We start from the raw sequence: 72089 nt of genomic DNA, 5'->3' as shown, positions 1-72089 counted from the left end.
CCCCAGGACGCTGGAGTTCTGACTTTGTTCCTGCCGCTTATCCGAGATGGGGGGAAACCAGCAATCTAAGATTAAGATTGATTCCCAGTCGGCCCTGGGCCGCGTCCTGGCTAATCTCCAGGCTTTGGGCTTCTCAGGGGAACTGTCCCCAGAAAAACTTATTTCTCTTTGCACTAAGATTTGGCCGACATATGATTTAACTGATAACCTTCGATGGCCGGTAATGGGGACATTAAATCCTAGGATGTTAATGGCTCTCAGTGAATATTGCACACGTTCGGCGAAATGGTCTGACCTGTTGTATTTACAGCCATTCTGGCGCCTGCATTTTCTGTTTGCCTCCCCACCTAGCCCTGCTGCCCGAGGCATGCTGGCTGGGGATTCCCGCGAGCCACAGCTGCCATCTTGGACCTCCCCTGGCGACTCACAGGCGCCACCTGGTGGTCCTTCTGGGTCACAGGCCTATGAAACGTGGATGCCGGTGTCACAGGCCCCATCTCCCTCTCTCCTGGCCCCACTTTGTGAGATGGCTGGTACAGAAGGTGTGGTCGGAGTCCATGTTCCCTTTCCCCCTCGCCCTCCATCCTCCATCGTCCCTGCTGGCCCAGGGTTACTCTATTGGTACAGGGTAAGCCAGTCTCCTTTTTGGCCTGCTCAATCTTTCAGGCCTTAATATTCCCCAATCTCGATCCAGGGTGATGAGGGCAAGCCCTCTGGCCTCTGCCCACAGGTTATGCCACAAAAAGATTCTCTTGCACAATGTTGGGACTCACTAAACTTTGTTTTTTCTCGATGTAACTCTCTCTGATATTTATATTTTAGCAGGTCCACTTGTTTACATGTTATGGTGCTCTCCCTCTTCGGATGTTAAACTGCCATAAGTATTAAACCTTGGAAGTCGGGTACTGATGCTCCTGACGCAGTAGCAGATGTTCGTTTGACCAGACAGACCTATACCCACTCAGGGAGTTGCTGCTATTAATAACTCTGGTCGAATAAAAACTGCTGAAGGGGCAAAAGACGTTCTCCTCAGGGAAATGCTGCTATTTAAATAATAGATCTAGTGACAATCTACCTCATATTTAAAGGGCTCCTAGGATCTGCTCTCACAATTTTTTTCTTTTTCTAATAGCACCTTGCCTGTTAACCAGGGTAACCTCCAGCTCTCACCGCGGCCACGCCTGCCTGCCCCCGCCCTTCCAGGGGATTGGACCCTGACTCCCGGCCTGGGGCCCCTGACTCCGCCCACTCTGTCAGCAGGAAGTAGTTCGATAGAGTCGTCGCCCTTATGACCAAAAAGGCCGGGATGTTAGGTCCTCAACCCCCATATGGGACAGGGGCGGGGCTGACCCGCCTCCTTACCCTGCAAGTTCCCACGGAAAGCCACTCCCCTTTGATAAAAAGGGGAACGCGGCGATCTCGAGACACACAGAGAAGACACACACAGAAGAAGCCTGTGAGACGGAGAGATTTTCTATATCCGTGGAAGGCTCTCTTCCACGCCCTCTCCCACCCCCAACCCGCACCCGCGACACGGGGGTGGGGGAGGGAGCTGCCTGGGACCGATGGGCCGGTCTAATAAAGACTTATGCCGCCTGCATGGCCGATCTCGCGTGTCTGTGGATCTATCTCTCGCAAACCATACAGGCAGTACTGAGAAGTGAGAGCCAGTACTGAGTAGTGAGGGGCAGTACTGAGAAGTGAGAGTCAGTACTGAGAAGTGAGAGTCAGTACTGAGTAGTGGGGCAGTACTGAGCAGAGAACGTCTGTCCTAGCGTATGCTTACTTACTGTCAGGTCAAGCTACGTGGCTGGCACCGCAGCTCGCCAGAGGTCCTGTGTGGCACGGTGACATCGGGATTCTACTGTGTTTTGGTGTTTAGGCAGAAGTGGAGCAGACTGAATAGTCAAGTACATCAGCAGCAAGAACACGGGAAGGGCAGGCTGCTGGAGGCAGGGATGGTAAAGACAGAGAAGGCCTGGTCTGGCCCACTGTGGCCTGCAGGGAGAGAGGGCAGGATGAAGGGTGGGGAGCAGGCACAGGGTGCACACCATGGTCCCAGCACTTGGGAGGCTGGGACAGGAGGATCCCAGGTTCTAGACCAGCCTCAGCAAGCGGCGAGACTCTGCTTCCAAATGAATAAAGCTGAGCTGGAAGCATAGCTCGAAGGTAGGATGCCTCTGGGTCCAACCCCCAGAACCACGCACACAAAGGAATGGGAGCGATTTGATAGGAGATCGCATCTGAGATGAGCACAAGGATTTGCGTTGAGGACAGAGGGATGTTTGCAGCCCAGGAGCCTGAGAGCACCCCGGGCACGGGCCAGCCTGGGCATGCCTTTGCCATGGGCTCCCTTGTCCCACACACTGGACTCTCTGCCTCCCAGCCATGGTGGAGTGGGCAATGCCCGCTGTGCCCGGCTCCTCCACTGCAGACTAAGGCATGCCAGAGAGGCAGGGCAGAAGGCAACTTGAGGGTTGAAGTTAGTAGAATCAGAAATAAAATGAGCTCTCATCCCAAAGGCAAGAGGTAAGGCTGAGGTGGGAGAAGCAGGTTAGCTCGGGCTGTGTACCTGCACAGCCGTGTCCTCATCCCCCTGGTGGGATGAGGATGCTGAGGTGGGGACCAGGAGCTCCCAGGAAGTGCAGGTGTGCTCCTGAGTGGAGCAAGGGTCCTGGGAAACAGTCAGCAAAGACGACAGAGGACAGAGGGACAGCCTGGGGAGGCGCAGGCGAGGCACAGATCACAGGGTGTGTTTTCCCAGACACAAGAGGATTGTGTTGTACCCAAGAAAGGGAAAATGCCAGTCGGTCAGAAATGATGGAGAAATGGTGCCTGAGTTTTGGTAGTCCTGCAAACCTTGCTCCTGCGGCTTTATTTTTAGAAAGAGACATCCAGTCTTGCAGGGCTGCTGGTGTCCCCACTGGGAAGGACCTAGAAGAGCCCCTGTCTCTTCATCCTCCATCACGGATGTGACCAAGGCAGCCATGCCTGCCAGAGTTCATCTTTCCTGAGAGACGCAGGCAGGGAGCAAGATGCAACTCAACGCCACGTGCCTGCTGCCCCGCAGCCCGGAGGGGCAGAGCACGGCCTCTGCGGGAGTAGATTGCCGTGTGGACTTAGAAGAAGGGCCGCAGGGCAGTCTCGAGGGCACACGACCAAGTTGGAAAGCCTCCGTGTGAATATTTAGCCACCATGGGGCCCTCTCAGGAAACAACGAAAACTGGGGAGGGGGACAGGACCCCTACTCCAGCCCCTCCAGGAAGGTGGCTGTCTGAAGCTTTTCCTTACTGAAGGTGTTCTGAGGCCGCCCAGCCTGCACCCCTCCAGGACAGCGCATCCTATCCCTGTGCTGGGGCAGGGGGGTGGGCAGGGCCAGACCAGGAAGATACTCTGCAGACAGGACTTCATGCGACATAGAAGCTGATCTCATTCCACAGAGGCCAGCCAATGTTCCTGTAAGGGGCAGAGAGAACCAGGCCGGATCCGAGGCCACAGGGCCTGGGCTGTAGCCCTGCGGCCCTCCAACGCTGCCCCAGGTGCACAACGGCAGAGCCGCCTCCAGGAACCTAATGGCACCTGTGTGCTGGCAAGTCTTTTAATTTAAAAACAGGTGTGGAGCCAGGTTAGCTGTGGCCTGATTTGATGACCTTACCCTGCCTTAGGAAGATTGCCAGGGATAATGGATTTTGACCATAGAAGTCAAGGTATGGTGTGTGTGTGTGTGTGTGTGTGTGTGTGTGTGTGTGTGTGTACATGCCTGCGCCAGTGTCTGTCTCTGTGTGCTAAGATTGGTAATGCCCAACAATTTCTCTTGGAACATGAAGAGCAGGATCTCCCTGGATATGTCTGGAAACATAGTCTGTTTCTTGAGGAAATAAAGACTCCTCCAAAACATCTTCTCTCCAATCATCCCTGGAAAATATCAGAGTGTTTTGGCTCTGTTTGTTGTTTCCTCTGTCTCTGCCAGCTAAGTTCACAGGGCATGGGTTCAACACACATTTTTTGTGCTGCTTGTGGACGCCTCTGGGACTGCCATGCGCAGTGGGAACGGCGCGGCCTCCAGGCCCCACACTCCAGAGCCACATTCCAAGCCGGAAGGGGCCAGGCTCACTTGAGCTGGCTGTTTCTGGCTTGGGCCTGGCCACCACTGTGCACACATAGCCCTGACTGAGTTCCAACCACTCTGCTGAAAACAGCTATGGTATAATAAATAGATGGCCTGTGCTCCCCTTGCTGGTACTTCTCATTTGTTATGCAAATCAGCTGGCTCCTAGCATGGGAGGATGAATGCACATGGTGGGGTTTGGACGCTCTGGCAGTGGCAGGGTTTGGAGATGGGCCAGAGCTGGAGGAGGTGGGTCACTGGAGTGCGGCCTTGAGGACTGTAGCTACTCCTGGCCACACCCAGTCTTTCTCCGTTTCTGGCCACCATGAGTGGAGCAGTGTGTCTCCACCACACCCTGACACATGATGCTTCTGTCTTGGAGCAGCTGACCATGGACTGCACCTCTGAGCCATGAGCCCGTGCACATCCTCCCTCCCTTAAAGGGTTCTGGTCAGGTATTCTCCTCTCCATGATACGAAAGCTAACAAGCATACTTCAGGATGGGGGTCAGCCTCCAGAAAGCCAACCAGGATCGAAGGGCTGGAATCTTCAGCTTCTGGCCCCCAGGAAGGGAAGGGGGCTGGAGACGGTCCTGTGGAGGGGCAATGACTTAATCCATTGTACCAATATCTTGAAACCCTCGCACTACTCGGGGCAGCGAGCCTGGGAGCTTCCTGGTTTGTGACTATACAGGTGTGAATGTTGGAGTGGTGCACTCCCCCTCCATGGAACTGATAGGTCGGGTCCCTCCCTTCCCCCACGGGACCCCACAGGAGGGACAGGAGGCAGAACCCGGAAGCCAGAGCAGAGGGGTCGCAAGGTTCCAGACATCGCGAGACAGACCCCAGGTGCAGCAAGACTCCAGATATCACAAGAGAATCGGCATTCCCATGCTGCTAGCTCCACCCCAAGACCCCCACTATAAATACCTGTAGTTCCTCTCTGCCGCATGACTCTGCTGACCGACTCTGCTGCTTGGTCATTGGTCCCTTCCCCCATGGTTGACAGATCTCACCCAAAGGTGCCAGTTTAATTAAAGAGGCCTTTAATAAATTGGCTGGTGTTTGCCTCCTTCGCGACCCTCAACTCAATTTCAATGTTACAGGAACCTCATCACCTATCCCTTCTGTAGAGACATGGCCATCATAAAACAGTGTTTTCTGACTCATCCTAGTAAAACGTCAAAGCAGAAGGGTTGGGAACCCTCAGATTTGTAACCAAGAGCACAGAAGTGTGGAGAGCCGAGGACCCCACTTGCGGTTTCTGTCTAAAGTGGAAGCCTTGGGGAGCTTCTCTCTACCCCGTGGGTTCTGCCTGACCAGAAGGAACTGGAATCAGAGTGAGCTGAGTGGTGGGACACACACACACACACACACACACACACACCGGCAGGCAGAACTGCTGCCAAAGCCGACTGCCAGGAAGAAGGCCAGGAGGGCACGCAGGCTCACCCAGCTCTGCCCTCTCCTGTCGAGCTCCAACCAAACTCTCCTCAGAGATGGGGTTCGCCCAGGTGCAAGCCTCCTCTTCAAGCACACTTTTGGAACCTGGCACAAAATCAGAATCTTCTGAAGTTCCCACCTTCCAGCATTAAAGGTCCAAGTGTTAAGATAAGTGAGAAACAATATCAAAGCTTCACTTATCAATCAAAGAAGAACAGAGCAAAGAACACATGACTGTATGTCAACGTGATAAAAGGTGTTAATAATGTATCTGTGAGCCATCAGAAAGGAGGAGGCCGAGCCTCGAGCCCAAGAGGTTTCCCAGGAGTTAGTTAATTAAACCTAAATTAGTTCTACCAACCCAAAAGAGGCCATGCCTCACAGTGCTCAGGGTTAGCCTTAGGGCCTGGAAGCTCACAATTTTAATTGCAGGCTTTCCCTCTGTGGGGAGAGAGATTGCAGGTCTTCTGAGGGAGCAAAGGCACCTGCAGAAAGCCCAGATGGAGGTGGGCAAGGGACCACGTGACACGGCGCAGAGCCTCCTCCACCACCACCACAGCCCTGCAATGAGAATCCAGGCCAGAAGAACACTGACTCTCAAGACAGTGGCAAGGTTTCCAAGGGAAGAAAACAGGGCCACTGCCCCACCAGGTGTCTGCCAACACTTGGATGGGAGAGCAGGAAATAAACAGAAGATGTGGGGGCGGCTCACAGGAGGGGCTCTGGGCCCTTTCTACATCCACTGCAGCACAATTTCTATTTTCCCATTGTAAATTATTTTCCATACCATTGATTTTACAGATTGTTAAACACTCAATTAGTCCAAATAACACATTTTTCACTGTATTCCAAGTCTTATATTAACTACCAGCCTTCATTAATATTAATTAAAGCAAATACAGGGCTAGGGGCCTTAGATCAACCCAAACTATATTCCTCATAAATAAAATGCTTTCTCCCAAAGCCCACAGTGATTGGAGAGACAAAACTCAGGCCACACAATATAATTTTCACTGAAACATGAACATCTGTTTCCAGGATTTCTGTAAACCTATCAATTATGTTTTTTTAAATCCACAAACTCTAAAAGAAGGTAAAACACCAATAGATCAGCTTTTAAAGTTCATGGCATTAATCATTTAGTCAAAATAATAATGTGACCACAGGACCCCAGATCACTAATCATCAGCATCCACTCTATTCTCTTAAGAGTAAAATAAACCCACCCAGGTCATGCATGTTCCAAAAAATGCTTTAATTATAAACTAATCTCCACTTTCAAAGACAATAACAAAACAAAGCACAGGGGGTTTTCATGTGTTTAAAGTTTTTCCTGCTAGCATAATAGAATTTGAAGCACAGGGAAAACACTTTCAATTTTTAGATTAAAATATTAATCCCAGCCGGGCGTGGTGGCACACGCTTGTAATCCCAGTATTTGAGAGGCTAAGACAGGAGGATTGCAGTTTGAGGATGGCCTCAGCTATTACTTAGTGAGGCCCTTTGCAACTGAGTGAGACCCTGTTTCAAAAATAAGGAATAAAAAACAGGGATGGGGGTGTAGCTTGGAGGTAGAATACCCCTGGGTTACATCCCCAGTACTGCAAATATTAGAGAAAAGTAAGTCAGTGCTGTGACTCACATACAAGGCAGGAGGCAGCCGCCCCACCCCCGGTGAGGAGAAAGGTACTCAGAAAACCCTAAAGAGAGGGCTCAGGCGATAGCCAGGCCAGGGAATCTTTCAGAGGGGGGAGGCCTGATGTCCACCTGAGCAGCCAGTGAGGAACAGCGAGCAGAAGGCAGAGGAGAGGCTGGCCTGGGCGCCCTGGCCGGACAGCTTTGCTTCCCCTCATGAAGCAGCCTCTGAGCCTGAGCAAAGGGCTCAGCTCAGGACTCCGGCCTTTGGGCTAACTCAGTCCTTCCCTTTCCCATTAGACCATCAGCTGACGACGGTCCTCAGCTAGACACCTGTCACTGGGCTACTGTCTTCAGGGCACCATTATTTCTGAGACCGGTTTTATTCTCCTGCTGCAAGCCCAGCTGAACTTTCTCTGTCTCTGATGAGCCCCAGGTGGCGACCACAGCCAAGGCCAAACTGTAGCAAAGAAATGAGATTCAGTGAGCTCTGCAGTTAGCATCTGTCTGTGTATGCACACGGAGCATCCACGCCCTTCAAATGTGTGCTCCGAGGATGGCCACGGATTTCAGGGATACATGGGGTAGTGTCAGGACTCAATAAAGCCCAAAAGACCAACACAGTGGGGCTGGAAGGAAGGTACATTTCAGTGCTTTCAAAAAAGGCCAAAAGCTCCTGGATTTATTCTCTGGACTTCAAAGCAACAGGTGTGTTTACCAAAACACCCATGGCACTCACCCAGCACATACACAGTTATCAGAGCCTCCCACAGGTCAAGAGAGCCAGAGAACAGATAAGAGCCAAGCTGAATCAAAATAACTCACAAGTAGGGACCAGAAAATCTACAGACCCAACCTCCACCCACCACAGAGGCCCTTCGGAACACACACACACTGACCCTTGGTCAGGCCTGTCTTGACCCCAGTGTAACCCCACCTCACAACAAACAGGCCTCCTTGGGTTCTGTCCTGCCAGCCGTCCAGGGCAGAGGGCTTGGGAACGGATTCGAGAAGGCCATCTTCATGGCCTTCTGCGAGGTGGGGGGAGGTCAGCAGCAAGGCGAGACACAGGTGGGTGCCAGGAGACCAGGGCCTGCCAGCCCACACAATGACACTTCAAATCAAGGATTGACGTTGGGCAAAAGACATTGGGTCCCCAAAACCCAATTCTGGCCAATCATAAAAGGAGACTTGATAAGGATTAAAAGTCCACCTCCCAAGAGCTCGATGGTTACTCTGTTTCAAGAACCCCTCTCCCCCATTCGGGGGGTGGGGGGGGGGTTGTCTTCTTTCATTGATTTAAACTTTCACATTTCACAAGGACCCTTTGTTCGTCCCTGGGCTTCATTTGTCAAAAGCCACTAGACAAGAACTTTATAAGAGATGACACCCACTTAAATTTCACTCAGCCCCAGGCTCACTCCTGGACTAGAGCCATCTCTGTGCTGGCCAAGCCACCCAGCTCCCACTCCAAGAGCCACCAGCCACCAGACTTCAAGGATTTCCAGCTGCTGTGTGACCTCCAATTAGGTAAAGACCACACCCTTCCCCAAGTGTCTGCACACACAGTGAACACCTGAGGACCATCACATGGAACCAAATATGTGGTTTGGCAGCCACTAAGCAGAAGAGCTAGCATGGCATTCTAGAGAGACTCCCAATCAGCCTCTGAGTAGACGGACCCTTCTCAGCCCTCAGTGAGGGCTCCCAGCAGAGCAACCTGCAGCAGAGGAAAGGGACAAAGTTCACCTTCCCTGGTACCAACCAGCTGTCCTCACCAGCTACCAACTAAGTGCATCATTTTATATTTTTATAGATGTTTTCTTCATTTGGAAAAGTGGATTATGCTAGAAAACTATGCTTCCAAACTGCCATAGTAATAAAAGAGTGGTATATACAGCTATTAGCAACATCATCAATAATATTCCCACACATCAGCTTTGGGTTTTTTAATGCTTTCTCCATAGTGTGATTTCATTCCAAAAAGTACTTTCTCACTTGGTGGTAAAAAAAAAAAAAAGTACCTTATTTTTGAAGGTTCCGATTAAATGTATTGATTTTTTTTCAGGAAATATATCCAGATAGCATATTCTAAGACCCTCTTTTCATCATCAGAAAGAGTTGCAACTTTAAAATGCATTCTTTTAAGCCGGGCGTGGTGGTGCACACTTGTAATCCCAGCATTTGGGAGGCTGAGACTGGAGGATCGCGGTTCGCAGACAGCCTCAGCTACATAGTGAGGCCCTTAGCAACTCAGTGAGACCCTGTTTCAAAATAAAGAATAAAAAAAAATGGGCAAGGAGTATAGCTTGGAGATCAAATGCCTCTGGGTTCCAGCCCCAGACCCACAAAAATAAATAAATAAATAAATAAATAAATAAATAAATAAATAAAATGCCTTCTTTTAGCCGGGTGTGGTGGTGCACGCTTGTAATCCCCAAGTTTGGGATGCGGAGACAGGAGGATCGCGCTGGTTCGAAGCCAGCCTCTCTGGCTTAAGAGATCCTGTTTCCAAATAAAAAATATAAAAAAATAAGTCTGGGACTGTAGCCCAGAGGTAGAAGGGTTTCCAGGAACCCCAGTACCACCAAAAAAAAAAAAATACATCCTTTTGTAGAACAAAAACTATCTTGATCACAAAATATCTTCATAGTGACATTCTACTCTACTGCAAAGTAATACAAGGTTTCTACACCATTTCAAAGTTCTTACTTTCATTAGTCACTTAGTTGATTTTCTATGGTTGTGCACTGTGTCTCAACTCTTTTTCCAACAAATTTATTTATTCAGCAACATTGCTTATAAAAACACAACACAAAGATTATTAACAAAAGCTGCAACATAGGGTAAGAAAAAATATATACTATGGAAATACTACCCAAAAAAAAAGCTAGCCTGGCTATATTAATACAAATAAAATATACTTTGCAGTGAAAAATTATACCACCAGCAGGTACTTCATTTCATAATGTTAAAATATTTAATTAATCAGAACAATATCATGATTTTATTTCCATTCATTTCAGATAACAGGCATATACATATATATGTCAAATTAACAGAATTGTGATGAGGAAATATGTAAATCCAAAACCATAATAGATTATTAGAGAGAAGTAAATTTCTTGACCATCTCTCTTTTTCCTCCATCTTTGCCTTACTCATCACTCCATCCTGGGGAGTTTCACCTCTTCAAAGAGCTATCTTCATATTCCAGGAAGATGGCGACCGAGGGAACCAGCCCACACCAGTTCTGCTGACACCGATCTCCACTGCCTTAAAAACAGCGTTCTACAAAAGCCACAAAACATCAGAACTTTAAAAGGAACAGAGGCAGAAGGAAAAGAAGGCTAGAAGACCAATCTGAGAGTAGAGAAGAAGCCCGCACGTCTCACAGGTATGGACACTACATTAGTGCCATCTTATCTCACTGCACCCAACTCCAGAGACAAGCAGGAAAACCACCAAGGACCTGAAGTGAGCAGTTGCAGATCATCAGAATTCTAAGCCATCAGTTTCTCCTGCACAAACACTGGCTACAACTTCCAGCAGTGGTGGCTGAGCTCACCACGACCTCCAGAGAGCCAGAGCAGAGTTCAGCAACACCAGAAAATGAAATGCACCCACCTCCTGGCCGCAGATGCCAGCAGCACAATCTTCCCTCACTGCACCCAATTCCAGAGATAAACAGGAAAACAACCAAGGACTTGTAGTAAGCAGCTGCAGATAATTGAAATTGTAAGTTATCAGTTCCTCCTGCACAAACACCAGCTACAACTTGCAGCAGTAGTGGCCAGCCACACTTACCACACCCTTCATAGATCCAGACTGGTGCTCCACAACACCATAAGTGAAGCCACTGTCCCCACAAAAAAATGCCCAGTGTAGTGACTTGTCAGTGGAGTCTGTTACTGGACATAGAGGCTCAGACAGACCTAAGCTCTGCATTAGTAGAAAGTGTAGGGGGGGGGGCTATGTTTAATCCTAGATCCAAATAGTAGGGTCTCTGGGATCACCACAGACCACCCAGTCATAGTGAACAGATAGAAGTTAGACCAGACCAGCCCTAGCTATGCAGAAAAGAGACTCTTAGATTGAGTTTTGTCTCAGAGGCATCCACCACCTATAGAGGCAGGGAGAAACTAAGACCCCGCATCTGTGGAAAGCATGGGGGGTGATCTATGCTTAACACTAGATCCAGCCCCATTGATACCAGTCATCTGCATAGACTAAGAAGGACTCAGAGAACCAGGCTTTTAGCAGGAAAGGTGCTGGTGCCACTTGGTGTCTTCACAGAGAGAGATTGCAGAAGCCCAATCTGCTGAATATCCATATATTTGTAGGGTTGCATTATTTTGTTTTTGCTTGTTTTGTGTGTGTGTGCTTGTTTGATTGCTCTATGCCCAACCCCTCTCCCAAGCTTCTTCCCTTGTACATACCTACCGCTTCTCTCCATCCCTCTTCTTTCTTTGTGCTTTCTTTTTTCTCTTCTTTTCTCTTCTTTGTCTTGTATTAAATCCACTTCATATCACTACACTAAAAACTCTACATTGGTTACTAGAATACTACTAAATATTCACTATCTCTACTCTCTACTATATACTACCTTGCCAAACTCATACTCTCATTCTATTTGATCCTATCTGTGGCTTTACCTTATTCCTACTTTTACAACTTCACTTCCCTCTCCTCACTCAACCTTCACTGTTGAATAAAATACAACTTGTCCTTGGATACACCTAGAGACTGAGCAAAATCTACCAAAAGCAGCAGATCTTCTAAGGTGTTCTTTGATTTCTTTTTTCAATGCTTTATAATTTTTTATAGAGGTCTTTACCACCTTGGCTAAGTTTATTACCGAGTAATTTTTTTTGTGGTGTGTGTGTGTGTGTGTGTGTGTGTGTGTGTGTGTGTGTGTGTGTGGTGTGGCGTGGCATCCTGAGTGGAAGTGTTCTCTGAATTTCTTTCTCAGTGGATTTATGGTTAGTATATAGAAAAACTTCCAATTTTTTAAGGTTGATTTGTATCCAGACAGAAGGCTGAATTTGTTGATCAGTTCTATAAGCCTTTTGGATGAATTTGTTGGATCTTCTAAGTATAGTATCATGTTATCTGCAAATATCAAAAGTTTTAGTTATTCTTTTCCTATTTGTACTCCTTTGATTTCCTTTCCTTGCTGGTTTGGAAGACATAAATTATTTCAGCTTATGTTTGTCATGGAAGATTTTTATTTCCCTGTCTAATTTGAGAGATAGTTTTGCTGGGTAGGAAATTTTGGGCTGCAAGTTGTTTTCTTTCAGAGTTTGGAATATGTTACTCCAGGGCTTTCATGACTTGGTTTGGGAAGTCTGGAGTAATTCTAATTGGTTTGCCTTTGAATGTCACTTGCTTTTTGTTTTTGTTTTCTTTAAGATTCTCTCCTTTGTTTCTACTTTGGTGAGTTTGGTAGCAAAGTGAACCTTTTCTCTGATCTTTTCTATAGGGGGTTCTGTAAGTTTCCTGTACCTGTGTTTCAACCTCTTGTTCTATGTTTGGAAAATTTTCTGATATTACTTCTTTGAAAAGATTGCTGATCCCTTGGTTTCACCTTCTATTCCCTCTTTTATGCCAATTATTGTTAGGTTAGCTCTTTTAAAATGGGCCCATAGTTTTTCAATGTCCAATCCATGCTGTCAAATTGTTTTTTCTAAGTTATAAACTATGTGTTTGTTTTTGGAGTGATCTTGTTCTAGGAGTGAGATTTTATTTTCCATGTGGTCTAATTGATTGTTTATAGTTTGAATTGATGCCTTTACTTCAATAATTATACCCTTTATTTATTATTTATTATTTATTTATCTTTCATGTTCATGGATAGACAGAATAAATAGCATCAAAATTGCCGTATTTCCAAACTGATCTCCAGATTCAACCCAATACCCATTAAATTACCAAAGTCATTCCTCACAGACATAGAAACATCAGTCCTTACATTCATTTTGAACAACAAAAAACCCAAAATAGCCAAAGTAGTTCTCAGCAACAAAAACCATGCAGGAGGAATCACAATACCTGACTTTAAACTATACTACAAAGCCATAGTAATAAAAACAGCATGATACTGGCACAAAAACAGATACATAGACCAATGGAGCAGAATAAAAGACTAAACTCCACACACAGCCCATTGATTTTTGACAAAGGGACCAAAACCATACACTGGAAAAAAGATAGTGTTTTCAACAAATGGTGTTGGGAAAACCAGTTATCCATATGCAGAAAATGGAAGTAAACCCCACTTTCTCACCCTGCACAACAGTCAATTCAAGATGGATCAAAGACATGGAAATTAGACCAAGAGACCTTGAGACTCCTTGAAGAGGGCATAGGTTCAACACTGCAATATATAGGCACACGTAAAAACTCTCAACAAGACCCCAAAGGCACAAGAAACTAAAAAGTGGATCAATACATGGAATTGCATTAAACTGAAGAGCTTCTATACAGCAAAAGAAACCATAAAGAACCTCAACCAAGAGCCAAAGGAATGGGAGAAGATTTTTTTTCCAACTATTCCTTCAATAGAGGACTAATATCTAGACTATACAGAGAACTCAAGAAAGTCAGTACTAAGAAAACAAATAACACAATCAAAAAATGGGTAAGGGAACTAAATAGACACTCATGAAAGAAGAAATTCAAATGGCCAATAAATCCATGAAAAAATGTTCAACATCATTGGCAATCAGAGAGATGCAAATCAAAACTACCCTGAGATTTCACCTAACTCCAACTAGAATGTCGATCATTCAAAATACAAACAACAGCAAATGCTGGTGAGGATGTGGAGAAGTAAGAACTCTACTATGTTGTTGGTGAGACTGAAAATTAGTGCGACCACTTTGGAAAACAGTATGGAGGATCCTCAGAAGAATGGGAATGAACCTACCATATGATCCAGCAATTGCACTTCTGGGTATCTACCCAAAAGATAGGAAACCAAACTACCAAACTAATGCATGTGTATCTATGTTCATAGCTGCACAATTCACCATAGCCAAAGTATGGAACCAGCCAAGATGTCCATCAACAGATGAATGGATTACAAAACTGTGGGATATGTACACAATGGAATTTTACTCAGCCATTAAAAAAACTCAATTACATCATTTTCAGGGAAATATATGAAACTGGAGAATATTACGCTAAGTGAGTCACAAAAAATAAAATATTGGATACTCTCCCTAATATTCAAAAGCTAGGGAGAAAATGGGTCATAGGAGGAACTCTAGGTGAAGAAGAAGATACTATAGATGAGCAAATAAGCTGACCTAAGGGGATGGGAGGGGAGAAGAGGGAACTTGAAACCAAACATGAGAAGGACGGAGAGGGAGGGAATGGGGTGGGAATTGGGTGAGTGCTAATTGGGTGATGTGTGCATGTGTGCCTCCACCATCTTGTACTACATTAAGATGTATGAATACAATGCACCAATAAAAAGTTAGAATAAAGTCCTATAGCAGAGAGCAAAAAAGAGCTATCTTCACACGATTCTATTTAAAATAGTATCTATTACCCTTTGTAGAATATAAATCCTATAAATTATAGAATAAGATATATAGTGTATACATATCCTATATTAGAAGTTAAAATGTCTATATTTGATTATATATTTATATACCATATTCTACATAATAGGATAGTAGTATGTGTGATATATATTATATTGTATACATTATATATCCTATATTTATATGTTATATAAGTAATATACATATGTATGTAAATATATGTATATAGGGCATATGTCCTAATTAATATATGTATTATTATAGGACATATATACATTAATATAGGACACATAATACATGTTCTATATGTGTTCTATACTATTTTAGGATACTATACAATATTATAGGATACATAAGACATATAGTAAGCTGGGCGCGGTGTCGCACGCTTGTAATCCCCACGCTTGGGAGGCTGAGACAGGAGGATAGCACAGGTTCGAAGCCAGCCTCAGCTACTGAGTGAGGCTCTCAGCAACTTAGTGAGACCCTGTTTCCAAATAAAATATAAAATAGGTCTGGGAGTATAGCCCGGAGGTAGAAAAGCCCATGGGTTCCACCCCCAGTACCACCAAAAAAAAGACATATAGTAGAACATATATACTAAAACATATAGGATATATATTATGTATACCTACATATTATCTAGCTATAATATATATATATTATAGTGTATATGACATACATATATAGGATATTATATGTAATATATATCCTGTATGTCATATAAATCCTATCTGTGTATATTCTTTATTTATCTTATAATATATTATTTAATAATATATATGATATATGTGTCCCATAAACAAAGACTTATTTCCGTGACTAAAATGTACCCCATTAAGCAGGAGTATCATTTATCTCATTCACCATTGAATTTCTGGTTCCATGAACAGTTTCTGCCACACAAAATGTTTGCTGAATGCATGAATAGCTCATCTTCGTTGGACTCTCATGTACCAGAAACGTTGACTGCACTGTCAGGTGCCCCACAGCCCTGTGTTCTACAGGAAGGGACAATGAACGTAATCTCCCTGTTGGTAAATGGCACAGTCAAGACCTGAGCTGATCTATAGCATACTACTGAACATGGGAACCAACCAGACGATCTTATATAGGGAAAAGACAACTTATTCTTTTAAGAAAAATATATCAAAGCTGGACATGGTGGCCCACTCCTTCAAACCCAGTGCTTAGGTGGCCAAGCTAGGAGGATTTCAGAATTGAGGCCAGCCTCAGCAATTTAGCAAGGCCCTCAGCAACTTAATGAGACCCTGTTTCAAAATAAAAAATAAAATAGGGCAGGGCATGTAGCTCATAGGTAGAATGTCCCTGGGTTCAATCCCCAATACCACACACACACACACACACACACACAGAGGCAGGATTTGCATTCCATGCAGAGATATAGTGGTCAGGCAGAAATGGACAAGGCCTGCCTTTCCTGGGCTGAGATGCTGAGCAGCTACTTACATAACTAATTCTTTGGTCACACTTATGTTAGTTCCAGATGGGACAACTTTCGGTAGTTATGCCACTATATAACAAGAGCAGGTGATGTCTCCTAGAGATTCAGGAAGGCTCACTTCAGGACACAACATCTGAAGTACAATTTCAAAGGCGAGTAGGAGTCAACTGAGTGAAGACAGGAGGAAAGAGAAGGGCGGGGAGCGTCCCAAGCAAGGGACTACATTTTCAAAGCGAAGAAGAAAACTTTGTGTGTGTGTGGTACTGATGATGGAGCCCATAGGCATTTACCTCTGAGCTACGCCCCCATCTCTATTTTTTTTAATTTGGAAATGGGCTAAGTTGCTGAAGGACCCACTGTTGCTGAGGCTGGCTGCAAACCTGCAATCTTCCTGCCTCAGCCTCCCAAATATGAGGATTATAAGCATGAGCCACCACACTTGGCTTAAAAAAAACTGTTTTTAAGTTTGTTTGTTTGTTTGTTTGTTTGTTTGTTTGTTTGCTTGTTTGTTGACCCTGGGAACTGAACACTGGGACAGTCCACCTTTAAACTATACCTGCAGCCCAAGCTATGCCCCCAGCCCAGTCATTTTAACTTTTTATTATCTTTTTTCTTTTTAAAAGAGGAACGATTAATTGGGACTCCCAAATTCAGAGGTTTAAGTCCATAGGACCATCTCCAAGCATAAATGTCAACAGCCATGGTGGCAGAGCGTTTAGAGTGGCGTTGCTCTGGTACCATGGAGTCCAGAAGCTATTCCCACATATGGAGGCAGAATTCACTCTCACATCATGGCGGATGGAAGTCACTGTCACATCATCGAGTACAGAAGCTGTTCTGACATCATGGTGACGGGAAGATTTTCTTACATCAGGAAGGCTGGACACTGCTCTCACATCTTGGCGGATGGGAGTCACCCTCACACCATGAAGGCCAGGAGTCACTCCCACATCATGACCAATGGAAGGCGCGGTCAGATCATGGACGATGGAGTTGTTCCCATATCGTGGATGGCGGAAGCTGCTCCCGCATCACGGAGGATGGAGGTCACTCCCACATCGTGGACTACAGAAGCCTCCCACATCATAGAGGACAGAAGTTACTTCCACTTAATGAAAACTGGAAGCCAGTCCTACATCATGGACAACAGAAGCTGCTCCAACATCATGACGGCTGAAAGCTGCTTCCCATCATGGAGGACAAAAGTCAGTCCCACATCACGGAAGATGAAGTCTGGTTCTCAGCTCTTTTCTCCTCTACTCTGACTTGATGCAAAAGGTGAAGGAGATGCACACTGCTAATCTCAAAAACCACCCCAGAACCTTAGGTCCCATTTTTATCCCATGCTAATACTCCATCTGGGGCTATCCTCAGGGTGATTTTTCTAAAACACTGTTTTTATTTAAAAGCTACTTATTGAACATACGCTTTCTCCTAAGCATCCTTCTTTTGTTAATTTCAAGGTCTTCTTGTATTTCTAAATTAAAACAGATTGTAGCAAATACCATAAGCAAAGATATTTTAAAATCAGCCATATTTTTCTGTTCCTGCATAGCACAACTCCCACAAAATGTACAATTTGTTCCAACTCTTGTTTATTCAAATCTCCATCCATGTTTCCTATGCACCTTCCAACGGTACTTGCTATTAAGGAATGCATTTTGGTTTGTCAACAAATTGTTTTATGAAAATTATTTCAGCCATTTTCCTCAGCAGGAAGAACAACCTTTCCAAGTGGTAGCAAGAATTATTGTCTATCATTATGAAACCACAAAATAGGCTTCCAATCGATAAATTTAGGAAAATGAGCATTACATGATTTTAAAAACCTCTAATTTTATGTAATTTTCTCATAAAGCTTAATATTTAAAAGACTTATGTACCTATCTTGTGCGTAATTCCATCATTTTTTGGTATATGAAGACATAAGAATGAGTTAGGGTGAGGATCATATCATCCGAGGTAGTGGATATGAACTTACACTTCTAGAAACTGATAAAAAAAAAACTCCTTTCCATGATGAAACTAGAAAACTGGACCAAATATATAAAGAATTGTTCTCACTTATTGATGATAGGGTCCTTTTGATTCTGTTGCAGAACACTAAATTACATAAACAGTAAAACTTCACAACATTGGGAAAAGAAAAGCAAATAAGCTTTAAATGAACGATTTTCAAAGTTCATAGAGAGCCGGGAGTCATTCAAGTTCCACAGAGCTCCAGTGGGCAGATCTCTTGAAATACCTGGTGAATTCAACCGTCCCCAGAAACGTGGAGCCTCAGGTATAGCGCGGAACTGGTCCTAGAATAAAAGCTACCCCAAGCCCACCCCAACCAAGTCTACAGACAAGGCGTAAAGAATAGCACTGACCAACAGGGAAATTAATTGCCTGCAAAATACTCCAGTGTTTTTTTTAAAGGAAAACAGCAAACTCCTCTCTTCAACAATGTTATGAGCAAATTTCAAAGTATCCAATCAAATAGATGTGTGCAGAAAAATGTGACCCTTTATCAAGGAGAAAGGTAACCGATATTAACAGACCAAGAGGTGACAGAATCAGCTGTAAAAAAACATAAAACCTATTATAAATGAAATCAAATATTGATATGAAAACAGAAGACCAAAGAGCCAGGCGTGGTGATGCACGCCTGTAATCCCTGCGCTTGGGAGGCGGAGACAGGAGGATCACATAGGTTCGAAGCCAGCTACTTAGTGAGGCTCTCAGCAACTCAGTGAGACCCTATTTCCAAATAAAATATAACAAAACAGGGCTGGGAATATAGCCCAGAGGTAGAAAAAACCCTGGGTTCCACCCCCAGTACCACAAAAAAAAGAAGAAAATAGAAGATAAAATAATGAGCAACTACTTGGGAGGCTGAGGCAGGAGGGTTGCAAGTTTGAGGGGAGACAGCCTGTGCAACTAAGAAATACCTTGTCTCAAAATAAAATTTTAAAATTGGCTGGGGAATGTAGCTTGGTGGCAGAGTCCTTGTCTAGCATATGCAAGGCCCTGGGTCCAATCTTCAGTACCAAAACAAAATAAAATTTATAGGCTAAAAATAACAGTATCGGAAATAAAAAATATTATATGGAATTAACAGTAAATTAGGCAGTACAGAATAAAATATCAACGAACCTGAAGACATACCAGTTGAAACTATACAAGCTGAAAAAACCTGATTTGGATCCACCTAGCACTAATGAGAAAGCACCCTTCTCTTACCCTGTTGGAGCAAAGTTAACAAACAAAAATGAATGCTGAGACAGAGCTTTAATTGGATACAAAGAGAAAAAAATCCATGTTTCAATAGCAAATCATTCAAGATAATAAGAAATAGAAAAATCTCAAGCTTCGTTTTATGAAGCTAGCATAACCTTTGATTTTAAAAATCCATACAAGCCGGGCGTGGTGGCGCACGCTTGTAATCCCCGTGCTTGGGATGCAGAGCCAGGAGGATCGCACAGGTTCGAAGTCAGCCACGCGCGCTGGCTTAGGAGACCCTGTTTCCAAAAAATAAAATAAAATAGGTCTGGGAGTGTAGCCCAGAGGTAGAAGGGCTTCCAAGAACCCCAGTACCACAAAAAAAATCCATACAAAGATTATACCAAAAAGAAAATCTACAACCAATATCTTTCATGAATACAGATGTAAAGATCCCTAATGAAAAATTATGAAATAAAATTCAGCTATGTAAAAAACTGATTATTCACCATAACCAATTAGGGTTTATTCTGAGGATTCAGAACTAGTTCAATATTTGGAAATCAATCATTATAATCCACCATCCTAATAGTCTTAAAAAGAAAACTCTTGTAACCATATCAAAGAACACAGAAAATAACTTAACAAAATTAAACACCCATTGGTGAGTTTTCAAACCTTCTCAGATTAGTAGGAATAGAGGGGATTTCATCAACTTAATAAAAAAAAAAGCACATACAAAAAAGCTACAGTTAACATTATACCTAATGATGAAAGTCTGAATGCTTTCCCACTAAGCTCAGAAATGGACAAGAATATCTGCTCTCATCACTTTTATTGAACATAGGGTTGGACATTTTAGCTAGTGCAAAAAAGGAAGAAAAGTAACTAAAATCTATACAAGTTAAAAAGAAAAATTTCATGATTGTCTCAGTATAAAATCCCAAGGATTCTAATGAAAAATATAAAAAATCCTTGAACTAATAAATAATTTTGGTGAATCTGCAGTACATAGGACAAATATTCAGAATTCAATATTTCTCTACACTAGCAATGAGCATGCAGACACCAAAGTTAAAAAATGCAATACTATTTATAATTGCTCAAGAAATAAAATAATTCATTGTAAGTTCAACAAAACATGTATGGAACTCACATGCTGAAACCTACATTATTCTGGTCAAAGAAATCAAATGTCTAACTGAATGTAGAAATATACCATGTTCATGGATCAAAAGATTCAACATAACAACTGTCAATTCTTCTCAAACTAATATTCAGTTTTAGTGTAATTACCACCAAGATACCAACAAAAGATTTTATAAATATAGAAAAGATTGTTCTAAAATTTAAACAAAAAGGAACTAGAATAGCTAGAAAGCAATTTTGAAAATGAAGGAAGTGGAATGAAATGGTCTGCCTGATTTTAAGACTTACTTGGCTATATTAATCAAGAATATCTAGTATTTGCAAAATATTAGATTATTTGATCACAAATAGCCCAAATGATTGTTCACAAATGTGCAAAAGCAATTCAATGAAGGAAAGATAACATTTCAACAAATGATACTGAGGAAATTGGGCACCCCTAGGCAGAGAGAGAAGTGGGAATGAGAGAGCGAGCTCACACGCTCATGGGCTTAAGGGCAAAATGCAAAACTTAGAAAATAAAGTGAAGGAGAGCCAGGCGTGGTGGTGCACACTTGTAATCCCAGCGCTTGCGAGGCTGAGACAGGAGGATCGCGCAGGTTCAAAGCCAGCCTCAGCTACTTAGTGAGGCTCTCAGCAACTTACTGAGACCCTGTTTCCAAATAAAATATAAAATAGGTCTGGGAGTATAGCCCGGAGGTAGAAAGCCTCTGGGTTCCACCGCCAGTACCACCAAAAAAAAAAAAAAGTGAAGGAGAAAACCTTCGAGATAGGCAGAATTCTTAGACTTGACACCAAAAACATCCTGAAGAGAGAAAATAGGTATGCTGGTCTTGTTTGAAATTAAAACTACTGTTCTACAGAAAACCTGCTCACAGGATGAAAAGATAAGCAACAGACTGAGAAAGTGTATTTGTGGATGACATATCTGACAAAGGGACTAATACCTAGAATATATAAAGAACTATCAAATACAACCAATAAACTAATTATGAAATCAGCCAGAAACATGAGGAGACATTTTACCAAAGAGAATATGACAGATGGTAACTAAGCACATTAAAAGATGTTCAAAATTATTAGCCACTAAGGGAATGCAAATTAAAACTAAGATTAGATATCACTGAACAACTATTGAAATGGCTAAAATTACACTTAACTACAAACTAAATGCTGAATATAAATATAATATAAATATAAATATAAATGTAATGCGAAATAATATAGCTACTCTGGCAAATATTTTGGCAATTTTCATTTTAAAAATTCATAGAAATAAAATAACCAACCTAGCAATTGAATTCCTCAGAGAAATGCAAACTTGTGTTCAGACAGAAGCCTATGCATTTTATTCATAATAATCATCTTTATTCATAATAGACAAAATCTAAAAACAACTAAGATGTTCTTCATTGGGTAAATAGCTAAATAAATTGTGGTACATCCATACCATGGAATACTAGTCAACAATAAAAAGGAACAAGCTATTGTTACAACCTGGACAAATCACCAGAGAATTATGTTCAGTAATAAAAGCCAACCTCAAAAAGTTATGAACTGTGTGGTTCCATTTATGTAAATTCTTTATATGACAAAATTATAGAAATGAATAACAGATTAGTGGTTTACAGGAGATAAAAAGAAATGAGGAGAGAAGGTAAAAAAGTATGCGGGTATAAAAAGGGTACAGGCGTGATCCTCGTGGAGGTGGTAATGTTCTCCATTTAAACTCTATCCGTCTTATTTCTTGGCTGTCATACTGTGCTGCTGTAGTTTTGCAAGATATTACCTTTGGGTAAAAGGCATTTGAATCTTGCTGTGTTATTTCTTATAACTGCATGTAAATATGAATTTACATGAAAAATAAAAAGCAAAAACTTCTGCACCTACAATCATAAAATGTCCTATGAAATAAAGTCTTTTTCCTAAAAAATAAAAAATTAAAAGGCATGGAGATGGGGGAGCTGTGATTACTATAGTGGGCTATTATGGCACAAAGCGGAGCTTTGACGTTATCCAAAGTTATACACATGGTCACTAGGACATGTAAGTATTGGTAGAAAGAACTGATAAATAATCTTAAATTTTCATCTGTTTCTCAACCTACACTGCCCAGAGCATCACATCACATTCACATTTCATTTGCATTCATTCTCATTCTCTCTCTTATTTTCTTTCTTCTTTTCTCCCATCTCTCTCTCCCATCTCTCTCTCCCATCTCTCTCTCCCATCTCTCTCTCCCATCTCTCTCTCCCATCTCTCTCTCCCATCTCTCTCTCCCATCTCTCTCTCCCATCTCTCTCTCCCATCTCTCTCTCCCATCTCTCTCTCCCATCTCTCTCTCTCTCTCTCTCTCTCTCCCTCCCTCTCTCCCTCTCCCTCTCCCTCTCCCTCTCTCCCTCTCCCTCTCCCTCTCCCTCTCTCCCTCTCTCCCTCTCTCCCTCTCCCTGTAATCCCCACTTTTTAATCTCTTTTCTCCAGCTTCTTGCAAAGTCAACTCTCTCAACTTTGATTTTAACGATTGCTTTGTCACATAAGGAATCAGGTGAAGAGCTGTCCCTGGGTTTGGGGGCTCCTGGTTTTCTCTCTGTTGGCTTTCATTTGCACTCATCATAACATCTCCAGTTGACAGTTTTCTTTTCAGGACTCTTTACAACTCACTCTTTGAGCAGGATGACTTCCTGGAAGAGTGGCAACAAACCCAAGCACTGGCCCACAGAAGTGGAGATGCCGTGTGGGTCACTCGAAGCACACGACACCTGGGACGCCCTGCTTTCCTCTGCACTGGAGAGCTCTTGTCTTGAGGACCAGGGTCAAGGAGGAACGGATGGCACGGAGAGTTGTAGAGGTGTCATCTCGATGCTTATTGGCAGGTACTACTTGTATCTTAAATGGAAACCACAGTAATAATTCCACAGTTTGCGGAATAACCTATGAACCAGGCACCTAATATGAGCTTCCTACACCCTGCCCTGCAGAGCTCAGCCTAAGAGTTCGACTCAGGGAATTGGGAGGTAGGAAGAGCACGGCCTTGCCGGCAGCAGAGGAGGTTCTTCTGACAGCTCGGCAGCCTTTCCATTGTAAGCTTCCTACCATTAAACAGAACTTAGCTTTGTTTCGAGACGTGCAGGATGGGCATTGAGAGCCCAGTGACCTACTGCAAGTGGTAAATGCATCAGTCAGCTTTCCATTACTGTAACAAAAGCCTCGGGTGCTCAGCTTATAACGAGTCATTGTTTTGGCTCACGGTTTGGGAGGTTTCAGTTCATGGTGGGTTGGCCCCTTTGCTTTTGGGGCTGGTGGGGGCACATCACGGCGGCAATGTGCAGTGAAGCAAAACCATTCACCTCATGGCCAGGAAGCAGAACTAAAAGAGGTAGAGACTGGGGCCGCAAAGCGCCCCACAAAGGACACACCCAATGGCCTCAAACCTCTCTTGACCCCCCTTGAAAGTCCTACCACCTCCCAACGTGCCACAGGCTGGGGCCAGGCCTTTGGGGGACTCTCCAGTCCCGAACCATAGCAGAGAGGGTCAAAGACCTCCACTTGGGAACCTTGCCACCTACACCACCTTCCCACTTCCCCTCCTTCCACACTGTCACCTGCAAGTCGGTGTCTTGCTCTCTTCATGGGACAAAGGCATGCACATGCATGTGTGCACACATATATATACACACTCCCCCACATGCATGCATACACACACGTATAAGTCTCAACATGCATGTACACGACACATGTCTAAGTACTACCCCACATGTATGTGCACGGGCATGTGTACATATTCCCCCACTGCATGTAAACACACATATACACACTCCTCCACATTTATGTCCACACACATATACATGCTCCCCCACATGCATGTGCACACACATGTACACGCTCCCCCACATGCATGTGCACACAAATACATACTCCTCCACATGCATGTACACACATATACATGCTCACCCACATGAATGTGCACACACATGTACACCCTCCCCCACATGCATGTGTACACACATATACATGCTCCCCCACATTCATGTAGACACACATATACACACTCCCCCTCAGTCACACCTGGTACTGAATCCCTTGCCCCGGCTGATGTCACACCGGCTTCTCCACCCTCCAGAATGCCTCTGCCTCCAGCTCCTGCCTCCTCTCAGCGTCACACCAGTTCCTCCTCCTCGCTAGAGGCAGCAGGCAGGAAGTGACCGTGTCAGTTTCATCCCTTCTGTGCTCAGCAAGCAGGTGGGGTCTGGGGGTGCCGCAGTGGGTGGGACTAGACGTGTGCCTCCTATTTTGTCCAACTCTCTCTTCCCTCAGCACTCCACTCTCATAGCCAGAAGCTAGGGAGTTTACAGAGGAACAGAAAATCCGGCAGGAAAAACCACCGTAAGTAGAAAATCCCATTTTTTTTCTGATGCGCCTTTGCTCAGCTCAGTATCATCAAAGAGGCCTGTGACTAGTGCTTGGCCCCAAGATGGCCAGACACCGAGGCAGGTGTGACTCACTGCCACAACCACAGCCACCTAGAGAGGGTCTTAAAGAGGAAAGAAATTCCAGGCACATGGCTGCATTCAGTTCAAAACTCAGCTCCGTTTTGTGTCTGTTTAACAAGGGCAAGCTCAGACTGGAATCCTCTGCAAGGAGCTTTCCTGTGCCCAAGAGAAAGCGGCAGAAAGATCCTTGGAGACAGCCTGTGCTTAAACTGCGTTCAAGCTGATTCCCCAGGACTTGGGCTGTCAACTGTTACCAAAGCCAGGGGGCCTCCTAGCGGGAGGGGGCTGCATCTGCTGCTGGCAGAATTGCTTTGCATAGAGAGATGGCGTCCTTCTGTCTCCAGCCGCCAGCGCCCTGGGGCCTCCCTCAGCTCCAATGCAGAACTAATCCATCATTTCCCACCCTAGAGGCACAGTAAGAATGTCACCACTCTCCTCCCAACTCAGGTGTAGTTTAACTTTCTTATTTTTTTAATGTCACAGTGAGACAGAGGAAAAAAATGTCTTCACAGTCATTTTATGTTGTCTCCGTTCCTGGCTGTAGGAAAATACTCCTGAGGTTGAGGCTCGTCAGAGGGAACCCCAGCAGCCTGGACCACAGCCCCATCAGCAGAACACAGAGGAGGGGCGGCCAGGGCTCAGGGCAGGGTGGCCAGGCACACCCTCATCCTGAAGTCAGATCTACCCAGACCCGGCTCAGCTGGCCACCTGCCAGAGCCACCTAGGCCAAGGCAGGCGGGCCCACCCACCACCCACCAACCGTGAGCACCACTGGCAAAAGGGCTCGGCCAGCCCTGCCTGAGGACCCCTCCCCACAGCAGGCCACACACCTTCCAGACCTTTCTGAAGACAGAACCACTCGAGGGAGAGGTGGAAATAAAGGGAAGAGGTTAACAATGGGCCCTAAAGATACGTCCTTGAAAGAACCCAGACCTGTGAATCACTTGATTTAGAAATAGGGTCTTTGTAAATGTAACCATATTAAAGATCTGCAGGTGAGAACGTCCTGGGGTTAGGGTGGGCCCTAACTCCAATGAATCATGACCCTTATACAAGGAAAAAGAGGGCACAGGAGAGGGCACCCATGTGAGGATAGAGGCAGAGACTGGGAGCTTCAGAGCAAGCCAAGGATCGAGGTGACTGCAAGAAGCTGGGAAAGCCAGGGACACATCCTTCCCCGAGCCCCCAGCAAGAACCAGCCCTTCCCCCACCTCCAGAACAGTGGGAGAATATATTTCTGTTGTAAGTCCATGGTGACTTGGTGCAATGCCCAGGGAAACCACAGGTTCAAGTGTGGACCTCCGGGAAAGTGCCTTCTGGAAGCGACTTGCAGAAGTCATGGCCCATGGAGGACGCATGTGACGCTGCTGGACAAGGTCACAATCTCCAACCAGTACCCTCATTTCTAGAAAAGTCTAAGGAAGTGACGGCATCACCACGTAAACGGCAGTGCTGCTGTAGAGCAGCAGGCAGTCCTCTGGCCTCCTCCTCATCCTACACAGGCAGGAGCCTGGACACTCCCTGGGCATTCCAGGTCCCTTTCCTAAATCCTTCCAGAACCTTCTCCTGGCAGAATCTCTATCGGTCTTGGACCAGTTCTGGTTGTGCAGGGAGGTGGCCCCCAGGTATACTGTTTGTACAAGTCTGCTCTTGATGGGAGCACAGGGGCCCCCTCCCTGCATCCCACTTTGGGCAGAACCTGCCCAGCCAACATCTGCGAGCCCACTGACCCTCCAGTTCGGCACTCGTCCCAGCATGTTTATTTTTAATAAATCAGTATTACTGAGTGCTGCATGGGGGTGTCTCTGCTCCCAGCCTTGCCCGTGGCTTGGGAGACACAGGTGTGCGGACAGAGCTAACTCCTCAACACACTGTTTGGTGTGAAAGACCCAGCAGCCACTTTCCCCTCCCCCTGAGCCATGCCACCTCCCTGCACCAAGCAGGTTAACAGGCCCCCACCCAGAAGAACGTTCTCTGACTTGACCTGGTTAGTTAGAACAGTATGGTCTTCAGAAAAGAGATGATTCAAGATGACATTTTCAATTGATTGACAATAAAATATAACCTCAAAAAAGACTTTACATAGTATGTTGGAAACTCAAATATAATGCCACATTCTGAAAAAATATGTATTTTTTCAGAAAAATATCAGTGACATTCAATGAACCAACAAGGCCATATTCCTGAAGGAATAATCCGTCACTGAGAAGCAAGGTGACTTCTGCCGAAGTCAGCACAAAGACATGATGCTCTTGAGGCCTGGCACCAGACGCTATATCTAGGCTGAATTCCCAGCAGATGGAAAATCGGTCTGTGGAGCCTGTGTCACAGAGCCGCATGGAGGGCTTGCTCCTGACGCACGTACAGGAAGCATCCTCCAGGCTCCCAGCCCACGTCTCACCTGCAGGGTCCGTCCCTTCTCCCCACGCGGTGGACAGGCCCAGTGTCCACCAGGAGCCCCTCGCTGTGGAAATACTCAGGCAGCAGAAGCATCTCTGTTCAACCCAAAGCTTCATCTGACATCCATGGAGGGAATGTTCAAAGTGCTCCCACATGCCACCCTCTGCCGCCTCCAGCGTCTCCCCCGCTCCCCAGAGCTGTGTCTCAGCTTGTCCCTGCACAGATGGGCTGGCCCTTCTGTGGTCTCTCCCTGGGGCTGGGGCCTCAAGGCCACTGGGCACCGTCACCTGGTGATCTTGCTTCTGCAACTTTCTCCTGAGAAGTCACAGCCAAATGCAGAGGTTTCACGTGCATGCCGACACACCACAGCAATTTTTTTCAAAGGTCAAACCCTTGGAAACAAATCAAGTGTCCAAAATTCAAAAGGAAATGTTGGAATCGGTCATGGTATCTCCCCGGGTGTGGTATTATGTGGTCATTAAAAAGGGCATTAGGGAAGAACTTATATATTTGTTGAAAATGCGTTTGAGAGACTATTGAAAGAAAAATATTACAGAGTGGACCTGCATGACGGCCATCATGCTGAAAAGTCCCAGCCCAGGCCAAGCAGGAAGTCCTGGCTGCAGGACGGCTGGAGAGAAGCGGTTAAGGCAAGACCAGTGACGAGCAGCAGGCAGAGGAGACCAGAGCCGACCACACTGCCCGCGCCACCTGCACTCAGTTGCCTGCCTCCAAGAACAGGTCAGTGTGAGCACGTCGCGTGGGGCCACGTCTTTGCAAACGCCCAGGACATAGACTTGAGCCCCCAGCACTGCTCAGTGTCGCTGGGAAGGAAAACAGGAAGCCCGGACAACAGAAACCGCCAATGAGGCTGAGGGGAGAGGAAGCTCGTGCCAGCGGGGAGAAGGGCTTAGTTTTAGGCAAGCACAGAACCGGCATCTCAATGGCCTCGCGATCCTCAGGAGACTGGCATGTCCTCATTGTTACAGTGAAAACGCACCCGGCTACTGAGCCTGCCTGGCTGAGAGAGAATGCCCAAATCCACATCGATCGCTGGCTTTGGAAGCAATAGCTGTGGTTCAGGTCAGCCTTGACATTCACCTGTTTAGCTAAATCCAGCATCCTGGAGCCTTCTCCAGCAGAAGACAGGGCTCAGGAAAATCTGTGCTACGTTGCCCAGGCAACCTCAGACTTGAGATACACAGGGATGGGTTTGGGGCTACAGCTGTGTCTCCTGAGGCAGGGTCAGCATGCCCCCAAGTGCTCTTCTCTTAAGGACTGTTAGCGGCAGGCCCTGCCCTTGGAATGTCTGGCCAAAGTTGACACCATTTGCATGGCCCTCCTGCCCACCCAGCTGAGGAGCCCTTGCAGGTGTGGTCTGGATGGACTTTTGCAGGACCTCAGCTGCCCCGGTAAGAGAAGATCCCACCCAGCCCCATCAGAGGGAAGCTGTTCAGGAACTCCCCAGGTGGTGTCTCCAGGAAGGCAGAAGGGTGCTGCTGGGGAGCTCAGCAGGATTCAACTCGCCAGGAGACAATGAGCCGGGTAGGCAGGGCGAGCTAAGGTTCTGCAAAGCCCTGGGCAAAGGCAGTGTTGGGTGGCCCAGGCTCCCTGCAGAGCTGGCCTTGCAGTGGCTCTCCCGAGCCGGGTCTCGGCCCGCGCAGCAGTCCTCTGAGAAGGAGCTCCTGGCTCTGTGCATCTGTCATCCCAGGCCCATCTTAGCAGGGGGTTCTGGGTATCTGGGCACTGAGAAGGTCAGGAAGACGCTATTGACTACCCCAAGACTGCCACCTGGAGAAGAGTGTCTGTACACTCGGCAGACGGCTCAGCAGAGTGCCTCCTCTGGAAAGTGAACTCTACAACAAGTACAACTTCTTAAATTAAATGCCATTCAACTTTCTCCCATCCGCCGCCTCCTGTTCTTCTCAAGCAAGAGTGAGAGATGGTAAATCTCTCCCACTCACTCACCCTCCCCACCCCTGCTGGCCATTTTTCATACTGCTTTGAGCCATAGACAAAATTCTTGACTGGAGAAACACCGTTAATCAGCCGAGTTTTAGTTCTCCAGTGATTCTGAGGATCTTGGTGTCAAGAGTCAAAGCTCTGGCCATCGTGTCCCTCTCTACTCCTCCCTCCCTGGCGACCCCACCACCAGCCAGTGAGCTTGGGACGTCAGAGTGTGGACAACAGTGACCAGGTAACGAGACGGGCATCCCTTGATCCTGATAGAGTCAGCAGGGCAGAGGGGCTGGCTTAAAATTACGAGGAAAATGCCCGGCAGAATTCAAGGACTCCACTATCAAAACAACAATGGACATCACTTCCCACACACCAGATTGCAAAGACGTAAAAGTACACTACTAGTGGGACTGTAAATTGAGACAACATGGCTCACCGCGGGCCAGAAGAGCAATAGGAATCCAAATCTAAACTGCATCTGCCCTTGGGCATGGCCGTTCCTTTCCTGGGAACTTGTTCCAAGCAGATCATTAACCAACTGTGCAAAAAATATCTACTCAAGTCACAGCAAAAACCAACCTAAATTCCCATGATTGTGTGGCTGGTTACATCAGTAATGACACATGGACTCGGCGCAGCCACTGACAAGAGCGGACCTTGTAGACTGTGCCAACACTCACTCCCGTGGTTAATGGCCTTGCTGAAAGGGGACAGAAGATGACAGCTGGGCCCCATCATCAGGCATCGGTGAAAGCGTGCATGTGTGCATCTCATGTGCGTGCCTGTTTGCTCAGACAAGATTTGATGAATTCTGGAGAAACAGCTATGGGAGGAGATTTCCTCTTCTATTCTTTAGTGTGGTTCATGATTAAATACATGGGTCTACGTTCTCTTCATGATCCTAGAAGCCATTAATTTAAAAAAATCTGCAAAGGGGATTTCCTCCCCTTTCCAAAGCCAAGCCGTATGTAGCAGATGACACTGTCTCTGTAGATCCCTGTGGCTGTTGCTTTTGTGTGTCAACTCGGCTGGGCTTCGTACCCAGACACCGGGCCAAACAGTGCCCAGCATGGTGGAGGTCTTGGTTAGATGAGGTTAATGTTTTAATCGGTAAAGTTTTGTAAAACTGATGGCCCTCAATAGTTGTATGAGTCTAATCTAACCAGTTAAAGGTCTAAGACCCTTTGAGGAAGAGAGAGTCTGCCTTCAGACTGGGAGTCCAAGGAGTCGCTGACTGATACAGGCATTAGCAGGCATTCTAATGTAGTGGATATCTTGCGTGCATGCGTGCGTGTGCGCGTGCATGTGTGTGTAGGGGAAGTGGTTAGGAAAACTATTCCAGAATGTAAGCTCCGTAGAATGGACAATAAATAGGAGACAAAGTCCAAAGTCAGAAGGCTCATTTCACACCAGCAGGCCCTACCTGCGGTCCTCCCAGGATGGCCCCTGGCGGCCCTGGCTCCTGTTCCCCGGCCCACCTTTAGGGCCCTCACTCCAGTGAGCACATCTGGCGCCTCCCTCCCAGCTGTTCGGGGAAGGACGTTTAAGCCTCCAGTTAAAACTGCTGCTTCCACGCATCCTTCGCCTCCACAGAAGCCAACCTCCCGCCCCTCCATCTGCCCAGCACAGCCAGCCCAGCCGCCGCTGCCTGGACCAATCACAAAGGCACGCAGCAAGTTCTGGAACCAGAGGTCAACTTACTCGATTGCGAGGGGGTCTTTAAACACAAAGTTAAAACCCACTTGCTTTCAGCACTGAAGTGGGTCTGACTTCCCGGCCTCCTACCCAGCCATCACTGGGTCAGTGGGGACTCTGGAGACCTTGAGGCGGGAAGGGAGTGATGTAATCCATCCCCTCCGCACGGGGCCAGCAACTGTGTGATCTGGGGAAAGGCAAGGAGCTCTCCCTGGCCCAGGGCCAAGCGGACTCTGTGTCCCTCTGTGCTTGGAGGAAAGGGCTGGAGGTTCAAGGATGTTACTGCCTGGGCTGGGGGAGGGCAGAGTTGAGAGGCCAGACCCTGGCCCACCGCTGAGAACACACACCCTCCTAAGAGCACTTCTCATTGTAGAGGGCTACCACATGCATACCTGAAGCATATGCTGAGCTCCTACTGTATGCAATATGTGAGCTCCTACAACTCAATATGTGCGTAAACAACTCAATCCTGCAGCCCACGCCTAGGGACACATTTGGTGCTAACAGTGCACATGTTCACATGCCACAAACACCTTTTGGCAGCTTCTGAAGCTGAAGCCCCTAAGCCTAAAAGGCTGGCTTGCGGGAGTGCAGGGAGGTGCTTAATGGGGGTGGTTTGAGTTTGGAAAGATGAGAAAGTCTGACAGTACTGGTGGCGATCGCTGCGCAGCACGTGAACGTGCCTAAGGCCACCGACCTGGACACTTAGGAGGCGTGGAGGTGGGGAATTTTATGTTATGGGTGCTTTACCACAATAAAATAAAAAGACAAGTTACTCTGAACCCTGGGTCCCAGGACGGGCGCAGTGAGATCAACCCAGGCACGAGGACCTACAAAATGCCGCCAGGACTCCAGCTGGTGAGCTGGGAGATGGGCCACCGAGCTGCTGGGGAGAACATGCACACGTGCTCTGGAAATAAATGAAGCACAATCCGAGACGTGCTCCTAAAGTACAGGGGGTGCAGAGGAACACTGCCGTCCTGTGAACCACAGCACGCTCATTCTTACTGGAATGCCAGCGCGGTGACCAGTCCACCGCCGTAGCACAGGTCTGAACTTGGCTGCAGTGTGAATTTCACGAGACTGCAGAGTTCACTGTGCAACATTTGTGGAATTTAATGAAGCTGGAAAGTAAACACTGTGCGTGACACCAGTGGCTCGGGTCCTCTTCCGTAATCTCTTCCATAATCTTCCGTAATCTCGAGCCCTGTGAATTTCCCAAGCCTCTGTGTTCAGGGAAGGACACAGCTCCAGCCCCTACCACTCACAGTCTCTCCACTGAGACTTGCCTTAAACCAGGCTTGAGGCCCGGGTGCTACAGTCACAGGCAGGACCCACTGTCCAGCTTTGCTCCCAGACTCAGCAAAACCCAGGCCCTGCACCCTTCGTCTGGCCCACCTAGAGTGGTGGGTGTCTTCCAGCAAAAAGGTCAGCTGAGAAAGCTTCAGAGAGTGCATGGTCCCACATCCAGCCATGTAGAATGAGCCAGTCCGCCCCCTTGCAGAGCCTCGGTGGCCCCTCCAGAAACCTCATGAAGGCCCAGGATGAGGGCAGAGTCCTGGTCCCCACCTGGCCACCACAGTGGAGGCCCGTGCACTTGGCCTGTGCCCTCAGCATCTCAGCTGGTGGCAAAGTGGGAGCAGAGCCACTGTCCCTGCCCATAAGCCCAGTGGCCGTTGCTCCCTGCACCCGTCCTGGGCGCCTGTCAGCATACCCTGCCCCAAGGGCCACCCTTCACATCAGTGTGCCAGTGTCAGGGGAAAGCACCTGCCAACGTGCTGATCCTCACAGCCGCGGTCCTTAGAGAAGGGTCTGGATCCCTCATTGTGCAGACACGGCTGGGCCAAGTCACCCAGAGCTGCTGACGCAGGGTCGTTCCGACGCGCTGCCTTATTCCAGCTGAGATGGCGGTGCCACATCCACTAATCGGGGTGGCTTTAAGCATAGTCGTTTCCCATAAGCTCTGCTCATGGCCTTCCCATTATCGCCTTTCAGAGGAAAGATTTAGGATGGCAGAAACGACTGTGGAAAAGGACATTAGGTTTAGATTGACCATAACAAAATTATTATAAGAACCAAGCTATCTGGTTTGCACTGTATCATTAACTACACACTCTCCCAACACGCTGCTCAGCCGACCAGCAAAGCAAGTGCTCATTGTAGATTTCAATCTTGGTGAGCAATAAACTCAGTGTTTTGCATAAGTAGATTGCACAAACTCTGTTTATTGTGATTTCCACGTATATGGGATGGAAAGGGGCGTTGCAGAGCATTCCTCCTTCTCAGACAGGTCTGAGCACCAAGACATAAATCACAGCGGCCCGGCTCAGGGCAGGTGGGGGCAGCTGAGCGGAGGAAGCAGAGCGGACTTCATGGCGAGGCTGGGACGCCCTCTGTCAGCGTTGCTCACCGTCCCTGGGAATGCCCCAGCCATCTCTCGAATCACAGGTATGACATCCTGACTGACAAGTCCGCACTGAGCAGCAGAAGCCACTTCGTCCCCAGTGGACAGGGCTGCTGGGATGCCTGACACACAGGTGCCGAGCAGGAGGAGCCAGGCCGGGGCCTCCCTCCCTCCGACCTGCTCAGTGTCTTCGACAGGTCATGCCGGTGGCCTCCCACGGCCAGGCTGTGACCAAGGTCCAGGCACCTCGCAGCCCAGCCTGCAGCTGAAATCCTGCCTGTTTTCTCCTGGCACCTGCAGGGCCTGCTCAAGTTCACATCAGCTGTTCCTCACCAGCATTAGTCACCATAAGATGGGCTTCCTATGGTTGCTGGGACTAATTATCACAAACAAATTAAGCCATAAATTACATTTAAGTGGCTTAAAACAACACAGATTTGTCCTTTTAGGGTTCTGGTGGTCAGAAGCCCTAACACCAGGCTGCAGGCAGGGCTGGTACTTCTGCAGGCACGGGGAGAATCCCCCCGCCCCCTGCCTCTTCCAGCTTGAGACGCCAGCCAGATGCCTTGACTTGTGGACCTCTCCTCACGTTATCTGGCCTCAGCTGGTCCCTGAGCTCTGGCCCTCCTGCGGCCCTCTTATGAGGAGTCTTACAATTTTACTGGATCCTCCCAGGAAATCCAGAGCAATCTTCTCATCTCAAGACCCTGAGTCCATCTGAAGAAGGCTTTGTTTCATGTCAGGTGACAGTAACAGGCTTGAAAAATTGGGTTGTGGACATCTTTAGGAGAAGTATTGTGACTACCAGAGTAGACTCGTTTCTCAGTAGTGTGCGTGTGTGTGTGTGTGTTACTGAACATTGAACCCAGGACTGTTCGACCTCTAAACTTGAAACAGGGTCCTGCTAGGTTGATGAGAGTCTCACTACTTGCTGAGGCTGCCTTGAGCCTGCGATCCTCTTGTCTCTGTCTCTCAAATTGTGGGATTATAGGCATATGCCACCACATCTGGCTGTTTCTCAGTAATTCTATGATTCAGGGTGGTTTTTTAATGTCTCGCTTGCTTACCACATTACTGGTTTTATCAGAAATATTTTGGCTTTGAGTGCAGAAGTAAGCCTGACTTGGGGGTAAGAAAGAGGGGGGCAAGCAAAATATGAAAAGTGTCCTCCCAGGGCCACTGCAGAGCAGGGAGCGGCCTGGGGCTGGGAGGCTCATGGTGCAAGCCAAGGAGAGAGCGTCTGTCTGGCCCTCGTTCTCACCTGGAAGCTTATGCATAGTCATGAGTGTGTGCACCGCACAGCCTCCTCAGCTGTCTGAAAACTTAAATGGGCTTTATAACTACAGGTCTCTTCCCTGAGCCATTGTACACATTTGCCCACCAACCAGCTGCTGTCACTCTCGGCTTCGGGTCCCCTGGAGACTGGCCCAGCTCTGCTTATCCTGAGAACACCTCTGCTCCTGAGGGAGAGGGTCCCCAGGAGCCCGCTCCCGGGAGAGTCAGAGGGACCCGGGCCCTTCAAAGGTGAGCGCAAGGATCTATCTGCAGAGGAAAGGAGCCGGCTCCAGAGGGGAAGGAAGCAGAGGCCTTGGAGATGGGTGCTCTGACCGGGGACACTGACACTGGGAAAGACCTCAGGCCGAGAGTCCGGAGCCCAGAGCTTCTCCCGACCCAGCCGGCTCTCTATGGCATTTTAAACATTCCTCAACCGTGTTCTTTTCCTTATTGACTTTATTTCCTCTGCTTCCCAAGGTATAAAATTTGCCTTTCCTAAACTACTGAGGCTGATAACTAGTTGATGGTCTCCAGTTTCTTTTTCAATTTACCTAAGACTCATGTTTCCTTATAAGCTTGACTTTTACACTCTACAACTTCTAACACTCTTATTTAGGTATCGGTGATATATAATAACTGGTGTATATTTAAGAAATATAATTTCATGTTTTGCTATGTGTACGCATCCACAAAAACTTCACCATAATCAGCCAATGGGCATCTTTTTACCCCCAGGAGGTCTACCCATGCTCCTTCAAAATCTCTCTTCTACTCCTCCCCACCACTTTTTATTTAATGATTTTGAACTTATTGAGAAAAGCATTAAAAAACAAGACAGACATAGCTCTATGGGTCAATGAATTACCACGTGGGAGCCACATGTAACCACCACATGTAAGAAATGGGAAATTAGCAACTTTCCGTTTGGGGCTCCCTGGATGAGGTGCCCTGTGCACACACGTGAGGTTGCTGGTGAGGGGAGAAGTGCACCCTACACAGCCCTGCAGGGAAGAAAGCTGCAGCCCCTGGCCGCATGCTGAGAGGCAGTTGGAGGCCCCCTGCCTCACCAGGTGCACACCCCGCCCAGTGACCTGGCTCTGCTGCTCATTTGCCTTCCATCAACTGCAGGTTCCTAACCCCTCCTGTCCTGGTTCCTAGGCCTAGCATCCAGGCAGAGTTGATTTTAATACAGACTGCATTTAGAAAACCGGCATACTTTTCTGTAATTTACTTATAGATTATTTTAGGTTAATTAAGACGTAATCATACACACACACACATATACTAGGTAGGGATGGAACCCAGGAGCCTTCTACCTCCAGGCTACACTCCCAGACCTATTTTATATTTTATTTGGAAACAGGGTCTCTTAAGCCAGCAGAGGCTAGCTTCAAATCTACGCAAACCTCCTGTCTCAGCCTCCCAAGCACGGAGATTACAAGCATGCACCACCACGCCCAGCTGTAATCATAAATTTTTATGCTTTTATTTCTTACCTATTTCACTAGCTGAAACCTCCAGTATAATGGCCCATCATATTTTAACACACCTGATGTACTTGAATTTTTCAAATCTGAAATTCACCAATAAGTATGAAGAGGTGCCTGCCTCTCCCTCCCTCCCCCCCTCTCCTGGCCACCATGAGATGAGTGACTTTGCTCCCCAACACCCTTCCGCCATGACATTCTGCCTCCACAGGTCCAGAACAATGGAGCTGGCCAACTATGTGACGAAATCTCCTCTAAGTTGATTTTCTTGAGTACTTGTCTGTCTAACACACTCCTTCACCACATCTCCTTACTTTCTAGTACCCAACCATCCATGTACATCAACCATGGTCCAGCCTCAGGGCCTTTGCACTGGTCATCTCTTCCCCCTGGACCTTTCTTACCCTTGAAATAGGCATTGGAAAAGCATTTCCAACAGAGAAACCTGCAAGCCTACAGTTTGGGATGCCTGCCAGCAGGAGATTTGGTCCCCAGCCCCGCACTGCAGCTCCCCCTCCTTCCCCGGGGCTCCTTACTGACCCCCTTCCCGCCTGACTATTTTCCTCCCCCTCTCAGTTTCTGTGTTTGGTATCTAGGACCTCTTGAGGCAAACACCGGCTGTGCATTTCCCAGTCTCCCCTGTGCCTGTGATGGTCCCAGGCACATCCGTGGACGTCCCTGATGGATGAGTGCACCTCGGCTTTATCAAGGCTCCTCCTGAACTCAGTGGACACTGAAGGGCAGCGGAGGTGGGTGGGCAGCACAGGCAATGAGAACACTGGGCATCACGAGGGCTGGATTCAGGGCAGCAAAGGACCTATGGACACCAGGGCTTGCACAAGAACTGTGCGTGGAAGGTGAGGGAAAAGGCCTGGCACTGGGCCTCTTGCTGCCTGGGGAGGTGTGGAAGGTGGGAGGCATGACTCGGGTGGCTCACAGGGAATTCCCAGAGATTCTGGGGCTGGAACCCCCAGGTAGTCCTCAAAATCCAAGCTGGAAGCCGATCACACAGGCCTGAGGGCCATGGGCCAAGACAGAGCGTTTCCCAGACCAGGGTCTTCATTCATGGCTCTCAGGACTTCGACCGTGCTCTCTGCTCCACTGGGAGCCGCTTGCCCACACAGACCCTGCAGGGCTCCACTTGGCCAGCTCCTCTCACCCAGGCCTGACATTACTCTACCAGGTCCCATCCAAGTGGATAAAAATGGCAGCTTTACAAAGGGCAACTTCTTCGTGTCCTTTCTCACTGACAAATAAAGTTCCATCTTCCATCAATTTGATCAACCAAAGTGTAATCGCAGATCCATCAAATAAATTTTCAAAACTCTTAAAAAATGATTGTGGTTCTTTCCACCCATCACTCACATATAATCACAGTGCGAAGGTCAACTTATTCCAGATACAGGATGGTGACCTCTGATTACAAAGGGGGCTGCCCCTCTAGTCTTTCCCCTTTCTCTGCTCCTGCCCAATGTGAACTTTGATGAAACAACACTTAGCCGACCCTCCTTGGGTATCCTGGGTCACGGTCTGATTCGCTTCCTCCCCGCTGTGGCCTAGAACCACCACCTCGGTGTTCTCCTCTGGTGGGAGCTGCAGCAGGAACCTTCCTAGCCTGGCCATCTTTGGAGCCCAAAGAACACATTGGCTGTATGTTAGCACATTTTGTTTTCTTCTGCCAATTTTAATAAAAATCAGTTAATAACATTTTCTTCCAGATATTGAGGCATGTTTTTCAGAAACTCTTGCTCAAATGGAGAAGTGTTCATTCCTAAAGACCATCCTGTAGTGTCTTAAAGCCTGTCATTAGTTCAAGGGAACTGCACACTGACTCAATGTTAAGTGGATATTTGAACATTTCTTTGCCTTTTTATCTCTACTTTATGCCCAGATAAAATTAAAAACAAGCAAGAAGCAACCATAATAATCTATTTAAAATCCTTTTTTACCCTTGAATATCAGAATAATTGGTTAAAACCCATCAAGATATATTTTCTCAATTTAATCAGAGCTATCACTGAGATGTTCATTAGATATTTAAAACTTGGCACTGTAAACAACTTCAACTCTATTTCTGAAATGAGCAAATTTCACCAAGGAAAAACTACTAGAAACTGGTATATTCCACCCCCGCTACACCTATGATACAGGAAACTAAAAGGAGAGTCGTGTCAACAAGAAAAAATAGCCCCATAACCACAAGTCAGACCCATCAGCAGCAGAGGCCATAGGGAGGCCAAGGAACCTCAAGCCCCAGGACAGACAGCCCCCTTTTTTGTGGAACAGGGGATTGAACCCAGGGGCATTCTACCTCTAAGCTATACCCCAAGCCCTGTATTTTTATTCTTTATTTTGAAAGATAGTCTCACCAAGTTGTGAAGGGCCTCACTAAGTAACTGAGGCTGGAGGCAAACCTGTGATCCCCCTATCTCAGCCTCCCAAGTACTGAGATTACAAGCATGCACCACCATGCCCGGCTGAGACAGACCTCTTCTAGGAAGTGTCAAGACAGGAAGAGTTCACCAGTAGCAGAAAACAGGCAGATGAGGAGCTTTCCATATAAGCTGCTAAGAATAGCCCCAAATGTCCAGGAATTCTGGTGGGCCATTGTTGGCCTGCTGCATCAGACACATTAGCTGAGCCCTGGGCATGGGGAGGGGGCTTAGCATTTCTTTATCAGGTGCTTATAAAGAAGCTGAGGTTGGGAGAGAAGAGAGAGGGCCCCAGCAGCAACAGGCACACAGGAGGGACTGAGCTGTGAGGGTCAGAAATGGGACACACACACACACACACACACACACACACACACACTGATCAGGTCCTCTCCTTCACAATGCAAAAGCTCTAGACCCAGGAGCAAGGGAAGGCCAAGATCCACTGCACTGAGAAAGAGGGAAAGCAAACTCCCTGTGCCCCTGAGGAGGGGGCGAGAAGTCATTCTAATCCCCGGATTCTACACTGAAGCAAAACAGAGGTCTGCTTCCCCAGGGTGAATAAAGAGAGGAGGCAAGACTCTCCCGCTCAAATGGAGTATGGACATTATCTGGGAGAGGGGCAGCAAGACACAGGCTCATGCACAAGGAGCGTCTTTAAAAATAAAGCTATCCATTCCAACAGATGAATGGATTACAAAACTGTGCGATATGTACACAATGGAATTTTACTCAGCCATCAGAAAAACTCAATTACATCATTTTCAGGGAAATGGATGGTACTGAAGGACATTATGCTAAGTGAGATTATTCAGTCACAAAAAATAAGAAATCAGATGCTTCCCCTAATATGTGAGTTAGGGAGAAATGGGTCATAGGAGGAACTCTAGATGAAAAAGGAAATCCTATAGAGGAGCAAACAAGACAACCCAAAGGAGGAGAAAGGCGGGGGGAAGAGGAAAATCTCTAAAACACACAATGTACTTAAACATATCGAAGTCAACCACTAAGCCGAGCAAGGGAGGGAGGGTCGGGGAGGGAATAGGGCGGGAATTGGGTAGGGGTTATATCAGCGATGAGTACATGTTTGTACACACAAGTTTTTTTACCCCAATATGATGTTTGAATATAATGCACCAATAAAAAATTTAAAAGAAAGAAAAAAAACTATCAAAGTCAATCAGGAAGCCAAGCATGGGTAGGAGGGAGGGGGAGGGAAGGGGTTAGAGCTTGGGTAGGGGCTGACTGGGTGACATGTGCATGTATATCTCCACAAGTTTTTCCCCCATTTAGATGTATGACTACAATGCACCAATAAAAAATTATTTTAAAATGTTAAAAAATAAAAATAAAAATAAAGCTAGATCAAGACAACAGAGTTTCCCTTCCCCTTTCCTGGAGCCTAGAACCAGTCATAACCCACACCATCGACCTGCGGAAGAGCCAGAGTAAGTAGACGATCTCGTCTGAGGCACAAGCATGCAGCCATGGCTGAAAGCTGAGCGTGCAGCATTAAAACTGAGGATCCTCCAACACTCCATCCCCGCCCCGCACAAAAGCCAATGGCAGCCACTCTGGGAGGAAGTAGAAGGCTGCACAATAGAACTCAGGATGACACATAAACTCTGTTGCTGATACAGATGTCATCAGTCCTCCACATCAACAGCCTTGGTACGAGAGGCAGGCCCATGTCCAGCAATTGCTAGTCAAGCCAGTTTCCCCTGCTCTACATTGGATATTTAGCATTCAATTAAAGAGTTTATGCACACAACAGCAATATAAAAATCCCAAGCAGCAAGAGACAAAGAAACCCATAGAATTAAAGTGATGGCACAGATGCTGAAAAGTCAGACAAGGGCTTTAAAGCCATTATGATTCATGCTTTGAAGGATCTAGTGGGAGAGATAGCCAGCGTGCAAGAGCACATGGGCATTTCCAGTGAAGGGATGAATGCACCCTGTGTGTCCACCTCGGCCCGGGCCCTGGAGCAGCCCTGCTCATTCTCACCTGCAAAGGTGCCATGGTCTGGCCCTGGCTCCTCTAGAATCCAAGAACATTCCTCAAGGCGGATGCTGACTTCACTTCCAGAACCTGCTGTGTCCCTCACACACACACAATGTCTGCCTCCTTCATCCACAGTCTCATGGAAAGTGAAATGTCCCACTGAGGAAGTGAGCAGGAGACGGAGTGTCCGCATTAATAATCATGTCACTTTCTGAAAGGCGCAGGCAACCGAGGACCACTGAGGGCAGAGGAATCCCAAGGAAAGTATCAGATGCAGCAGAGACGTTCAGCCAGCGAGTACATGAGGGTGTTTTACAGAAGTGTGTGAAAATCAGTGGGCTTTGCCCAAGCAGGATCAATGCAGTGAAGAAAATGAGAAAAACACAGTAGAAAGGGGAATGTGTGGAGGAAAAGCAGAAATGACCAACCTGGGCAGCTCTCAACCTACTCTGGAAATAAAATGAGATGAAAGGCTGGGGATATATTTGGTTGTTTCCAACATGACAGACAATATAACACTTTCCAACTCTCCGTACCCATATGTGTGTAAAAAGAAGTCATTTATATGCAGAATGAAAATGTCCACAACCTCCACACAAACATCGAGGCAAATGATAAGGAAAGAACATCCCGAGTATGAATCACCTGCCGTAAGTCAGTAGCCATAAACATGAATTTCATTATGGCCTCGCAAGCTTGTAGAGTATGGGTACTTATTTCTAATTTCAAAATCTAGAAAATGATATTCCAAGAGCGAAGTGTATTGCTCAATGCTGACAATTACTCATTCAAATGGCCTGAAGACACTGGGGCAGACATCGAGGTCAGCTTTTTCCCCTAGGAATTTTACCCCAACTAGGAAGGGTAACATTCACCCTAGGCAGCACAAACACCTAAATAATACTGAGAAAAATGCCTTCCACCACAGGTATTACTATATGATGTATAAGATAAAATAAGGTATAACACAGCACTGCCTTCCACATCAACCCTATCACTCAAGCTAGGCATTTCTGTATTCAAAGAGGAACTTCAGCACTATGGCGAGCTCTGAAAAATTCCCTATGCAGAATCCCTTGGCAGAAAACAGGGAAAGACAAAGTTCAGATCCATCAAATAATTAATAATAATAATAATAATAATAATCAAAATATTTTATTAATAAATAAATGGGTGGGTGGAAGAAAGGAACTTGAGAGTTTCTGTACAAATAATAATTAGATACTGGAATGTACATTGTCACAGGATTATGGAAGGCTCTTCTACTCCAGTATATACTCTAGAGCAGTTTCTCCAAATGTGGAATATAACCTATTACTAAAGAATCACAGGTTAGTGTAGTGTGTAAGAACAAACATCTTTAAATGGGATGGAAGAAAGTAACTTTATTAACAAAATAACTTTATGTCTTTATATTTATGGCGCTGGGGACTGAACCCAGGGGCATTCTACACCTCCGAGTTACACCTCAGACTTTTTTATTAATATTTTTACAAGGATCTCGCTACAATTTCATTTTTAACAAGCTTAATGTAAAATAGAAATTTTTGTGTTTAGAATAAAACTGTAAAAAAAAAAATAGATATGAGCTCTACAACAACTTTTCTGTATCAGAACTAAAAATATCAAAGTTCCAAAACCATACTATGAACTAATTGCCCACATTCAAATTTCCCCACTACTCTCACAAAGTCCCAGGATGCCACGTCAAGATGTAATAAACTAGAACTCCACAGCTCTGACATGGCAGAAACCATTCCTGGTGCCTCAGGCCCTCTGTTCTGGTAAGAGAACGGGAATCCAAACGTCAGCCATGGGTTCGCAGAGACGGGAAACACGCTGTCGCGCTCCAGTGACGTCACCAAAACAGGGCGAGAGAAGGCACTTCTGGTTTTCCAGGCACATCGCCTCCCCGCCCACTTCCTCCGGAAGTTCCGTAGCCAAAGGCCTCCGTGTGCTGCTGCTCGAGCTCTGGACTTAGGTTCCGCTGCTGGAGGTGGGTGGTGGCTGAGCCAAGAGCCCTGGGCGGGTCCCGGGCCGGGGATGATGTATCCCATTGGTGGGAGCAAAGGCGGTGCGCCCTGACAGGCAGGTGGTCCGCACACCCGGGCGGGTCCTTGCTCCCCGAGGGCGGCCAGGGTGGGCTCAGGCTGTACCCTCGTGAGTGCATGGTCGCAGCGCTGGTTCCAGAAGCCCCGAGAGCGGGGCGCGCCGTCTAGTAATCAGTAATGCTAGACGCTGCGCGAGCTGGAGGTGTGCAGGGAGCTCACGTTCCAATCCTGCCCCGAAAAGCCTGTTAGGAACACGCTGTGTGCATTCGGCTAAATCAACTGCTAGATGCTACGACTGACACTCTGCTGACCTGCCCTCAGATCAACAGAATTAACGGTGAAATGTGTGCAGAGCGACCGTGTGGAAACAGTATCTGTGGGGTTTCTTGGCATCTTTCTAGCAGGTGAAGCTGCTGGCTCCCTCCTGCACTCTGTAGCCCGCCAGCACTCCTGACTTGCGTTAACAGAAGTTTGTGCCAGATCTCGTTTCCAGAACAGTGAGTTCCAGAGGGAGACTGAGGTATATAATGATGGTCCGATCTCCTTTGAAACACAGTAGGTGCTAAGCTTGAAGGAGACCATCCTGTTAAAGAACACCCCTCTGGCCTGAGCCCTCTGGCCATCCTTCAGAGCAGAAGCAGGAGAGGCTCCGGAAGGTGACGTCCGGAGGTGAATTATTGACCCTTTTTCCCCAGAGTAAACAAGATTTAGTTGATAGTACCTCGTGCAAGAGCCATCAAAACTGGGTGATACTGGAAAGTTTAAACCAATCTTCAGAAAGGAGAGATGAGTTTGGCTGAGGACAGGAGCCTAGAATGTGCCACCTGTCGGGGCCTGGAGGAGTGGGGCATCCGGCCTCAGAGGCTCTGCCCTCCTGCTCTCTCACCATGCTTGAATTCTTGCATCTTCCTTCACTCGTTGCTTTCTTGTCTGAGCTCCCTTAACTCCTTTTTGTCAGGTATTGGGCATCTCGAGGTTTGACGAGCCTCCCCCCTCTGGCCTGGTGGTTCTTCCTGGTAGATCAGAAAAAGTTATCTGGCACATGTCTACATTTATTATTTCACTGAACTCTTTGCAGATGTTTATGGATAAATACAGTGTCACCTAGAATTATTGTAGCTGTGCATTCCTTTGAATATATTGTACAGTAAATCCTTTCCTTTTCAATATCACCTCTCACACTGATTCTTAATTTTATTTTAAATCAATATGCACAAGGCCACTTTTGAATTCTGACTGGATTTGTATTCAGCTCAGATCCCAGTGGAGAGAGCACTTCACCCAGGAGGTGTGGCCATTCTGAGGACACCAGACTATAACTGCAGTGACGGGGTCCAGCTGCAGCTGTTCCACCTCTGCTCAGTGGGGCACCACATGCTACGAGATGCAGCTCTCAGGTCCAAAGGTAAATACAGATTCAAAGGAAAGTAAATCGCTCCCTGTACTTTATGGGAAAGCCCAACAAAAGCAAAGGCAAAGTAGCTGTACTTAACCAGAAAGAGTTGACTTAAAGCCAAAGAAAAATTTTTAATCATAGAGCAAAACCTATGTTGACAAAAGACTTAGTCTGCTGGGGGGGTAGTATAGCTATCCTAGATGCCCAGGCATGCGTAAGTGAACCTGTCAATGGAAGGGGCAGACTCATCACAGGAAACCTGCCTGGGATCTGGGCCTGAGAAGAGCCCTTCAAGTTCCTCCACTGTCATTGCCCACAAATCGAGCAGCCCTCCTGGCTGGCAGCACTTCAGTTAACATAGGTGCAGGCTGGGAAGGAAGCCCACCTTTCTCTCCAGCTTTCATATGTGAGATGGGTGGTACCTGGAGCCCATCAGTGTCATCAGAGGTGAGGGGATTATTATGCGGATGGGGCACAGCCAAGCAGAGTACACAACCCATGGCCTGTCTTCTGAACCTAGCCCTCTGGAGTTTAAGCTGGAGCTAGAGGAGGTAGGCAATGCAGGTGCAAGGTGCATTTCCTGGGTTTTAAAGTTCTTAGTGCAGGCTGCTTATTTCCTGCACCTCCTGTATTAACTTACTAAGCTGTCCTGTTTTGAGTTGCTTTCTTTTTAATGAGCTTAAACTGGGAGATTCTCTGAATTTAAATTATATTTACTTTCAAAGCAATCAATTTCTCTCCATCACACACACACACACACACACACACACACACACACACACACACACACACCTCATCCCAGCTACTTCACCTCTTCCCTGGGTAGCCACTTGCAGGGTCCCTGGAACACTACTCCAGCTGATCTGTTCTCCCTAGGTAGCTGGGTAAATATGTTTAACCCCAAATTTCATTGCATCTCACCAGTCTTTAAATCCCTATATATTGCCATCCCTTTTAGATATTTTTCTGCCTTCCTGAGGAATTTCCCCTGCCACCTGGTCTTATCACTGTCCTTGGAGCTCCCTGGCCTTGCTAATCCCAGGGCACTTAGCACCTCGAGGCCTTCCTATCTGATGCTCCCTCTACCAGAGCACCCACTTTCCTCCAGGAGCCCCTGCTTAGCTTTCAATGATCCACTCTAATGTGACTTCAAGGACTCCTGCACACCAGGTCGGGCCCCACCTACACTCTTGGGGCAGCTGCTTTGTTTCTGATTGAGTAGTTATGTGCCCACATGGTTTATGACTAGTGACCATCTTGTTGTCCGCTAGTATATCTTAATAAGTTGTTCAGCCAATGAATCTGTGAAGGAAAGAAAAAGACATCTAAAAGGGACAAAATGGAACAGCACAACCCAAGCATTTGATGAATAAAAAGATTCATAGGACAGTCTAACAAGTACACTATGGGATTTGTACAAATATGTGGTGTGTATATTATATGCAAGAAACAAAAATAAGGTCACCATCTACAGATTGTTCTGTAGTGGGTTTTATTCCCATAAGGCTATGCCACAAATAATAACTACTTTCCACTGAGTTCTTCCCATGTCCCAAATACTCTCTTCCGTGTGCTAGACACTTTGCATTAACTACTGTAATCCTCACAGCAACCTCTGTGGCAGATGAGGAAAGTGGCACAGTGAGCTCAGCAGTTGATCATTCGCAAAGCCACAGGGCAAGTAGTAGAGCGCAGATGTGAGTTCAGGTGATCTTGCACCACAGCCAGAACTCTCTACCGTCCTGTGCAGCCCAGTGGAAAGGAAGCCCTTCAAGATTCATTTCCATCTGCTTACGGGCTGCTGTGGTGTAGTCCTTTGTATGTATGTGCACTGGTTCACATAACCAACCTCCTACTCGGGGAAATCCAGATTATTGCAAAAAATAACTTTGTGCAAACATCTCTATGTATTTTCTAAATATTTCCTTGGCACAAATTCTTTGGAGCAGAATTGCTGCATTAAATATTTGACTTAAGTGCAATAAAAAATAGAGCTTTCCACCGCCTCCTGAGCACTGGGATTACAAGTGTGCGCCACCATGCCCGGCCTCAATCTCTGCATTTTAATAATTAGATTTAGAAATAAATTGGGCTGGGTGGGGCACGCCAGCTGGGCCCCGGGTCACGGGACTCTGGGCCCCAGGCCGAACTGCGCGTAGCACGCCAGGCCCCTGGAGAAACCGGGCCCAGTAAGAAGCTGGGTTCTGGGCGGGGGTCGCGCGTGGCGCACAAAAGCCGGGGCCGGGTCGCGGGACCCTGGGCCCCGGGCCGAACTGCGCGTAGCACGCCAGACCCCTGGAGAAACCGGGCCCAGTAAGAAGCTGGGTTCTGGGCGGGGTCGCACGTGGCGCACAAAAGCCGGGCCCGGGTCGCGGGACTCTGGGCCCCGGGCCGAACTGCGAGTAGCACGCCAGACCCCTGGAGAAACCGGGCCCAGAACAGAAAAAGATAAAGAAAAATATCGGAGAGGAGGTAAGAAAGCCGTTATGGATGCCAGGACACTGGAGATGCAGACAAAACTTATCTAAATGCACTGGAACTTATGAAAAATTCACCGTGAAAGAGGACTGCTATTTCTCTATATTGTTAAGAATCTCAGACATCACATATAAGGAGAGAGTTTAGAAGAGACCAAGGAGAAATGCGGTGTTGAAAGAGTTCTCCGCGATGGTGGTGGAGACTTGTATTCAGGAGAAGCAGAAACCGGATCTTACCAACTTTAATTTTTTTGGAGAAAAAACACCAAATGTCGAATGCTACCATCACGCATGCTTAGGAACACTGGACAACATTCAGAGTGGAAAAAGAGCCTGGGAAGGATTTGAAACGGTGGAGGCAGTGGCAATGCCAGTGGCCAATACTCGGGGGAGGCAGAGATCTGATTCATTACACCTGGAACCTTAGAAATAATAACCACAGAAACAGTGATCGGAACCTGCTGAGGGGTTAGGCGGGCGCCGGGGCCAGTGGCCGACATCGGAGCTTGCTGTGAGGCAAGGCCACTACTGAGGCCTCCGTGGCCGGGATTGGAACCTGCCGAGGGGTTAGACCGATGCTGGGGCCAGCGAGGCCGGCATTGGAGCCTGCCATGAGGCAAGGCTTGTGCTAGGGCCTCCGAGGTCGGGTCCGGAACTTGCTGAGGGGTTAGGCCGGTGCTGGGGTCAGCGAGGCCGGCATCGGAGCCTGCGGTGAGGCAAGGCCAGTGTTGGGGCCTCAAGGACGGGACCGGAGCCTGCTGAGGAGTTAGGCCGGTGCTGGGGCCAGCGAGGCTGGCATCAGAGCCTGCCATGAGGCAAGGCCGGTACTGGGGCCTCCGAGGCCAGGATAAGAGCCTGCCGAGGGGTTAGGCTGGTGGTGGGGCCAGCGAGGCCGGCATCGGAGCCTGCCGTGAGGCATGACCAGTGCTGGGGCCTCCGAGGCCGGGATCGGAGCCTGCCGAGGGGTTAGGCCGGTTCTGGGGCCAGTGAGGCTGGCATCGGAGCCTGCCTTAAGGCAAGGCCGGTACTGGGGCCTCGAGGCCAGGATAAGAGCCTGCCGAGGGGTTAGGCCGGTGCTGGGGTCAGTGAGGCTGGCATCGGAGCCTGCCGTGAGGCAAGGCCGGTACTGGGGCCTCCGAGGCCAGGATAAGAGCCTGCCGAGGGGTTAGGCCGGTGCTGGGGCCAGCGAGGCCGGCATCGGAGCCTGCCGTGAGGCAAGGCCGGTACTGGGGCCTCCGAGGCCAGGATAAGAGCCTGCCGAGGGGTTAGGCCGGTGCTGGGGCCAGCGAGGCCGGCATCGGAGCCTGCCGTGAGGCAAGGCCGGTACTGGGGCCTCCGAGGCCAGGATAAGAGCCTGCCGAGGGGTTAGGCCGGTGCTGGGGCCTCGAGGCCAGGATAAGAGCCTGCCGAGGGGTTAGGCCGGTGCTGGGGCCAGCGAGGCCGGCATCGGAGCCTGCCGTGAGGCATGACCAGTGCTGGGGCCTCCGAGGCCGGGATCGGAGCCTGCCGAGGGGTTAGGCCGGTGCTGGGGCCAGTGAGGCTGGCATCGGAGCCTGCCTTGAGGCAAGGCCGGTACTGGGGCCTCCGAGGCCAGGATAAGAGCCTGCTGAGGGGTTAGGCCGGTGCTGGGGCCAGTGAGGCCGGCATCGGAGCCTGCTGTGAGGCAAGGCCGGTACTGGGGCCTCCGAGGCCAGGATAAGAGCCTGCCAAGGGGTTAGGCCGGTGCTGGGGCCAGCGAGGCCAGCATCGGAGCCTGCCTTGAGGCATGACCAGTGCTGGGGCCTCCAAGGCCGGGATCGGAGCCTGCCGAGGGGTTAGGCCGGTGCTGGGGCCAGCGAGGCCAGCATCGGAGCCTGCCTTGAGGCAAGGCCAGTACTGGGGCCTCCAAGGCCAGGATAAGAGCCTGCCGAGGGGTTAGGCCGGTGCCGGGGCCAGCGAGGCCGGCTTCGGAGCCTGACTTGAGGCATGACCAGTGCTGGGGCCTCCGAGGCCGGGATCGGAGCCTGCCGAGGGGTTAGGCCGGTGCTGGGGCCACTGAGGCCGGCATCGGAGCCTGCCTTGAGGCAAGGCCGGTACTGGGTCCTCGAGGCCAGGATAAGAGCCTGCCGAGGGGTTAGGCCGGTGCTGGGGCCAGCGAGGCCGGCATCGGAGCCTGCCGTGAGGCATGACCAGTGCTGGGGTCTCCGAGGCCGGGATCGGAGCCTGCCGAGGGGTTAGGCTGGTGCTGGGGCCAACGAGGCCGGCATTGGAGCCTGCCGTGAGGCTAGGCCGGTGCTGGGGCCTCCGAGGCCGGGATTGGAATCCTGCCAAGGGGTTAGACCGGTGCAGGGGCCAATGGCCAGCATCGGAGCCTGGCGTGAGGCAAGTTCACTCTTGCGGCCTCAAGGCCAGGACCAAAGCCAGCTTAGGGGTTAGACCGGTGCAGGGGCCAGCGAGACCAGAACTGGGGCCTCCCATGAGGCAAGGCCGCTGCTTGAGCCAGCGAGGTCTGGATCAGTCCACTGAGTAGCCAGGCCACTACTGGGACCATCAAGAGTGGGATCGGTACTTGCAACGCAGCATGCACAGAGAAATATCGCAGAAAATATAAATCAGACGCTTCTCTTAATCAGCAATAACTAGGAGGAAAAGGGCAACAGGAAGAGGTTGAGCTATAGAAAGGGCCCTATAGTGAAGCAACTAATGTGACCAATCAGAGGGTATGTAATACTGGAGGACGGAGCCTCTTTAAAACGCAGGAGGTACATAAACAAATGTATCAAAGTAAATCACCAAAGAAGCCTGGGATGGAGGGAGGGGGAGGGAATGGGATGGGGGATGGAGGAGGGCTAATTGGATGATGTGTGCTTGTATATCCTCTCAAGTCTTGTACTCCAATGTGATTGATATATGACTACAATGCACCAATTTAAAAAATAAATTAATAAAAAATACTAATAAAAAAATAAATAAAATAAAATAAAATACATTTATTATAAGTCATTGCATGTAGGAAGACACATTAATGTTAGTAGCATAAATAAAATGTAATTAGAATAATGACGTTATTGTGATTGTACTCCACATATGTAGCTCTCCATTAGATTGAATAAATAACATTTGATTGTAAAAAAAAAAAAGAAAAGAAAAGAAATATTAAAATGTTATCTTTAAGTCATCAAAAGCTTGGTATCAGACAAATGAAACTGTTTTGTGAGATTATCATTGTTAATTTTGGATAAATTGCTATAATACTAGATGTCAACCAGTAAGCCAAGCATGAGAAGGAGGGATGGGGAGGGAACTGGGTGGGGATCGGGTAGGGGCTAATTGGGCGATGTGTGCATGTATGTCTACAAAAGTTTTTTTTATCCCATTATGATGTATGAATACAGTGCACCAATAAAAAAAAAAGTAAAAAAAAAAATAGAGCTTTCCAGAGCTACATGGAGAAGAGGAAGCTGCATTCCAAGCCCACTTTGGGAAGGCAGAGCTGACAGTGCCATTGGCCATTCACCCATTTCGCAGCTTGGCAAAACCATGGAGGGCAGACAACCTCACAGCAGGCTCTGTTTAGAGTGTTCCTCCACCTCAGCTGCCACATCTCCTGGGAAGACGGAAGGACAGGTAGAGTGCAGTGGGAGTCTGTTCCTGGGCGCCTGGGCTGGAGCATGTGCAACATTGGCCCAAGCTGGTCATAACTTGCCCCTCAAGGGGCAGTGAAGAAAGCTGAAAAACATGAGGTGGTAAATAAAGAAACTTCAGAAGAAAGCAGTTTCTACGTAGATCACAAGATTAGGGTTGGAGCCGGGCGTGGGGGTGCACGCTTGTAATCCCAGCATTCGGAAGGCTGAGACCAGAAGATCACGGTTCACAGACAGCCTCAGCTACTTAGTGAGGCCCTCTGCAACTCAGTGAGACCCGGTTTCAAAATAAAGCATAAAAAAATAGGGTAGGGGGTGTAGCTCAGAGGTCAAATGACCCTGGATTCCATCCCCAGACGTGCAAAAAAAAAAATAGGATTGGTAAAGAAACACATCCTCAAAAAAAAAGCAGATTCCATACCCTCTTCAAAGGATGAATCAACCTTTTACATGCTCCTCGCTTCTTGAAATTATGGTAAATATTGATCTAGTATCTGTGACAGGAACCAGAGCTCAGTATTCAACCCGATCTGTGTGCACACTTCCAAGTTTCTGGTTCAGTTAGATGCTTTGGCTGGGTTTGTTTCTCTGCTCCCATACTTACAAGGCCAGCTGGAATTCATCAGTGGAGACTGTAATATGCTCAGGGTCAGTAACATTTATTCCTGCCTTTGCTACTTCCAAGCCAGCTTTAAAAATGGAACAGGTGCATTAAATAAAGACCTGAGATTAAAAAGCCTTTTTGTAAAACTGGAGGAGTTTGGGTAGGGAAGTGGCTGAACCAGAAACCCAGATAAAGTTTCATTACAGGTGAGGGGAGAAAAACACTACATCTCACTCCTGGAGCAGTTATGGCTGAAGGAAGCTCAGGGTAACCTGCGGTACTCAAGAAAGAGCTTATTGGGCATTTTTCCATCATGAAACATGGGGGATTAGGGACACAGCAATAGCCCCAGAATGTGTCCACATCTTGATTCCCAGAAATGGTGTGTGTGGCCTTATTTGGGAAAGTCTGCATGTATGAATAAGTTAAGGATCTTGTGATGAGGTCATCCTGCTTTAACCAGGTGAGCCCTAAATTCAATGACGAGTGTTCTTTAGGAAACAGAAGAGACTGAGGAGAGAAGAAGCCCTTGTGACGATGGAGAGAGAGATTGGACAGATGCATCTGCCAGCCAAGAAATTCCAGGAATTTATGAGCCACCAGCATCTGTAGTGGGCAGGAAGAATACCCTTTAGAACCTCTGGAAGAAGCACAGCCATGACTGGACCTGTTGGCCTCCAGAACTGTAATATAATGTTTCCAGTGTTGTAAGCCACACTGTCCATGGCAATGTGGTACAGTAGTCCTAGAAAATGAATGGAGTTGGTGTGGCTTCTAACATCAATTTCTCAGAAAACACTCCAAAGAAATGCCTTTAAATGGAGATTTCAGTAATGACTCCTTAGGAATCTAGGAAATCTAACATATATGTATTTTGAGAAGAAACTGGGGCTCCATGGTTCAGTGACTGACCTCTTCTTGGGAGCCCAGTTACAGTGTGAAGCTACATGAGTAAAAGTCTGAGAATTTAAAGAGACATGTTTGATAAACCCCTTTTCTTAGCAACAAAGTGAAAGTAGAGGAGAAGGAAGGCTCAAGGACAGAAGGCTCTGGTTGGTGTAAGGCTTTGGGAGGGCATCTGAGGCACTTTTCACTCATGGTAGCCTAAGGCCAATTAGAATGGGAAGCCCACTTAAGAGAAAGAAAGGAAGCTTGGGCTGTGTGTTCTCTGGCTGAAGGGGATGTGATCTGCTTCAGGAAAGAATTGGTGACAGTCACACTACCAGTAGACAGGGTGAGCCAGGGGACGGGAGCAAGGAGCATCCCAGGCTGCTCCGTGGGCACAAAGCCAGGTGCACACAGGCCATGGTGGTGCCAGAGACATCCGGGAGAATCGGGCATCACATTAGAAAAGTCATTCCCAGGAGTCCAAACCTTTCCTCTCATCTGGCCGGCACACCCACAGGGTGCCCTCTGTACTCCAGGCAGATGGGAAACAAACCACACAGCTATTTGAATGTGGACCCCAAGAGCTGAAGTGCACAAACACCTCTCTGTAAAATGAGGGATTTAAGCCTGGCACGGTAGCACACTTGTAATCCCAGTACTCGAGAGGCTGAGACAGGAGGATCACGTGTTCAAAGCCAGCCTCAGCAACTCAGTGAGGCTCTCATCAACTTAGCACGATCTTGTTTACAAATAAAAAAAAATAGTGTTAGGGATATAGCTCAGAGGTAGAATGCCTCTGAGTTCAATTCCAAGCACCACAAAAATAAAAATAATAAGTAACAAAATTAGGGGTTTATCAATTTTGATTTTTACAAAAATAATGCTGCCGTCCGCATGAATATACATGTGAAGTTTATCTGGCTCACAGTTTTAGTGGTTAGTCCATGGTTGGTCAGCTCCAAAGCAGAAACTTCATGGCAGCCGGGCATAGGGAATGAAATCTGATCAACCCATGGCCACCAGAAACAGAGAAAGAGAAAGAAGGGTCCAGGGACAGATACAGTCCCCAAGGTCATGACCCTAGACCACTACCTCCTCCAGCAACACCTTACTTGCTTACACTACTTGGTTGCCACCCAGTAAATTCAAATGATTAATCCATCAATGAATTTATCCACTGATAAAGTTAGAGCACTGATTCAATTGTTTCACCTCTGTACAGTTCTACATTGCCAACACAGGATCTCTTCTAGGGAGCCCTGGATAGTCAACCCATAACATAGCCATCCTTTCAATGAGAGTCCAAGTTATCCATAAAACAAAATTATTGCCAAGAAGTATACATGTGCTCAAACCATTCTCAAGCTTAATTTCTGAGTAAGAATTCAAAGTAAAATTATTAAAGATATGATTCTTGTAGAGTGGTAACTGATCATACTTTCTGTGATTAGTAGGGAAACATTCCTGGGCTTTTGGGTTAGATACCACTACCATGAAAATCCAGACAGCCCCTAAAAGCATTAAGATGTTCCCATTGCTAGTGTATAGGCAGGTTTCTTCCATCTGGGAAAGTCGGTTTTCTTCAAAACCCTCCTCCTCCGTGGGTCAGGGTAATTGTGCTGTGTTGGCAGCACTCACCACCATGCTGGATATTTTCAAACAACGATTGATCCCACTACATTTGCATTTAAAAGTTCAGCACTCCCTGGCAGACCCCTGCAGAAGAGAGCTGTTCTCCTGGAATGCTGATTTCACGGGTTCAGTGCTTTCCCCAGAGATTTTGTGCAATGGTCGGGGGTTTTATTTTTCTTTCCTCTACAGGATGGAGAAGGCTTTTTAGCCAAACACAAAAGACATACTCTCGAGGGAAAAAAGAATCATGTTTCTACAGGAAAAAAAATGGGATCCCAAAAGCCTATTTTAAAAGAAAACGGTCACATATGAGATGCAATTCCAGACGACGTGACTGGCATTTTGACAAATGGGTCAAATTTACACATATAGATACACATGGTTTTCTACAAACAGATCAATTTTTATTTCATTATTGGAAAAACCTCTTCGTCAGCTGCTTTCAAGGAGCTATGACAAATTATTTTGAACCGGTAGAAAATCTTCATTTTTTTATTTTATTTAATTTTAATTGATAAAATGTTTGTACATATTTATGGGTTGCAATGTGATATTTTGATATATGAATACACTGTGTAATAATCAAATCATGGTAATTAGCATATCCATCATCAAATATTTATCAGTCCTTTGTGATGAGAATATTGAAAGTCCCTCTTCTAGATACTCTGTAATATTCAATATAGTGTCATTAACTGTAGTTACTCTACTGTGCAATAGAACGCCAGGGCTTATTTCTTCTATCTATACTTTCATACCCATTGACCAACCTCTCCCATACCACACTCCACATCCCCAGCCTCTGGTAATGACCATTCTACTCTCTACTTCTGTGAGATCAACTTTTTTGATGTTCCACATTATGAGCAAAATAATGCAGAATTTGTCTTTCTGTCTGGTTTACTTAACACGATGTCCTCCAGGTTCATTTGTGTTGTCACAAATAGCAGAATCTTCTTGCTGAATAGCAGTCTCGTATTCTGGATACAACCATTCATCTGCCGAAGGACACAGAGCTTGGAAGTGCAGATGTCTCTTGGACATGCTGCTTTCGTCTCCTTTGAGTGTACCGCAGTAGTGGGGTCACTGGGTGTGGTTCAGCAGTAGTGGAGTCACTGGCTGTGGTAGTGCGCTCCACAGTAGTGCTCCACAGGGATGCTGCCACTACTGGCTGTCCTCTAGCGCCCCCTTTGGTGCCCTAGTGGAAAGGTAGTTTATTCATTGGTTCCTTTCAGGTGGGATGAGGAGCATTAGCCCACTCTAGTCAGCCATCTTGTGGATGTTACCTTCCACCCATCTGTTTGTTGAAAATCTTCAAATTTGAGGGCATATTGTAAGTTCAGGAACAGTCAAAAGTCACTCATGACAGAGAATTAATCAAGAGATAAATGCATAGACTGGTTTGCTTCTGGAAGGTTGTACCTCAGGAAACACATTTTACACCAACTAACACCCAGGTATTGACAATTTCTGGTAATAGTAGAGCTTCCCCTTACCAGCTTAGCAGAAGGAATCGGAGATACAGTATTCTGGAGGTTTGCTTTTTGTTTTTTGTTTTTTGCTTCAGGCATGACAGTTGAATTTTTCCCAACAAACAAATTCATTTGAACAAACATTTCTAAATAATGAATGATTCGCTGTGTTTTACTTGAGCTCCCCAAGAATGACATAAGACAAAGGTTTGAGTAAGAGAATTTTATCTGTGGTCTATTCCAGGAAACACTGGGTCTGGAGAGTTAGAATGGGACAAGGAGCAGGAGAAAACACAGCAAGGATGTGTCACTGTTATGATCAGATACAGAGTAGCCCCTGGAGAGCTCAGGGTTGATATGAAGCAGGAGGGCTGTGATCTCTTCTCATGGATTTATCAGCATAGCAAACTAGACCAGTGGCGCGTGTGTGGCTGGAGCCTGGGGGCCCTGGGGGTGCGGCCATAGTACTGTGTGTCATGTTTGCTCTCTTGATTCTAGTCAACACAATGTGAGAATGACACTTTGTGCTTACTTTTCCTTTCCTCCCTCCCTCCCCCTCTCTTTCTCTAGCTCCCTCCCTCCCTCTCTCCCTCTCTCTCTCTCCCTCTCTCTTTTTCTCTCTCTCTCGCTCGCTCACTCTCCCTCCCTCCCTCCCTCCCTCCCTCCCTCTTTCTCTCTCCTCTCTCTCCTCTTTTCCTCTCTCTCCTTTCTCCTCTCTCTTCCTCTCTCCTCTCTCTTCTCACTCTCCTTTCTCTCTCTCTCCTCTCTTCTCTCTCCTCTCTCTCCCTCTCTCTCCTCTCTCTTCTCTCTCTCTCCTCTCTCTTCTCTCTCTCCTCTCTCCCCTCTCTCCTCTCTCTTCTCACTCTCCTTTCTCTCACACACACACACTCTCTCCTCTCTCTCCTCTTTCTCTCCCTCTCTTTCTCTCTCCCCTCTCTCTCCTCTCTCTCTCCTCTCTCTCCCTCTCTCTCCTCTCTCCCTCTCTCTCCTCTCTCTCTCTTTCTCTCTCCCTCTCTTTCTCTCTCTCTTTTTCTCTTCCTCTCTCTCCCCTCTCTCCTCTCTCTCTTCTCTCTCCTCTTTCTCTCTTCCTCTCTCTCCCTCTCTCTCTCCTCTTTCTCTCTTCCTCTCTCTCCCCTCTCTCCTCTCTCTCCTCTTTCTCTCTCTCCCTCTCTCCTCTCTCTTTCTCCCTCTCTTCTCTCTCTCCCTCTCTCTCCTCTCTCTTCTCTCTCTCCTCTCTCTTCTCTCTCCTCTTTCTCTCTCCTCTCTCCCCCCTGTCTCCTCTCTCTTCTCACTCTCCTTTCTCTCTCCCAATCTCCTCTCTCTCTCCCACTCTCCTCTCTCTCCTCTTTCTCTCCCTCTTTCTCTCTCCCTCTTTCTCTCTCTCCTCTCTCTCCCTTCTCTCCCCTCTCTCTCCTCTTTCTCTCTTCCTCTCTCTCCCCTCTCCTCTCTCTCCTCTTTCTCTCTCTCCCTCTCTCCTCTCTCTTTCTCCCTCTCTTCTCTCTCCCTCTCTCTTCTCTCTCTCCTCTTTCTCTCTCTCCCTCTCTCCTCTCTCTTTCTCCCTCTCTTCTCTCTCTCCCTCTCTCTCCTCTCTCTTCTCTCTCTCCTCTCTCTTCTCTCTCCCTCTCTCTCCTCTCTCTCCCCCCTGTCTCCTCTCTCTTCTCACTCTCCTTTCTCTCTCCCAATCTCCTCTCTCTCTCCCACTCTCCTCTCTCTCCTCTTTCTCTCCCTCTTTCTCTCTCCCTCTTTCTCTCTCTCCTCTCTCTCCCTTCTCTCCCCTCTCTCTCCTCTTTCTCTCTCTCCCTCTCTTTCCCTCTCTCTCTTCTCCTCTCTCTCTTCCTCTATCTTCTCTCTCCCTCTCTCTCCCTATCTCTTCTCTCTCTCTTTCTCTCTCTCTTCCTCTCTCTCCCCTCTCTCCTCTCTCTTCTCACTCTCCTTTCTCTCTCTCCCACTCTCTCCTCTCTCTCTTCTTTCTCTCCCTCTTTCTCTCTCCCTCTCTCTCTCTTTCTCTTTCCTCTCTCCTCCTTCTCTCTCTCCTCTCTCTCCCTATCTCCTCTCTCTCCCTCTCTCTCTCTTCTCTCTTCTCTCTCTCTTCTTTCTCTCTCTTCCTTTCTTCTTTCTCATTTGTTTGGCTTGGATCTTTTGTTTTGTTTTTGCTAATTTCACTTACTGGGCCAGTCACTGTAGGAGAAAGAATCCAGATTATATAAGAAAAGTCTAATAGGAGTGACCACCTCCCCTTGGCGGGTGCCTCCCATTCTGTGACACCATGCTCATGCAGACTGCCTCTATGCAGTGACCCTCATAACACCCTGGGGTTGGGATCGTTCTCCGCAGTGGGGAAGGCCGAGACTCAGCTCAGGTAGCCACGCATCCCAGAGAGCTGTTCCAGCAGCTTTGTATGAACAGGTCTTAGTGTTCAAAGCACCACCAATTGTTATGTGACAGGCACTGTATTAGATGCATTACAGGATATATAAGACAAAGTCCTTCCCAACCTGAGTTTAGAATCTGAGCATTCCAGATTTAAACAAGTATACTAAAAACAACCAACAAGCCCAACATGATGGTGCACACTTGTAATTTTAGTACTTGTGAAACTGAGACAGGAGGATCACAGGTTCAAGGCTAGCCTCAGCAACTTAGCAAGACCATGTCTCAAAATAAAAAATAAAATAGGACTAGGGACATAGTTCAGCAGTTCAATTCCCAGTATTTTTTAAAAAAAGCCATCATTTGTCATTTTAAAAAAATAAAATGCCTTGAAATTAGTACTCCTGTTACTCTAGAAATAATCACAAGGAGCATGCAGCCCAGTATCTAGGGACCCCAAGCCACTCAATAAGAAAAACATCAAAACCATGGATTGGAGGGGTAGGAAAGCTCCCATGTTTTTGAGCATATCTCTAGGAAACCATGAAAGGCCTGCATGTCACAGAGACACAAGTGACTAGGTTGTCAAGAAGTCCTCTCCAGCGTGCGGGGTGGAGAAAGCCCGGGGGTTCTGAGGACAGAGTCAGGAGAAGGGAGCTGCTTGGCTCCTGCAGTACATGTGGTCCAGGGCAAACTGGACCCACAGGAACCTGAGGTCTGAAGTGTTCTTGCAGCAGCATCAATCTCAGAGCGGTTTCCAGAACATTCACTTGAAGACAGTGCTTTGGAATCGGGAAGCCATACGCCGCTCTCAACTCCCAGTATCATGCATCTTTTGCTCTTCTCTGGGTTTGGAAGCGATAGAATGCCAAAAGCCTCTTTATTTTGCATGTTTTATCACAGCAATTTAATGCTAAATTGGAGTTTAAAAGCCTTCGTCATTCACGGGGTTTTTGTTTCTTAAACTCTGGAAAGCTTCCAACTAAGTAACACCCTTTTCAACTGACATCTCTGTGTATAAGAGTAGGACAGGAAATAGAGCGCTGAGCTCTTCACATCTGACTTTTGCATTTCCATTGGAGACACCAACAGGAAAAGTGATCACTTTTAATAAATAGTGGTTAAAGCCAATGACAAAGTTGCCATTAAAATCACACTAATTTCACTGAAGAACAAAACTAGATTTAGAGACAAAGTACACACACCTTCTTAGAGCTGCACAAACATTTAGCTAGCTCTGCCCACTGATCTGCCTTCACTCCTGCTTGAGTTAGGGTCTTGTGAACTTCCGCTTGAATGCTTCTAAAGTTCAAATTCTAAATGTTCCCTTCCATCATGAGGAGACAAAACAGAGAGCTTTGACAACAAAATGACCTCATGGAGACACAAATAAAAATGATCCGCCAGGTGTGGTGGCACATGCTTGTAATCCAGCATTCGGGAGGCTGAGACTGGAGGATCATGGGTCGCAGACAGCTGAGTGAGATGCTGTTTCAAAATAAAGAGTAAAAAATAGGGCAAGGGGTGTAGCTTGGAAGTTGAATGCCCCTGGATTCCATCCCCAGACCCGCAAAAATAAATAAATAAATAAATAAATAAATAAATAAATAAATATCACTGCTCTTATTATCACAATACTTAACTAGGAGAGAAATTAGTAGCTAATATTTTTTTTTACTTTAATCATGTCCCCAGCATTTAGCAAGTATTCTAAATGCATTATATGTGTGTATGTGGTTCTAGAGATGAAACCCAGGGGCATCCTACCTCTGAGCTGTACCCTCAGCCCTATTTTGTTGTTTTGGTTTTGTTTGTTTGTTTGTTTGTTTGTTTGTTTGTTTGTTTGAAACAGGGCCTAAGTTGCTGAAGCTGGCCACAGATCTGCCATCCTCCTGTCTCAGCCTCCCAAAGTACTAGGATGACAAGCGTGCCCCACATAACTGGGTCTAAATGCATTATTTTACTTAACACACAAAGCACCTTTATAATATATATTTAGTATCCCATTTAACAAGTGAGGAAACCAAGACTCGTGAAGGCCAGTACCTCAGCTTTAGTCACAGAGCAAGCAAGAGAAGCAGAACTGAGGCTCAGGCCTCTGACCCCAGCCTCAGTTGGGTCAATTGCTGGCCAGCCCATATCCTCAACTTTGCAGTCTCTGGTTCTGATTGAAGTCAGGGGGACAGCTGGGGTGCAGCTCAGATGATACAAGGCGGCGCCTCCTGGGCTGCAGAGACACTGCCGCTCCAGAGGCCTGCGCCTCTGACCGCCAGGCCTGGTCTCCCTCTTCTGGCCAGCTCCTGTGGGTCAGTGCCCTGCCATGTGCCACTCCTTCCCCTGAGCACTGCCACCAACTGGTCTAGTCTGACCTCAGCCTTCCAGCAGTGTCCCCGTGACCACAGTTAGCCACATCCCTGTGTCCCAGCATCCAGCCTCCAATCAAAGGCCAGGTGACCAATAGGGCAGAGGTGAGAGGCATAGGGGCCACACTGAGACCCACGGTCTATGGATTACTACCCGGGAAAGAAAAGGAAAGGGATGGGAATTGATAATGAAGTGTTACCAAACAGTAACCATGACAACCCAGGGCACGAGGGGGATTTTATGCCTTCTCCAAGTGTTGCGAGCGTGCACAGCTCTTTTATGGACTCTGGCGTTAATTGGGCTCATGGCAGGATGGAGCACACTGAAGCAGGGAAGGTTAGTCACAGTGGGGCTTCGCTAAATTCATATACATGACCCATAAAACTTTAAGGAAGTAGTTAGCAAGCTCCCCTCTGAGGTTACTGTATTATTTGATAGCTGGCAAGGCAACATATTGTAGTCAAAATATGAGTCTAAGCAGCAGAAAAGAAAAAGCAGGGAGAGGAGGGGCTGCTGCCGAGTTTTAGGCCAAACAGAACATCACCTGGAAGCGACAGTGTGAGAAGCCATCAGGAAAAGACAGGAACTTGGAAACACTTACGCAGAGGGGAAGAACAATTTTGACCTAAACCTGAAAACCTGTAGCCGATGGTGATGCAGAATCAGACCAGAATGCTGTCTTTCTGTCCGATCTTTCCAGGTTCCACAAGTAAAGCGCCTATTGCTATGGCACGCTTCAAAGTCCCTTGCCTCTCAGAAGCCTTTGTTTGTCCAAACTATTTTCACAGGGTTCAGAAGCCAGCTCGAGAGGGTTATTTAGACTTCAATTCCTGTCCCGAGAGCCACACCTCCTGAGGCTCCTGCAAGAAAAGATGCCTACTGTCCCACTCCATGCACCATGCTATGGGTAAAATCAAACTGGTGAGACTGCCTCCTTGGGTCACAAGGAGGAACCTGGCCCTGTTAACTCCTGGCCACATGCTTTCCTCTTAGAGGGCTCACCAACAGCTCACCTTTGAGGAATTCTTATTCCCACATCTAAAGACTTCTGGTTCAACATAGCAGATCAAACACTAGCTGTTTTCCCTGTCCCTGCCCCCAAAGCAAGAAAATTGTGATAGAGGAATTCCCAAGAAATGGTGCTACCAGAACAAAGTCAAAAAGGAAGCCAGCTTGCAGGAATCCAGCAAGGCCAGGCTGGGCGATGGAAGGACCCTGCAGAGCAGAGAATGTGGAGGCCAGAGCACAGGACTCCTGCAAGAGAAAGCAGGAAGCGTTGCCTACTCTGAGGGTGGTGCAGGGGGCCTGCAAGTGGGAGCAAAGAGAATACCACCACAGGGGCCTCCCAGGACCCTCCCAGCCCAAACTCAATGTCCCGCCTAGAAAGAAAAGCTACTTTTTGAAAATCAGGTATGCAAAAGACTGACCCTGGTTCAAGACTGCATCACTAGACAATTATAGGCTTTGGGATAGACTGTATTTCATATTAATCAGGCCATTATAATCCTGTTATTAAATTCTGGTTGAAGAAAAGCCCAGTTGGTTATAAAAACAAACTGCATAATATTAAGAAGATACAATGAAAGAGAAATAGCAAAAGAGAATCCTCAACTCCGGCTTTGAGGATTAAAGTCTAATAGTCGGCAACAGAAAGGCACACATCCACCCAAACATCGAAAAGGCGAAGGGGATTCTCATGCGTGGGCTGTCCTGAGAGCGGCCCCGCAGCCCTGCAGGGACGTGGCGCCATGCCAGATGCTGAAGGTCAGGAACCTTCATTTATTCTATGACAAGGACTGTGGGCCCCCACTCTGCACACTCTAAACGCAAGAGTGCCCAGTTGGAAACTGTGCTCCGAGTTGGAATTCAGCAGCTGTGGGAGAGTCAAACAGCCTACACTGGAAACTTGTTAAAAATGCACTTGGAAGAATGGATAGAGAAAAGAATTAGCCAGGCTGGGATGGAGCTCAGTGGTGGAGTGCTTGCCTAGCGTGCATGAGGCCCGGGGTTCCATCCCTAGTAAAACAAAAAGAAGACTTAATAAGGGGCCAGTGTCAAGGCCCCGCATAGTATTATGTTTGCTGGAATAAGCCATAGAAGCTTTTAAGCACTAGAGAAGCTGAGAATAAATGACTCCACATTTATAACTCCATACTTGGCCAACGTCTTCCCTTTGCCACCTACTTGCAGTGTCTACTGGAGCCAGGCTGCAGTGTCACAGCTAGGCACTAGGTGTCACTATCCAACACATACAAATACCTTCAGGGAGCACTGTGTAGACCTCTCCTAGGTCAGTCTCTAAGCTAAACATTTTATTTATTTCCTATAATGGATGGAATAGTGCCCCACCCAGGACTCGTGTCCACCTGAAACAGCAGCATGCCACCTCATTTAGAAACAGAATCGTCGTAGATGTAATTAGTTAAATGAAGTCATATTGGATCCGGATGGGTCTTAAATCCAATGACTCATGAGAAGAGGAGAGAACACACAGATTGGGGCAGCACGCACAGGGACCAGGACACTGAGGACAGAGGCACGTGAGACTGGTGCTGCCGCCACCCCCAAAGACCAGGAGCCCCAGGCTGGAGGGTCCGGGGCAGCATTGTCCCCCGGGGCCCCAGAAGGGGCGTAGCCTCCCAACAACTTGGCTCTGGGATTCTGTGGAATAAGCAGTTCCCACAGATAAATGTTTTAAGCCACTCAGGTTCTGGTCGTTGTTACAACAGCCAGGAGATGTGTACATTCTGCAAAGGTATGATAGGAAAGTGTTGGGCTTTTAAAAGTTGCCTTATGCTGGGTGTGGTGGTACATTGCTGTAATCCCAGTACTTGGGAGTCTGAGACAGGAGGATTGCAGGTTCAAAGCCAGCCTCAGCAACTTAACAAGACCCTCAGCAACTTCCTGAGAGAGGAAAAAAATTAAAAGTGCTAGGAGTGTAACTCAGAGGTGGAATGTTCCTGGGTTCAATGCCTAGTACCCTCCATCCCCAAAAATCGCCTTGGATCTACACTCAGCAAGAAAGTCATGCATCGTTTTACAAATGTGTGAGTCTCAAAAGCTAAACACTTGCAGGAGAAGACAGTGAGCATGCCCCACCCCCTCGAAACATCTCAGATGTGGAGGCAAGGCAGCCTTCCTCCTCCTGGGATGGAAAGCTTGGCATGTCCTGCGACCCCAGCATCCTCACGCCCTGTGCTTCAGAGAGGCCATGACTCGAAGCTGTCATTCAAGAATTCCCCACACTGCCATGAACACTTGCAAGAAAAATATTTTACCAAATATTTTATTCTTCAGGAAGAGATTCAGGTTTGTGCCTGTCAAAACTATTTCCTTTGGGCTTCATTATACATTTCTCTGCCTCATTTGAAGGCTCTGGAAACGTGGTGTAAAATGACCCTATTTCCCCTCCAAAGTCTATGTGGCCACATCAAAGTTAAAATTACTTTTCCAAAGATCTTATTGCTTTTTTTGGGTTTTCTCTGCTTTATTAATAATGCATTGGGTGTGCGCATGACTTCCCTTCCAGCTTTATTTCCTAACTTGAATAATTGGAAAATAACATGGAACCCTTTGGGCTGGACACTCAACAGAGATGTGTAAGTGGAGGTTTAAGTGAAATCTAGCCACGTATTATCTACAGTTTTCACAGGTGTGATCGAGAGCTCAGTAGCTCTACATATACATATATACAGGTACACGTGCATATACATATATGTGTACATATGCATGTGTATACATACTATGCATACATTCTACACGTACATATGAATAAAGAAAAGGCTTCCAAACATTTTTCCACAGAGGTCTTGCTTCAGAAAAGACTATCCTATTCTACAGAGTTGCTCTGGACAATCTCAAGAGTCGGGTAAAACACATAGGTTTCTGACCTGGCTCCGCTGCTCACAAAGTCTGACCATAAGGAAGCAGCTGCTTCACCTGCAGCTATGGAGACGTCACCTGGCCTAAGAACATGTTTTCCCCCACGAAATAAGGGCTCAGAGAGGCTCAGGCCTGTCCCGCACCCTGCCCCTTCCTTCTTCTGGAAAATAGGTACAAAGAGTTCTCCTTCAAAGAGAAAAGGGGTGCCGCATAATACGCACAGAACACTATTCCTTGGGAGTCATTTGAATTTCTAAAGAAAAACCATGTTCATGACTCATTTTTCAAAACAGCGCCAAAACCATCACATAGTTCTCAAATTCTCACTGTGAAGCCATGGCTATCAGCTGCCCGTATTGGCCAGGACCTGGGAGCCGGCCCTCTGCTGCTGCAGTGTACACAGTGTGACCGGCCACCCTCACACTGGACCCTTCTTTGGAGAACACTTTGTCAATATGTAGCCGTGTCTGGGGTACCCCTGGCCCTGACCCAGCAATATCAGTTCTCAAACTGAATATCAGTGAAGCTCTTGCCAAGAGGTACCAATATGTACATACCATTAAGTTGTGGCTCTGCCGTTTGAAATAAAAGCAAATGACCACAGACCGACATCAGGGCGTCATTCAAATGATTGCACCATTTGATAAGATTCCAGGCAACCTCTCAGTAGATGGGGTCGGCCTCCAAATGCGAACACAGAATCAGTTCCAACACAGAATGAGTAGACACCACGAGCAGCAGAACAGGGTGTACACGTGCGTGTTTTTGTTACATGCACTTGTGAACATAAGTGGTTTTATCTGCCGCCATTCATACAGGATGATAGCCAAGGCTCCAGTGGCGACGGCTGCCCTGGAGAGGTGGCTGAGTGGTACATACTTACTGCTAGAATCTAAAGGCCTGGCTCCATGGCTTAGGGGAAAGATTTATTTTCTTAATGGTTTTGGGTTCAGTCCAGGTGAAAGTACAGGAGCGAGCACGCAGGGGGAGGAGAAAGCATATACAATCCCCAGGGATCCCTCCAGCCACCACCCCCCAGATATATCCATTTATCCACTGCTGGGATTATCATATCAACTCATATCAACTCCGAACGCCAATGTATGAGCTCTTCAAGGAGCCGTTCTGTGTCTAACTATGACACTGAGTCTGCATTGGGAGGGAGCTTTATACTCTACTCCTAAATTGGTAATAATTGGATTATTTACCAATTTGTAAAAAAATAAATAAATAAACCATTCATCTGCTTAACAAACATTATAGAGCACTTCTAAATGTGCCAAGTCATGAACTGGAGGAGCCAAGGCTGGACACACAGCACTCAGCCTAGTGGGCGCACCGTCCTCTGCAGGCAGGCTGGGCTGCATTCACAGCTTTCCCTGAGTTCCTGCCGTGAGAGAGTGGTTGGAACGACTCACTTCTCTCCCAGCAGGGGTCAGAATGCAGGGCTCTCTGCCCACTGCAGGTGCTTAAACCAAGGCCTCCACCCAGAATAACCAGGACCCGAGCACCAGCACACCCCAGGAGTCAAACAGCAGTGTCCAGTCTTTCAGAACCAAAGCCTCGGCCTCGTCTGTGACACTATTTCACCTTCCAAAGCTTGAAGAATATGTGTGCATCAACACAGTCTACAAAATGTGCATGCAGGATCTGTCTGAAGACGGCTCTGTGAACCAATGCAGTCGACTTACCCTGCCCAGAGCATGTGGCACAGGTGTGAGCAGACACGGGATCAGCTGCAGTTCAGAAAGCCAGCCAGTAAAGGCAAGATCCAGACGGTTCCTTTCCTGCCTCATTAGCTGGGGAAAGGGCATTACGGCTTTCTCTGAAACAACACATACTTTGAAAAGATGTCCATCTGCCATCCGTGGGATCCTCTAGAAGAGAACTGTGCAAAGACATGCTCAGCTCACGGCAACTATCTCTCACAAACCTGTAGTTTTAGTTGTTCCTGTCTTAAAGAACTTGACCTTTTTCACACTTAAAAAAGTGGACTCTTCTGCTGAATGGAGCCTTGGAGACCACCTTCAGATAGCTGCTGATGTGAGGGTCTCCTCTCCACTTGCCCCACTTGAGTCCTGAACCCCTCCAGAGAGAGAGGCAGGAGCAGGCAGGGGAAGCAGAGTCTGCCTTTCCCTGAGTGCCTCAGGCGGCACAGTTGAGGTAGACCACTCTCACCTGCCCAGCCAGAGACAAACATGGGCTCCCCGCGGGCCTCCAGCGGCCACATTTACCCCTGTTATTATTATATTTTATGTGTGTATAGTATTGGGAATTGAACTCTGGGGCATTCTACCACCAAGCTATACTCTCAGGCCTATTTTATTTTGAAACAGGGTCTCCGTTGCTGAGGGACCTTGCTAAGTTTCTCGGATTGGCCAGAAGCCTTCTCCTGTCTTGGCTCCAACTACTATGATTATAGGCATGTGCCATCACATCCATAATTAATAGTAATTAGTTATTAATAATATCCCCAGCACCCCCCATCAGACTCAGCACGAGGCCTCAAATCCCAACAGATACTGTGTTTGGCACAAATTGGGAGGTTCTTGGTGATAAAACACTCCTCCACGGGGCAAAGCAAACATTTTGACCCAGGAAGACCAGGAGATGGAAAATTGGACTGATTAGGAGAGGTCTCTGTCCTGAACTGCTGCTGCCCCCTCGTGGGGACGTCGCTGCTGCGCTCGAGCCCTAGGAGGCTCCCACAACCACTTCCACTGTCTGAGAACAAGTATGGCTGGGAGAGGAGCCGGAGGCTGGCAGCTCCTGCTTAGGGGCTCCTCCTCCTTTTCAAAACAGAAACTTATAGCTGGGCGTGGTGGCGCACGCTTGTAATCCCCGCGCTTGGGAGGCGGAGACAGGAGGATAGCGCTGGTTCGGAGCCAGCCTCACTGGCTTAAGAGACCCTGTTTCCAAATAAAAATATGAAATAAGTCTGGGAGTTTAGCCCGGAGATAGAAAGGGCTTCCAGGAACCCCAGTACTGCAAAAAAAAGAAAGAAAGAAAGAAAGAAAGAAAGAAAGAAAGAAAGAAAGAAAGAAAGAAACCTACTCTGCCTTAGGCATTTGGGGAAGGCACTGGGTGCCCTGATCCTGCCCCCAAGATGTTTTCCCAAACTGGTGCAGAGAAAATGAGAAGTTGGCAAAGCCGAGCATGGGGTGGGGCTCCCCTGCAGTGGGCAAGCCAGCCGGTAGCCCCTGCAGAGCTCAAGGCTAAAGAGGGGGCGCCAAGGAGCGTGCCCAGACCGCGAGCAGGATGCCAGCATCACCAAGGCAGCCTGCGCCACACCGAGGACTGGCAGTGACCACGGGGAACGCCGTAACTGGGGAAGTTGGACACGCGCCTTCTCCCCAGAAAAGGCCGATGTTTGGACAGTTCTTGAAAGTTCAGGCTGACTTGAAAGGGAACTTGTTTATCTTTGCAAATCCCTGGGTAATTCACTGGGGAAGACAAGAGGCAGCACTTGCTTGTTATGTTCAGGAGGAGACAAAGCACAAAATTCAGGCTGCAAAGAAAACATGGTGTTTGCAGAGCATAGAAGAAGTGACAGTTTATTAAAAAATATAGGCTATGCCGGGGAAAAGTAATATTGGATTTTATGATTATTTCATACTGGGAATTGTTACATAGTTCCATGCCTGTTTATTATATAACTACAGATTGCAATAATACATTTTGTAGCTTGTAAAGTTCTGAACAAGCAATTTTTACAAAGCTACGTTTAGTAGGTTGGTTTTTGAAAAATGGGAGGGGTTATGTTAAAGAGAGAGGAAATAAGCCTTTGGGAAAATAAAAACTGCCGTTGTCGTTCACATTATTTCTTCGCAGTTGGACAGAACCCGTCTTAACAGTGTGTCTAGTATGTACCTGTATCCACTCCCAGTTAGATTGCTGGGCCATTGGCTGGAATTATTCCTACCTGGGGCTTGGTAAAGCCAAGAGGCAAATGGTCAGCCCCAGGAACTCTCTTGAGATTACAGAAATACTTTATCTATTCACAAAAGTTCTTAAATATCCCCCATGGTTGGGCACCATAATGAATTCCAGGTGCAATTCTGAGTTCACACACACACACGCACGCACGCACGCACACACACACACACACACACCAGCCAAGCAAGTCATGCAAGGTAGTCCAAACTTAGAGCTGAGACAGATCATTTCTAAAAAGATAGGTACATGGGTCATTAGGACACAGAAAGGGCTGTCAATCAATAACCGATCAATTCGAAATTCTGGTTGGAGTCCATCCTTGGTAGAGTAGGGTGCCAAGGTCTCCAAATATAGAACAGTTGCTATGAACACCACCGGCGTAATACAAAATGGTACCCAAGTAGCTAATCCTACTGTCGGGAGCACCTAGGCCCCTTTAGCTGCATTGACAACATCAATAAAAGAGATAAAAATCATACTAAATCTTCCACAGAGCCATAAGGTTCTTATCTCAGCGCAGCCAGTTAGCCTCCTAACTCTACCTCGTCCAAGGCAGGCCCATTTCCAGGCAGGCCTCTAGCAGGAAGTAAAATAAATTACTCCCTTGGTTTCAGGAGAGAGAAGGACACAAAAGAGATGATATCAGGCAATGTTCTGCCCTCGGCTTTAATAAGAAAGTCAGCCCTGTTGTTAGAGCGTCTATTTTAAGATGTATGAACTCGGACCAAAGATGGCAGGTGTTGCTTCTTGGCACACCTGACTGCAAGGTGCAGCACCATGATGCTTCCTTTGGGATGAATACGCATCCCTTTAACCCCCACAGCTCCTGGGTGTGAATGAATGAGGCGACAGGAGGGGTCCCTTTGGAGAGAGCCCGGTAGCAAATAGTCTGTTTCAGGGCAAGGGATGTGCAATCTCAAATTCTATTATACTGACGTAGCTGCTGTATTGGAGCTGGGCAGGAACTGAGCTCCAAATCTACTCCCAAGCCCTGCAAAAGGTGCTGGTTTTGGTCTTAGGGAACTGAAGCTCTCCAGGCCCCTCCAGCCCAGAGCAAGAGTATAGAAGATGCCACTTCCAGCCGGGCATGGTGGTGCACGCTTGTAATCCCCGCGCTTGGGGGGTGGAGACAGGAGGATCGCGCAGGTTCGAAGCCAGCCGCACTGGCTTAAGAGACCCTGTTTCCAAAAATAAAAATAGGTCTGGAAGTGTAGCCTGGAGGTAGAAGGGCTTCCAGGAACCCCAGTACCACAAAAAAAAGAAGATCCTACTTCCAGCTGATGTGCAGCCACTTCAAAGGGAGGGATGCAGGCCCAGAGGACTGTGTCAGGGTGGGAAGGAAAAGCGAGGCCAGGGCCACTGAGGAAATGGGGTGAGACCAGCCTCAGCACCTCTGTCACAGCCAGCCGAGGCTCAGGGCCACAAGCTCCGTGCTGACTGGTGCTCTCTGCTTGGTCATCAACCTCCCTCAAAACAAACCCTGCTCTTAACTAGATGCCAAAGAAGTGTCACAGGGGTGTGTGGCAACTCCCTTTCCAACCCAGACTGAGAGCAGTCAGACAGACCCTGCTGTTCCAGGAGCAGAGAGGGACACACAGCTCAGGTTGTGAGTCAGGCCTGCAGAGAAATGCAGCCGGTAGCAGTTACACCACCACGGTCTGAAAGTGTGGGGAGCTTTTGTAGCCCAGAAACAGAAGGTCCCAGGGTTCTATCCCTAGTACCAAAAATAAAGGAAGGAAGAAATAAAGATTAGATGTTCCCACCCAGATGAACTCAGGATTGGACATGTGGTTGGATGAGGCCAAATTCAGCGAGTGGGCAGAGCTACGATTCAGATCTGGAATGGCCCCAACAGGCCCACGTGTTGAATTTTGAACCCAGGCCACGGCTCTATGGAGTGGTGGAGTTTGTAAGAGGTGGAGCCCAGTGAGGGAAGCTGATCGTCAGAGCGCTCCTGTAAGGGAGACAGATCCCAGCTCCTTTCCAGCCCCTTTTACTTCCCAGGTACCACAGGTGAGCAGTCTGCTCCATCAAATCCTCCCGCCAGGATGTGCTGTCTCTTCACAGGCCCAAAGCCACAGGGCCCAACGGCCAGGGGCTGAAGCCTCTGAAGCCACGAGCCAAAGCAGACCCACCCTTCTCCTGAGGCCCTCAGGTGAGCATCTCCGGTCTTTGGGTACAATAACATAAAGATGACTAGCACAGGAACTGATGCTGCAAGTTCAAAAGCTGACTTCTAGAGATGTGTCTCACAACTGTGCTGCGATGATTCGCCGGCCTCCAGACATGGAGCTTTGCCAGCCGGAGCCTCTGGCAAGGCCAAGGAGGCGCGGAGCCTGGCCACGGAGTAGGAACATGAGATGAAAACTTCAGTGTAGCAAACTACTAAGAAATGTCATCTTCACCCCATAGCCTGGTTCATCTCTATCAATATGCTTGGATACATATAATAAGTAGCATAATTATAGTACACAATAAGGAATGTGGTAATTGTGCTAGAAATCAAGATTTTCAGAGCAAAAGAGAAACAAATATAAAATCAGAGTAATTGAGTCTAAGACCCTGGAATCTTTCATCTGAATTGTTATTATCATTATGAATTCATAATTTTTTCCTCCCTAAAATGTATGTTTTCTTTCTCTATTCATTAAAAACACCTAAGATAAATGACAACCCAATAACAATAAGCACCCCCAGCCCAGACAATAATTTCTGAATGCATTTCTCACTAAGAACCAAGGCTTCTCAGAAAAGTCCTTCCAGGGCTGGAGCAAGAGTTACTCAGGATATGTTTGAGAATATTTTATTCACAAACACACACACACACACACACACACACACACACACACACACGAACATGCAATCAGAGGCCACTGAGGTTTCATCTACAAGATAAGTAATTAGATGAAACTCTCACTCGCCAAAACAAAGGGAAACACTTCAACATCAAAAGATTAGCACTAAATGCAATGTGGTCTCTTAAGATGGATCCACAGAAAAGGGTCAATGGTGGGAAAACTCAAGAAATCCTCTCGGAGTCAAGGTGGGTTGACAGTTGTGTGCAGCTCACGTACTTGGTCTGACAGGCGCCCCATGGGAACATCCAGTGCTAACGTCCAATGCTAACGTGAGGGAACTGTGAGGAGTAGGCCCAATCCTGCGCTGTCTTGACAACTTTTCTGTAAATCTAAAATTATTCCATTAACAAGTGGCTTTTTAAAAATACAAACAACTGTGATGAATTAAACTACAAGGAACATACATAAATTCATGGGTTCAAGATGATACTAGAAAACCCCACTGGCCCCTCTGGACACTGCCTGGGCACCAGTTCATCAGCCTGACACTGAGAGTACAGAGGGAGACTGGTATGTCCACTCTGCCTCTTGGAGGGACTGTGTCTCAGATGAATTAACAGTTTATATGAAATTCCCACCATATAAAAATGATTAATGTTTAAAGAGATAGAAATGCTTATTATCCTGATTAATTATGTGCTGTATACATGTTTTAAACCATCAGATGTACCCATAAAGATATACAATTATCTCAATAAAAATAAGAAAAAATAAGTTTAATAAAACCTGTTTAGTAGTGTGGAGGGTCCTCAGAAGAATGGAAATAAATCCACCATATGACCCAGCTACACTACTCCTGAGTATCTACCCAAAGGAATTGAAACCAGACTACCATGGCAATGCATATGCATCTATATAGCTGCACAATTCATAATTGCCAAACTTTGGAGCCAGCTGAGGTCCATCAACAGATGAATAAACTACAAAATTATAGGATACATACACAACACAATTCTTTTTTTTTTTTTTTTTTTTTTTTGCAGTACTGGGGATGGAACCCAGGGGCATTCTACCTCTGAGCTACACGCCCAGCCCTATTTTTTATTCTTTATTTTGAAACAGTCTCACTGAGTTGCAAAGGGCCTCGCTAAGTAGGAGCTGAGGCTGCACTTGAACCACGATCCTCCTGTCTCAGCCTCCCAAATGATGGGATTACAAGGGCGCACCCACCGTGCCCAGCTACACAACAGAATTCTACTCAGCCAGAAAGAACAAAACTATGTCATTTGCAGGGGAATGGATGCCACCGGAAAATATTAGGTTGAGGTCAGTCAGTCACAGACAGTGAGAGTCTGGATGCTCTCTCTCATATGGAAAGCCAGGTGGGAACCGGGACACAGGAGGACTCTTGACAAGAGGAGAGACCAGCGGGGAGTGACGGGGGACCGAGGGAGGTGGGAGGGAGGAGGACCTGAAGAGGAAGCACCTCAGTGGACACGAGGCACGTACACAGAGCCACCTGAGACACTCTGCTGAGCACGGGAAGGCGGAGCGGTGCCGGAGCCAGCCAGCAAGAGTACGGGTTCCAAAGAGAGGCGTGAGGATGAAGAATTTGATTCTCAGAATTTGATTCTCAGAATATTTAATTTATTCTAACGTGGGGAGGCTGCCAGCCCACTATCTCTACTGGCTGACCCCTGATCCTGGATCAATATCTCTACCGGTCGACGACTACTCCTGGGTCAGTATTCTCTATTGCGCCGGCGCTGGGTTTGTTTATCCAGAGGTATTTATACAGTCACAGGTCAATCAACATCCTCATGCTACCACCACCAGAATACAATAAAGACCAATACAAAGCACATACATCACAGATAGGTTAATCAGTACCCTCGTG

This window comes from Muscardinus avellanarius (genome assembly GCF_963383645.1).
Source record: "Muscardinus avellanarius genome assembly, chromosome: 4".
Taxonomy (NCBI): domain Eukaryota; kingdom Metazoa; phylum Chordata; class Mammalia; order Rodentia; family Gliridae; genus Muscardinus; species Muscardinus avellanarius.
Note: the sequence above shows the minus strand (reverse complement) of the source record.